Source organism: Equus przewalskii, chromosome 20 (genome assembly GCF_037783145.1).
Source record: "Equus przewalskii isolate Varuska chromosome 20, EquPr2, whole genome shotgun sequence".
In the NCBI taxonomy this organism is placed as follows: domain Eukaryota; kingdom Metazoa; phylum Chordata; class Mammalia; order Perissodactyla; family Equidae; genus Equus; species Equus przewalskii.
This window is the reverse complement of record NC_091850.1, coordinates 49,461,725-49,533,813: the sequence shown is the minus strand read 5'-3', so window position 1 is coordinate 49,533,813 and position 72,089 is coordinate 49,461,725. Positions and strand designations below refer to the sequence as shown.

The 72,089-nt window shown below is 43.5% G+C and overlaps 2 long non-coding RNA genes across 3 annotated transcripts; one reads left to right on the top strand and one right to left on the bottom strand.

Moving 5' to 3' along the window:
* Positions 1 to 52,122: 52,122 nt before the first annotated feature.
* LOC139077871 (uncharacterized) lies at positions 52,123 to 60,170 on the bottom strand. 2 transcript variants are annotated; one of them, XR_011530467.1, is made up of 6 exons: positions 59,929 to 60,170; positions 59,321 to 59,415; positions 55,377 to 55,629; positions 54,079 to 54,293; positions 53,783 to 53,897; positions 52,123 to 52,328 (listed from the first exon to the last, which is right to left on the bottom strand). It is a non-coding gene; the product is annotated as an uncharacterized lncRNA (long non-coding RNA). The 2 variants fall into 2 exon arrangements; XR_011530466.1 differs by having other exon boundaries at positions 55,443 to 55,629; positions 59,929 to 60,153.
* Positions 60,171 to 60,248: 78 nt separating this feature from the next.
* LOC139077870 (uncharacterized) lies at positions 60,249 to 65,428 on the top strand. Its single transcript, XR_011530465.1, has 4 exons — positions 60,249 to 60,342; positions 60,700 to 60,774; positions 62,796 to 62,871; positions 62,955 to 65,428. It is a non-coding gene; the product is annotated as an uncharacterized lncRNA (long non-coding RNA).
* The last annotated feature ends 6,661 nt before the right edge of the window (positions 65,429 to 72,089 follow it).

Below are 72,089 nucleotides of genomic sequence, written 5' to 3'. Positions count from 1 at the left end.
TTAAGTTCACAGGTTCCACTTCTCGGCGGTCTGGGGTTTGCCAGCCCGGATCCCAGGTGTGGACATGGCACCGTTTGGCAACAGCCATGCTGTGGTAGGCGTCCCACATATAAAGTAGAGGAGGATGGGCATGGATGTTAGCTCAGGGCCAGGCTTCCTCAGCAAAAAAGAGGAGGATTGGCAACAGATGTTAGCTCAGGGCTAATCTTCCTATTAAAAAAAAACAACTGAGGACGGTACATATCTTTTTACTAACTAAAAATATATAATATTATTTGCATTTTTTAAATAATCTGTTTTATTGCAGCTTAACACACATATGGAGACGTTACAAGGCCTATGCATACGTTTTAATGAATTATCAAAAATTAAAACATTCACGTAACCATCACATAGGTCAAGAAACAAAACATTGCTGGGGCTGGCCCCGTGGCGTAGTGGTTAAGTTCGCGTGCTCTGTCTTGGCAGCCCGATGTTTGCAGGTTCAGATCCCAGGTGCAGACCTACACACTGTTCACCAAGCCATGCTGTGGTGATGTCCCACGTACAAAACAGAGGAAGATGGGCACAGATGTTAGCTCAGGCACAGTTCTCCTCATACACACACATACACAAAAAGAAATAGAACATTTCTATGCCCCAGAAGCCTCTTCAAGCCTTCCCCAATTACTAGCCCCTAATTTTCCCCAGATGTAACCACTCTCCTGGCCTTTAATACCACAAAAGTCTCCCCTGTTCTTAAGCTTCATAGAAATAGTGAATCTATGTACAATAGATTTAGTACAATATTCTTTTTTGTCTGGCTTCTTTCCTTTGAAATTATGTTTGTGAGATTTATCCATGTTGTTTCACACTGCGGTATTTCACTGACTTTAATGGCCATATAGAAGTTCATTGCACGAATTTACCAAAGTCTATCCACTCTACTATTGATGGACATTTGAGTTGCTTCCAGTTTAGAACTATTGTGACTAACGCCACTGGGAACATTCTAATACACGTCTCTTGGTGCACACATGTGCATTGCTGCTAGGAGTGAAATTGCTGAGGCATAAAATATGTGTGTGTTCACTGGAGTAGATACTGCCAAGCTGTTTTTCAAGGTAATGGAACCGATTTTCACTCTATCCACAGGACTTGAGAGTCTCTATTGTCCAAATCCGACCATCACTTTGATTTTATCTGAATGGTAACTTGATCATACCACATACTAATAATCACATGCATTATTAATTATATATATTCTTTGACAGCATCTATTAGCCAATTAGTAAGAAACTAGCTCACATGGTAACAACCTATACAACCGCCTTAGTGCAATGTGCTGAACATAAGCCTTGCCTTCCATTGCAAGGATTTCAAGTGATTTTCAAATACACCTCACTTTTTAACTCTCAACAAATCTCATCTCATCTTCTCCAATTTCATCAGTACCCTGGTCACAGAGAAATTCAAATATTTTTTCTCCTACTTCCCAGACCACTTTACTTCATACACCTTTGATTATCTACATGTGGCATTTGTCATCACCCAATATTCGCCATAGGAGGCTTCTCCACCACCTGTGTGTAAAAGGTGGTGTCCCAGCCCCACACACCACACCTGATCAGTTGTCACTCATTTGTTCCAACCATAGCCATTTACACATTATGTGCTTGTGACTGAGCTAGCACTAGGGAGAAAGGGGGAGTAAAACATAGACTCTATCCTGAAGGAGTTTACAGTCCAACAGGGAGAAACAGATATGTAAATAAACAAGTGCGATAAGTTATAATAAGCATAACTAGAAAAATAGAAAAATGTATAGATGGAATGCAGGCATACAAAGGAGGGGGTGGGTTTGCCTGAAAAGACAAGACAAGGGATGAAACTGTGAGGAGAATCCTGAAAGCTAAGTCGGAGAGCTCCAGGGAAGGGGATAGGGAGCGGGCAGTGTGGCAGGGACCACGATCAGAGGCTGAAGGGTGGAAACTGCCGGCTGCCCTGCACCAACCAGAAATAGATGAGCATAGCTGGGCTTAGACAGGAGCTGGACAGTCCAGAGAGAATCACAGGCCTGACACATAATCACTGAGTCTCCCACTCTCCACTCCCACCATGACCTCCCCACCCAGGCCACCCTTCCTGCTCCAACGCCCCTTCCTCCGTCCCACCTTTGCTTTTGGAGCAGCCTCTCAGCTGGGTTTCCACAAAGGCTGACTGACTCTGAGACACCCCCACAGTCTTCCTTTTATCCTCTCGCTCTAGCTCTGCTGACAAAGGACCAAGCGTCACAAAGAGCGAGTCTCCAAAAACTTTGTTCAACCTTGCCTATGTTTTCTCTGCTGAGCTGCTTCCCCAAAGCCCGAAAGACTCTAAGTGCTCAGTTCATTCGAAAGCTTCTAAGTAATAGGAAAAGGCTTCTACTATCCTGAACCTTCCACACTTTGCTGAATTATTTTAAAAATTAATCAATCTATAATGTGTGTATTGAGAGCCTTATGCACAAAGCCTGTAGATTGCTGGTGGAGCATTTTGTGGGCTGGACCTGGAGTTGTACACAATGTTGAGAGAATGACATGTCGTCATCCCCAAAACGGTCCCAGATCTCACCAGCCTACAGTCTGATTTGGGAAATGGACATGAATCAGAGTTCCAGAAATGGACATCAAATTACAGCCAGTATAAATGCTACATAGGAAACGTCCATGGTGCCCGCAGTATATAATGGGGAAATGACCTAAAGGCTTTCCTGAGAAGCGGTGCCTGACTCTCCTAAAGGAACAGCTTCCGTCTTTGACTGTGTGGGGTGAGGCACATGAGGAATGGGTGGGAGTGCTCAGGTCAGGGAGGAAAGAAAGCATGGATGATGCCAGGATGGCAGAAGGAGGATGGCACCTTAGAGGAGGTGAAGATAGGCGAGTGTGGCCAAAATGAAGAGCGTTTGGGGGAGCATTTCTGGGTTCAAGATGGAGGAGCACAGAAAAGACAGGCTATGCTGAAGCTTGAAGGCCAGTGTGAGGATTTTAGGTTTGAGTTTGCACTTCTGATAATGCCTCTGGAGCTCCTATGGGACCAATCCTTCCTCAAACTGTAAAAAACTCCCCTAGATTATGCAGAAATTACAAACTTGGGACCAGATATAATAAGCAACAGCCTGAAGGCACTGGAGAATGACAAAAGCGAGCAGATACTGTAGGGGGGTCATGATATTTTTAAAAGGGAAAGAAACTGGATGAGTTTCCTGGTTCTTCTTTTACTCTGAGGGCAGGCCCCAGACTGTACCATGCAGGAGCAGATGAAAATGTACAGTTTTACTGGACCAAAGATGAGAAAACAGAGATGGGGTAACCCCAGTAGCTGGAAAGCAAGGGGAGAATATCCTGTAGGAAGAGGAAAGCCCCAAATTCTGTGCATGAACCCTGCTCACATCTCTGGCTGAGCCAGGACCATACATGCATGGGAGAGACTCCAGGCAGCTCAGCTACAGCTCAAAGAACTGAACCAGTTTGAGTCCTGTGCTCCACCAGGAGAGCAGGGTTTGCATTTTGAGTTAAGCCATTGAGCTTACAGCTTGAATTAAATCATTACAGGGGGCTTTTGGGGTCACTTTTTTTTATTAGGAGAGCAGACTGCCTAACAAGATTTGTATTTTTGCATTTTCCAGTGGTGATTCTGAGGTCATTGTATGGAGCAGATCTTGTTGGGGCAACACTGGATGCAGGAGTCATTAGGAGGAGGCTACCGGAGTCCCATGAGAGATGATGGTGCCTCAGGTGGGCCTGGAGGAGGGGTGGGGTCTGAGAAGTGGATGTGGGGTCATAAGAACTGGGGAAGGGTAAACAGAGCTGAGGAAGCAAGACGACCAGGAAGACCTCCAAGGTCTCTAACCAGAAACTCAAATGGCTGGTGGTGACGTTCATGGCAATAAGCAAGACAGGAAGAGGCCAGGCTTGGTGGAAGAGCATAAGTCTGCTTTCAGACAAGTGGAGCATAAACTATATTTGAGCCATAGCAGTAGAAATGCCAAGTAGGCTGTTTAACATAGGAGTCAGAGTAAATTGAGGGCTAAAGATTTAAATTTGTAAGACAACTGGGTTAAGAGGTAATGAAGCTATGGGTATGGATGAGATCCTCTGGGGACAGAATATAGGGTAGGAAGAAAAAGGGACCCAAGATCCAACCTTTAGAAATCCCACAATTTCATACAAGTTGAAGTAGATGTGCCCACAGAGGAAATAGAGATGGCAAGGTAGAAAGAACCTGGGAGAAGTTTTTCTTACAAAAGGCAACCACATGGAGGTTAAGGGCACAAATTCCTAATGTGCTATTTTTCCCAGTTCAAACACTATATCACCGTATTTACCCGTAACAATGGAGTTTTGATGCCATATCCAAGAAGAAGAATATACACAATTATCTGGAAAAAGAAAACCATTAAACACGCCTCCCTTTTACAGCCACGTCTGGTAAACAACAAATCACAAAGACGGAAACAGAAGCAGGTGGGAGAATGCAGCTCTCTCCACTAAAGAGGTATGAAAAAGATGTCAAACAATGCCAATCTCTCACTCAGTATTTTTTGTTTTGGAAAATACTGCTATTTTTCATAGAAATATGTAATTTACATGGCCATGTAACAGATCTGTCATGGTTGTCTCTAATGAAACATTCAACAAATATTTTTAAAAATTAATTTCTGTTATGGTAAACATTTATAGATATAACCATATGAAGAAACCTCTTTGGGACCAGGGGCATGTGAGCACTCTGGGTCCCACCCACAAGGTACGGGTCTCGGAGGTGGCTGAGGAGGACTCAGCTTTGGCTCTGCCTCCACTAGGCTGTTCTAACCCACCAAGTGTGCTTATCTCCATGTGGCTGCTGTGCGTCCAGAACCCCAGAACCAATCTGGGCAACCTGCCCATGGTGTCCCCCTTGGCTTATTTAGCATGCCAGCATACACCCTCTCCTCTGCAGATAGAAACCCAGAGAACAAATAATACACCAGGGTTCGTATTTCAGCCAGTACTCACCAGTGCAGCTGGACCAGTTGTTAAAGTATCAAAGAATTTCTGTACCCTAAGGCTCCAAAGTGCTGCCATCACTGCCCCAGCCCTTCCCTCAGAACCCCACAGGCCTACTCCCACTATCTGCCGAGGAAGGTCTGACCCCAAAGCCTCCCACCCCGGAGCGTCCCACCTCACCAGCTCTGGCTTCCCCAGGACCCAGAGCGCTGCCTGACCCTCATGGTCCACCCCAGGTTCTGTCCTGGTTGTTATATATTTGGAGCATCACCACCCCATCAGAATCCATGTGGTCCCAGCACACATCCCCTTCTCTACCCTCTCTCTCAATCTGTCTCCCCACAATCCTCTGATCGGAAAGGGGCAGATTTCAGGATTTTTCTTCCTCTACTTCATCTCATCTTCCTACTCTAGCGCAGCTAGCCTCTTGGCATAGATTTCAAAGCAGAAGGGCCATCTTACCAGCAGGCCGTGGAAGGCATTCTGATCTGAGAGCACCAGGCTCCGTCTTTGAAATGCTAAATGAGTTACCAATGTGCCGAAGGCTCTAAGGACTCTGCTCCCCACACCACGGCCCAGTAACGTTACCGCTTGTTTCTCAAGCTTTGAAGAACTCTTCCCTGCAACACTTCCCGGGCATCGCCATGTTTTTCCCCCCATTCTGTCCTTTCCATTTACACCATTAATAGGCCAGCAGTTCTTAGTCTTTGCCACATATTAGAGTCATGCGGGGAACTTCAGAAAATCTTGGTGCCTGGGCCGAGCCCCGTACCACACAGGACGACCTCAGGGAGAGAGCTGCCCAGAACAAGCCCCCTACCTCACATGACAACCTCGGGGAGAGACTCAGGCATCAGTAGTGTTTAAAGCTCCCCAGAGATGCCGATATACAGACGAGACTGAGAACCAGTGGTCCAGGCTAGATATTTAGTCCCTGTCTTCTCCGTGATTCCCACACTTGGCAGCCCACCACCCCATGTGTAGAATTGCCTGGGGAAAAGCACCTTCTCTGCCCTTTCTTTCTATAGGAACCTCCCCCCTCGGCTGGCTGGGCTAGCGGAAGCAGGCGTTGGGCCAGGTATGAGGATCTTCCACTAGAAATGACAGCCTTTCTCCAGAATACTAAGGCCAGTTTCTATTTCCTTATCTCTTTGCTGATAAAGAATGGCTAACCAAGGAACTCACTCAAATAACACTCTTCTAAAGACAAGTTTGGGAGAAGAAAACAGGAGCCTTGCATTCATTAGTCACCTGGTAACTCCCAAGAGTGTGCAGGGCAGAACTGACCATTGATTGTACAACCACGTGCCCCACTTCTGAACCACCTGGGCAGCTTTTAGAAACTGCTGACGCCTGCATTTCTGCCAGAGCAAGTCCTTCAGGCTCTCTGGAATAGGGCCCAGGAGAAGGATTTCTTTTTCTTTTCTTTTTTTTTTTTTTTGAGGAAAATTAGCCCTGAGCTAACATCTGCTGCCAATCCTTCTCTTTTTGCTGAGGAAGATGGGCTCTGAGCTAACATCTGTGCCCTTCTTCCTCTATTTTATATGTGGGATGCCTGCCACGGCATGGCTTGACAAGCAGTGCGTAGGTCAGCACCCTGGATCCAAACTGGCGCACCCTGGGCTATGGAAGTGGAGCGCACAGATTGACTGCTACCCCCCAGGCCGGCCCCTCAGGAGCAGTATTTTTAATGTTCCCCAGATAATTCCATATGCAGCCAGAGGTAAGAACCACCCAGCCTGGTGGCTCAGGACGTCTTGGCAGGTCCCACCTCCTGCCTTCCTCTACAAACATCTGGGTGATGCTTTGTTTGGCCCAGCTTTCCATTTTGTGTTTCCCCCGCCCATCATCTCACAGGTCACCCAAGGTACCTGTGCTTCTGTCTGTGAGTCTGTCCATCTGTTCTGCCTCACTCTGAAGCTCAGCTGAGACCCCATCCAAGCACCTGAGCTCAGCTGGGTATTAATCTTAAACTATAAGTTCTTAGAGCCCAAGTTCATTCAACTGTGGTTTTCCAATGGGACTGGGCAAAAGAGTCACTTGGAAAAATGTCTTTATTTTAAGTTAACAAATACACTTTTATTTAAAAAGTTATACATGAACATAACAAGAAATCCAAACAGCATAAAAGTAACAATGATACAAGTCTCTCCCCACAGTAGTTCCCGAGCCCCGTTCCCAGACGGAAGGACCTCTAATCAAACGCACATTCGTATTTGTACATCTACCCATGAGAGGTTTTCCTGTTAGGTAAACCGATATAGATTCCTAAGACCTGTCTACCGCATAGGACTCTGGGAGGAGGAGGGGGAGGGTCCACGAGTCTGCACCTTTAAAAGTTGCTCAGGGGTCAAAGATCAGATGGGTATGAGAACTGCCGCTGACATATAGCACCTGACACCATCTTGAGGTGCTTAGGGAAGTTTGGAGTATGAGAAAAAGTGACAGATGGTTCCTAACAGTTGGAAAGGAGTGGGGATGGTCATCGTTAATATCTGTAGGAAAGTTAAGTGCTATGGGCTGTATTGTGTCCCCCAAAAATTCATATGTTGAAGTCCCAACCCCCAGCACCTCTGAATGTGACTGTATTTGGAGAGAAGGTCTTTAGTGTGGGCCCTAATACAATCTGATTGGTGTCCTTATGAGAAGAGGAAATATGAACACACAAAAAGAAACAAAAGGGATGCACACACCAAAGGCCATATGAGGACACAGCAAGAAGGCAGCCATCTGCAAGCCAAGGAGAGAGGCCTCAGAAGAAACCAACCCTACTGACACCTTGGTCTTGGACTTCCAACCTCCAGAACTGTGAGAAAATAAATGTCTGTTGTTTAAGTCACCCAGTCTGTGATATTTTGTTATGGTGGCCTGAGCAAACCAGTACAAGTAAGTTAATTCTACTCTGGTCACCTAGAGATGTTAAGGCAGGCTAGAAACAGTTACCAGACCCTGGAGATTCCTAAAATGATGTTGTCGCCTCCAGGCCAGAAGGCTCCCTTGTAGGTAAAACCACAGTAGGTTTCTTGTGGGGTTTCAGTTAGTAAATTTTGGGCCAAGACACAAGGCAAAGTTGCCTTATACCGCCTTCCACCCAACAGAGTGAAAATAAGGTTTTCTGGATTGCTGCATGGGGTTTGACATTTTTCTAAAGTTTAAAGCACAAATGTTAGAAAGTGGTCGACATAAACAGCTAATATACACAGATAAGGCCATATGCTGGTAGTGATATTTCTTGATGAGCAGAAGTAAGGCTAAGACTGACGAAGAATGTTCTAAGCAGCCCAGGGCAACAAGTTCAGCTCACTTTGCACCTTTAGACCAAAGCCCTTTGCTTTCTCATGCCTGAGCATGATGGACTGCACCGGGGAGTGAGGAGGTGGATGTAAATGCCCGGTGCCTCATATAGAAGAGCCAGGACTGCAAAACCAGTGCCTTCTGGTGGAAAACTAACCCACAAGGAAGGGGCGCATGGTTTCCTCCCTGCCTCGAAAGCGGACCTGGCTTTGATCAATAAGCTATTATAAATATGAGGCACAGTTGCAAGAGCAAATAACTTCAGTTTCAGAGGAAATGGCACCAATGAAGGCGCCGCCATCGCCTTTGACGTCAATACCCTCTGCAGTGATGAAGCGGCTGCAGCCCTTGCATGCATGATTGCGGGTGAGTGGGGCAGTAGGCAGTCTGGCTTATTACTGGAATAGCGCTGCCTCAAACAGCCTGCGGAAGGCAAAGCTTTCTTTGGAATCAGTGCAATCATTGGTCGACTTAGTTTTTTCTTTTTTGCCAAAACTCTAGGAGGTGAATAATAGCTATTACAGATCTGTTCTCTTGCAAATTCAATATATACAGTCTGCCCTTCCAGGCATTCTATAACAGGTCAGCCCCAGCCCACCAGCCTCTTATAACACTGTCTGGAATGTTCCTAAACATATTTCATCAGAGATAGTGTGTATTGTGAATATGCCAATTTATTTAAATCTCAACTCTAGAGGCGTCACTTGCCCTAATGAAAAACAGAGTCCAGTGGCGGCCTGATGGAGTTCCAGGAGGAAGCCAGCACTCCAGTAGGACTGCTTCCAAGGTGTCTGTTGCCTGGATCTCAATCACCTACCTGGACTGCATATATTAGCCTACTCAGTGTCGAGGATGGATCTTGATTGGTGAAAATGATGGCCTCTAAAACTTCCATGGTAAACGCCAGAAATATGTTCTCTTTGACAAAATTAAAGGTATTCAAGACGTGCACTAGCAAAAATATTTCAGACAACCCCATTCTTACACAGGATATATGAATCCCGAGAGGCTATAGTCATCGCCCTTAGGAACAGCATGAAGGCTGGACCCTCAGCATCCTGGCTTTAGCCACCAGGATAGGAGGTTTCTGGTTGTTAGGGGCGACCGCAGAGATGGAGCCTTCCTCTGAAAGGTTCTTCTCTCTTTATCTAGTAACACCTAAGGCACAGAGAACCAAGACTTCATCGATCTTACAGAACAGGTTGGATCTCTTGTGTCTTTTTGCAAATAGACATTTGTTTAGTAAATATCCACACAAGATCTTTACACATGCACACAGGAGCATCTGGTTTGAGACTTACATTCATTAGAACTTGGCACTGAGGTTATAAGAGAATAGCTAACTTTCAGCCATCATTAACTTTTTGAAGGTTACCTTACCTAACAAAAAGAACCTAATTGGCTTAGGTCAGTTTACAACTTATTCATCATTATTCTCCAAACTGGTTGGACCTCTCCAGGCCCTGTTGATGTTACCAGCCCTCCCTTCTCTAAATACCAGTTCAAATCTAGACTTCCCTTCAGACACCTCCTTCTACAGAAAGTCTTCCACATCTAAGATCTTACTTTGCACCCAGAAAACAAGGACTAAAGACATCATGCTAGACTCTTGTCATCTTCCCGTGAACATTTTGGTAATGTTTTCTAGGTCTAAGTATTTCATGTCAATATTCTAAGTGCTCTGAAGGCAAGGACCTCATTTTCCACACTTGCCAATTATTTTGTATCTGCTTAAGCAATGATCTCAATCCCACGAACACACAAATGCTTGGAAGATGCATCCACTGCCTCGGCGCCTCCTGTGTGCATAACTCAGAGCTAAGAAGGGAGACCACAGCTTGGCACTGATCCCCAAGAAATGATCCAGAAAAAGAGCATGGACTCCAAGGTTCAAAAAGACAGGTCTGTCAGGGAACCTTCGCATTCGTGCATTTTACAGTGAAAACATTTGCACTATTGAATTTCTGGGATACCAGGAGAGGCGGTTATTTCTCCAAAGGCTGCGGATGATCAGCCTTTCCCTTGGTTAATTCTTTAAAGGGAAGCAGTGTGGTGTTTTCTAAAGAAAACCAGATTTGCAATTGTTGGGTTCAAGTTAACAATCACTACTGTGTATGTAATGTTAGGAAAATTATTTAATTTCTTTGAGCCTCCAGACACTCATACATAAAATGGAAATACTGTTTATCCAACAGGGTCATTGTGAGGATCAAATAAGTAAAATGTCCTGTATATTCTAAAACGCTATACAGGTGTAAGTGTTTGTTATTTTCAAGGATTCACTTCTTTTGACACCAAGATAATCTTGAAAATACTCATTTCAGTCAGAAAAGTCCATTGAACTTACCCAAATAACCTATTAGAACTTTTAAATAAGAAGAAAGATACTATGAAAAATTCCTTCTTGAGTTAAAAATGCTGCATTTCCAAAAGACTTCTGTTTTGTTTATTAAAATAGTGAATACAGAATTTCTCACAGACTTGCTATTTTCTTTCTGGCACCTCTTCATTTCTTTTCAAAGGAGCAATAGAGGGAGTAAATTAGAATGAACCAAGGCAGTAACTTCCGTTGGCAGTCCGGGTAATTCTGGGCGAGCTGCGTGAAGTTCTAAAGCAACAGTGTTGACCTCCGCTGGCTTCAAGCAGACCTACCTGTGCCCGTTTTGTCTTGAGGACGCAAACTGCACTTCCACACCCAGATCTCCAAGAGTTCTTGGTTGTTTTCAACTGCACTGGCTTCCTTGGAATGACAAAGTGGGCATGTCTTGTATCTTTGCCTAAAGACAAGTTTTCTAAGATCATATGTTCCCATTCTTAAGAGAGTTCATTTTTTACTGAATTAACATTAGGAAGAAGTCAGTGGGATTTATTAAGCATGTTTCTCCCACTTTAGTAGACTAAGCAGTTCAAAATGTGCCAGGAAGATGATGAAAGCAATGAAAAAATTTATCTGAAGGGAAAGAAAGATAAAATCGCTAACAGCCCACAGATTAAAGAACTCATTTTCTGTTTTAGATTGATATATAAACACAACACTTGGAGACAAAACACCAGCAAAGGACGTATCTTCAATGTGCTCCCTCGAATTTTAACTTTAATTAATTCTCTGGATTTCATAACAATGTGTTTTCTAATTACACAGGGACTTGCTTCAGAATTCGGAGGAAGACTGTTACCATGCACAAGTCATCCTTGGGTTTCTAATGACTAAGTTTTAAACTATTAATACACATCTCATCTTAGGTTAATTAAATAGGCTAATTTTCCTTGCCTAACAATTGTTCATAATTGATTTTTTTAACTCCAAAATAACCATCTATGAAAAATATACATTCTCAACTTAACGTTATCTGTATTAGCATAGTCCAGAGAAACAGAACTAATAGGGTACATATAGACACATATAAGAGGAGATTTATTATAGCAATTGGCTCATGCAGTTATGGAGGCCGAGTAGTCCCTCAATTGGCCATCTACAACTAGAGGACCAGGAAAGCTGGTGGTATAATTCAGCCCGAGTGCAAAGGCCTGAGAACTCAGGAGCCACTGGTGTAAGTCCTGGAGCCCAAAGGCCTGAGAACTAGGACCCCCAATGTCCAAGGGCGGGTGAAGACGGAGGTCTCAGCTCAAGAAGAGAGAGAATTCGCCTGCCCTCCTCCGCATTTTCATTCTGTTCAGGCTTTCAGCAGATTAAATGATGGCCACCAGCTTTGGAGAGGGTGATTTTCTTTACTCAGTTTACTGCTTCAGATGCTAATCTCTTCTGGAAACAACTTCACAAATATATCCAGAAATAATGTCTTACCAGCTTTCTGGGCATCCTTAGCTCAGTCAAGTTGACACATAAAATTAACCATCACAGTATCTTATTATTGCTGATGGGAAAAATATGAGAGTAAATTACTGAATAAGACATTCAGAATTCTCAGACCCAGAGCGTCCTGGATTTCAAAGTACCTCCCATTTTGTGACACAGTAATCTAATCTTACCCTCAGCCCTTGGCTTTGGGCTAAGAGAGAGCTCTTTAAGTGGGAGGAGCAAGGTAGAAACTGTATGACTGAGTGGTTTTGACAACCCTCCTAAGCTAAGCTTGCTCTTGCCAGTAGATGTTGGTGGCCTCTGGAGATGAGAAAGAGCAAAAGGACCCCTTCCACACAGCCTTGCCACTACCAGGTGGCACGTCTCCATGAAAGCAGACACAATTTTGCCACATACCTTAACATTTCTTGGCAAGCAAGCATGAAAAATTCTGTGCCTGGAAGCTCTGTGGAGTCCCCGCTCTCAACCACTTAGGCCCTCCTCAAATACCTTGCATGATCTGGACACAGAATTCTCAATTAAGAGGCAGGAAGGGAAATGCAGCAGAGCCCTAGGCCAAGGACAATACTCCAAAGGAGCACACACAGCCTGCTGAGCCCTCCAAATTCCTGCACTCCTGTCCATGGAAGGGCAGAGGGGCCTGGGCAGGGTTTAACCTACCCACATATTCCAATTATTACGAGCACCACTCATTTCTGTCAAGAAGAGTTATCTCCAATAACCCTTACAGTAATTAACAATTCTCCCATGCAAACATTTGCAGATGAAGATGGTTGAAGATTTGGGGCAGAGGATGCTGAGCTGTGAACTCTTATGTAGCAACTTTAAAATGTTAACTGTGTCTGCCATTGGAGTGTGCATTCCTCTTTAGGACACTACGAATGTTAACTAACCACCCCTAAGAGAGAGAGTCAAACTAACTAGCCCACATGTAGACATATTTTACACTAAGCTAAAATATTTTAAAGGAAAATTACTGGGTGTTTGACCAATGGCACTCAGGATGTACAATCAACGGAAGTGGTCAGAGGGACAAGCGGGCAAGTGTCCACTCTCTTAACATCTCTATTCCATCCCCTTTCACACAGCCAAACCTTTCTGGACTAGGGCATCAGGAGGGGTATTTTCCCCTTTCAGCTCCAGCACAAGGCAGCAAAATAGCTAGAAGGTGAAAATTTTAAATAAGCAGCCCCCTCACAAAAGTTGAAAACTGGAGTCTAAGTAAATAGTTATGAAAACAATGTGCGTTGTAAGTGCTTTTATCTGATAAATGTTCTAGAAAAGATTCACCTCATTGCCTTACAATCTTATGGGGCTTCTATTTGAGCAACAGTCAAAGTTTAGATGTGCCCAGGGAGCCCAGTGGTCAGGACATCATGGGACAGTGGTCCCCAGCCCAGAGGTCGGTCCCCTGATAGGTCAGGGATTTCACTCTGCTTCAATATCAGATGTAACATCACATCCCAGCTTCTCCCAGGGCAGGGTACAGTTGATGTACACAGATGAAGATATATGTTTCATTCTGTATAAGTTATCACTCTATATTTTAGGATACACTTGCTCAAAGGGATTTAACTTGTGTCGGAAAGAAAATGCTGGCTGCGTTCAGCATCAACAGAACTGTTTATCAGGGACAGACCCTGTTTGAGGAGCATTTCTCTCCTTGAAACTCAGTTTTCCTCCTTGGAGGGCATGATACCTTGACTCAGATTCACTGCTGCTTTGATTTGTACCATTTATTCATTCATAAAATATTTACCCAGAGCCTCCTACATGCAGCACTGGGGCAGACCCTGAGAAGACTACAAAGAAGGATAGGCCATGGTTCCAGCTCTCAAGGATCTTTGATTCTGAACTTGATTTAAAAATCAGAACAAATGGCTGTGAAAGGTGGTGAATGATTCAGTACAAATGAATGCCACAGTCCGGAAACGATATAGGAGCTGAAAAAGGAGACTGTATAAGAAAAACACTCTTGTGTTTCTCCTTCGCTTTCACGCTTTACTTTCCACACTTCGCTTCTGACACCAGATGTGTGGGTTTCCACACATCCAGCAATTCTCTGACACCAGCTGGGTGTCCTACCATTCAATTCAATTCTGACACAAACTGGAGTCAGCGTGGACCACACAGGTTAAGGGCTCAGTCCCGCAAGACTGCCCCCCACTTCAGACACCAATGGCATGTAGTGGGTCCCCAGGTTACCCACAACTTCAGTCCAACTTGGCTACAGATTGGAGGTTCTCACAACCCCCTCCTTGAAATCAGTCATTTACTAGAACAGCTCACAGAACTCAAGGAAACAATTAGGTTTACCAGTTTGTTATATAATAAAAGATGTGGTAAAGGAGATAGATGAACAACCAGATAGAGAGATGCATAGGTCCGGGAGGATCCTGAGTACAGGAGCTTCTGTCCGTGTGGAGCTGGGGTACCTCGCCTACCCAGTAGGCGGATGTGTCCACCAACCTGGAAGTTCCTGAACCCCATACAATTGGGATTTTGTGGAGACTTCATCACATAGGCATGACCAATTATTAACTCTATCTCTAGTCCCTCTACCCTCTTAGAGAATGGAGAGGGAGCCGAAAGTTCCAAGCTGCTAATTGTGACTTGGTCTTTCTGGTGAGCAGCCCCCATCCAGGAGCCCACTAACAGTCACCTCATTAGACTCAAAGACATTCCATCTCCCAGGAAATTCCAAGGGATTTAGGAACTCAGTGTCAGACCCTCCTACCACTCAGGAAATTACAAAGATCTTTGAAGCTCTGTGCCAGGAACCAGCACCAAAGACTAAATATTAGGAAAACAGCATCTCCCAGTATCTCTATTTACGAGGGTTTTAGGAGCACTGTGTCAAGAACAGGGGCAGAGACCAACATGTACGCATATTTCTTATTATTTCACAGAGACACTGGGGATTGAAGTAGTCAAAAAATAAAATAAGCTTCTTACAGAAGGTGATTCTGGCAAGGCATGAAGCCAGCACAGAATTTGATGGGCTGAGAGGAAAGTATCCACCCAAATAAAGAGAGGGCATGGGCAAAGACAGATATAGACATAGAAAAGGGCATTTGCTCTCCTGGAAAAAAATATGGCCAGAAGTGAAGATAGGTGCCGGCAAATAGTTAGGAAAAATTATTGACAAGGTTGCAGTCTAAACACAGAAGATCTAGAATACCGGGTGAAGTTTACACTTTGTCCTGTATGTGATGGGGATCCTTGAAAGCTTTCAAAAAGGAGTGTTTTTTAAAAAGGGAAATAAATGGGTGTTTTAGGAAGTAAATCTTCCTGCAGTAAGAATGAATTAGAAGAGAGAAAGACAGAAAGCATGGCAACCCATGGGAAAACAATTTCGGTGATGCAAGCGTGAAGTGATGAGGGTCGAGAGCAGCATAGGGCAGTGAGACTGGAAATCAAATTGCTCTATTCATTTTCCAGAGGGGAAAAAATGTACAACTACCCTGGAAAAACAGCTTTGGCAGATGCCCCATGTAATAGATTGCCCTTCACTTATTTCACCTGTGTGTTTGGGGTTTTTTTTGCTTTAACTGACCACCGAATAATTGCTCCTGCACCGGCCTATTTATCATCCACTCAAGTCTAGCCCAGCAGACCTGAACTGAATGAAAGGATTTCAGAACTGGTGGGCTCACTGGACTGCAAGATCTCATTCCTGTTAATCTTCCATTACTCTTTGGTGTTACCTCTGTCTCCCAGATACCACCAGCAAAGTATGCCAAGACATTACAGCTGACACCTGGGGTAAGCCAGGTTTTTACCCCCAACATTGTTGTATAGCTCGTAAACTCAGTGTGTCATTGAATACCATGCTCTGCTATTTAGCCTTACCAAGGAACTTTGAGGTTGTGAAATCTTTATTATGTATTTCTTAGTCATAAATATATTATGTAACTGGATGCTACCTAGACGTATATGAACTGAGCATGGCAACTGTTGTCCTGTGGACATGTACTAGACATGTTACTGTGATTTTGAATTCACCCAAAATCCAAAAGCATAGCTTCCAGCTCCCCAGGATCTTAGAAGCCGGAGCCCTAAATAGCACACAACACCCACAAAGTTACCCCAGATATGGCTGCTGCTTCGCTGGCCAGCAACCGGTGAGACTCTCATAAAATTTCAACTTCTAGTTTCCATTCCAGCATGTAAGGAGCTTGGAAGTCACCACTCCATCCCAATAACAAGTGAAAAGTTGAACAAACTGGAAAATCAAGCACATTCAAGGCCATTAAACACACCTTAACAAATTTAAAAGAGTAGAAATTAAACAATGCCCTCTCTCAGATCATCATAGAGTTAAACTAAAAATCACTAATAGAAAAATAGCTGGAAAATCCTAAAACACTTAGAGGTTAAGCAACACACTACTACATAGCATATGAGTGAAAGAAGAAATCTCAACAGAAATTTAAAAATATTTTGAACTAAATGAAAATAAAAATACAGCTTATCAAAATCTGTAGGGTACAGTGAAAACAGTGCTTAGCAGAAAATTTGTAGCATTGAAAATATATGCTAGAAAAGAGGAGAGATCTAAAATCAGCAATCTAAACTTCCACCTTAGGAAACCAGAAAAAGAAAAGCAAAGTAAATCTAATGTAAATAAAAGAAAAGAAATAAGAAAAAATCTAGCAGAAATCAATGAAATTGAAAACAGTAAATCAACAGAGAAAATCAATGAAACCAACTGATTCTTTGAAAAGATTAATAAAATTGATAAGGCTCTAGCCAGGCTGACTAAGAAAAAAATAGAGAAGACACAAATTACTAATAGCAGAAATGAAAGAGAGGATGTAACTACAGATTGCATGGACATTAAAAGGATAGTAAAGGAACACTATGATCAACTCTATGCCCCAAAATTTGAAACTTATGTGAAATGGACCAATTTCTTGAAAGACACAATCTTCCAAAACCCACACAAGAAGAGATAGACAATCTGAATAGGACTTTATCTATTAAAGAAATTGAATCAATAATTAAATAACCTTCCAAATGAAAGCACCAGGCCCAGATTGGTTCACTGGTGAGTTCTACCAAACATTTAAGAAAGAAATTATACCAATTCTCTACAATCTCTTTCAAAAGTTAGAAGCAGAGGAAATACTTCCTAACTCATTCTACAAAGCCAGCATTACCCTAATACTAGAACCAGACAAAGACTTTATAAGAAAACTAAAGGCAATATCTCTCTTGAACACAGATGCAAAAATCCTCCACAAAATATTAGCAAATTAAATCCAATGATTTATAAAAAGAAGTATACGCTATGACAAGGATTTATCCCAGGTTTACCTGGCTGGCTTAACATTCGGAAATCAATTAATGTAATCCATCATATCAAAAGACTAAAGAAAAAAATCACAATTATATCAATACATGCAGAAAAAGCATTGACAAAATCCAACACCCATTCACAATCAAAACTCTCAGCAAACTGGGAATAGAGGCGAGCCAGCCCTGATGGCCTAGTGGTTCAGGTTTGGTGCCCTCACTGCTTCAGTGACCCAGGTTTGTTTCCTGGTCATGGAATCACACCATTTGTCTGTCAGTAGCCGTGCTGTGATGGCAACTCACGTAGAAGAACTAGGAGGACTTACAACTAAGATAAGCAACCATACACTGGGGCTTTGGGAAGGGAAAAAAACTGGGAATGGAGAGGAAATTCCTCTACTGGAAGAAGAACATCTGCAGAAGACCTACAGCTAACATGATGCTGGTGAGAAACTAGCTTTTCCACCAAGATCGTAACCAGGGCGAGGATGTCCCCTCTCACCATTGCTTTTCAACATCAGACTGCAAGTTCTAATTAATGCAATAAGGCAATAAAAGGTATACAGATGGTGAAGGAAGAAATAAAACGGTTTGTTTGCAGATGACATGATTGTCTACGTAGAAAACCAAAAACATCAACAGCAAAACTCCTAGAATTAATAAGTGATTATAGCAAGGTTGTGGGATAAAAGATTAATATAATAAAATCCATCACTTTCCTATATGCCAGCAATGAACAAATGGAATCTGAAATTAAAAACAAAATACCGTTTACATTAGAACCCCCAAAAATGAAATACTTAGGTATAAATCTAACAAAATGTGTAAAAGATCTATATGAGAAAAACTATAAAACTCTCATAAAAGAAATCAAAGAAGAACTAAATAAATGGGGGAATTTTCCAGATTCATGGATAGGAAGACTCAATATTGTTCAGATGTCAATTTTTCCCGACTTGATCTATAGATTCAATATAATCCCCATTAAAACTTATTTCGTGGTTATCAACAAACTTATTCTAAAGTTTCCATGGAGAGTCGAAAAGCCCAGAATAGTCAAAACGACACCCATGGAGAACAAGGTCAGAGGAGTGACAATATCCAACTTCAAGACTTACTATAAAGCTACAGTAATCATGACAGTGTTTTATTGGTGAAAGAATAGACAGATCAATGGAACAGAACAGAGAGACCAGAAATAGACTCACATAAATATAGTCAATTCATCTTTGATAAAGGAGCACAAGCAATATAATAGAGAAAAGATAGTCTTTTTTAATAAAGGGAGCATAGGCAATATTATAGAGAAAAAATAGTCTTTTCAACAAACTGGACATCCACTTGCAAAAAAATGAATCTAGACACAGAACTTACACCCTTCACAAAAATTAACTCAGAGTGGATCATAAATCTAAATAGAAAATGCAAAACCAAAAATTCCTAGAAGATAACAAGACAAAATCTAGGTGACCTTAGGCTTGGTGATGACTTTTTAAATACAACACCAAAGATGTGATCCATGAAAGAAAGAATTGATAAGCCAGACTTAACTAAAATTTAAAACTTCTACTCTATTAAAGCCACAGACAAGAAAATGAGAAGAAAAGCTACAGACCAGGAGAAAATATTTGCAAAAGACATATCTGATAAAGGACTGTTATTCAAAATATGCCAAGAACTTTTAACTCAACAATAAGAAAATGAACAACCAGATTTTAAAATGGGCAAAAAACCTGGACACCTCACCAAAGATAAACAGATTGTTTATTTGGGATTTTTCTTGTTTGTTGAGATAGACCTAAATTTCTATGAACTTCCCTCTTAGAACTGCTTTTGCTGTACCCCATAGATTTTGGCATGTCGTATTTCCATTTTCATTTGTCTCCAGGTGTTTTTTGATTTTTCCTTTGATTACTTCATTGACCCAGATATACAGGTTTCAAATAAGCTTATGAAAAGGTCTTCCATACCATATGTCTTTAAGGAATTTAAAATTGCAACAACAATGAGATGACCACTCACCTAATTAAATGGCCAAAATCCAGAACACTGACAACACCAAATGCTGGTGAGGATGTGGAGCAACAGGAACTCTCATTCATTGCTGGTGGGAATGCAAAATGGCACAGCCACTTGGGAAGGCAGTTTGGCAGTTTCTTGAAAAACTAAACATCCTTTTATCATATAATCCAACAATCACACTCCTTGGTATTTACCCAAATGAGTTGAAAACTTGTGTCCACACTTACATGCATATGGGTGTTTACAGCCTCTTTATTCATAACTGCTAAAACTTTGGAGCAACAGCAATCCAGATGCCTTCAGCAGATGAACTGATAAACGGTGGTCCATCCAGACAATAGAGTATTATTCAGCACTTAAAAGAAAATGAGCCATCAAACCATAAAAAGACATAGAGGAACCTTAAATGAACATTACTAAGTGAAAAAAGCCAATCTGAAAAGGCTACATACTACATGATTCCAGCTCTATGACATTCTGGGAAAAGGTAAAACTATGGAGACAGTAAAAAGGTCAGTGTTTTCTTGGGGTTCGGTGGGGAGAGAAGGATGAATAGGAGAAACACGGAGGCTTCTAGGGCCGTGAAAATACTCTGTATGATACTATAATGGTAAATACAGGTCATTATACACCTGTCAAACCCATAGAATGTACAACACCAAGAGTGAACCTTAATGCAAACTATGGACTTTAGATGATAGTGATATATCAACGTAGGTTCATCAATTGTAACAATTGTATCACTCTGCTGTGGGATATTAATGGTAGGGGAGGCTGTGCATTTGAATGGAAAGGGTATATATGGGAACTCTCTGTACTTTCCGCTCAATTTTGCTGTGAACCTAAAACTGCTCTAAAAAATAAAGTCCATTTAAAATGGAAAAAAAAATTGGAACTGAGACAGAATGTAGTTAGAGCCAGCAGTATGTGCCTGAGCTAACAGGTGAGAGTCATCAGTACTGAGCAGCCATATAGATCCAAGTACAAAACATTAGAAGATGCTGAAAACAGAGATTTCAGCACAACAAATCACCACAAATTTAGTGGCTTAAAACAACGCACATTTGTTATCTCACTCAAGGGGAGGGGATTACACAAGGATGTGAACATGAGGAGGCAGGGGTCATAGGGACCACAGTAGACTCAAGCCACCAGAGAAGCCATGATGGAGAGAATCAGAGAAGAAAGAAAATATACAGCCCTGAGAGATGGGGAGTGAATGTACCTTCATTTCTGATTTTCCAGTTCCTCCGTAGACTCAGCTAGCCCCTGTGATATTTCCTTCTTTGGGTTTCATGAGATTTTCCCTGAGACTCTCAGTAAAGCAGAAGAAAACCCAACACCATTCTTTCAGATGAGCCAGGGTGGCCTTCCCTGTCTTAGAACCCAGAGAGCCATAACTAGAACTGATGGAAACTTCTTCCTGTAGGTACAACTTTCCCAGTCTCTTTTGAAGTTAACTAGAAAGTATTCATTTCTCATATAGGATGTATCACAAGGCAAATGATTTGGAATGCATGCAAACTTAGTTTTAGACCTTGATTCCACAACTTCCAAAGGATGTGAACTTGAGCACTTCATGTAGAATAAGTCTCAAGGGGTTTTTTCTGTAAAATTAGACTTAAGTACCTGCCTTGCAGTAGATACTTTTTCATATGACATGTGCTATAAAAGTAGTTTCTTATTTTATTCTGTTCTTTCATTCATTTTTTTCCTACTTTCTTCCTTTCTTTCTTCCTCCCCATAAAATATTGTATTAGTTTTCTAGGGCTGTCACAACAAAGAACCAGACCGGGTGGCTGAACAATAGAAATGTATTGTCTCACAGTTCTGGAGGCTGGAAAGTCCAATATCAACATGTCGGCGGGGCTGGTTCCTTCTGAGATGTGAGGGAAAATTCATTCCAGGCCTCTCTCCTTGGCTCGTCTTCAGGTTCACATGGCCATTCAGATGGCTGACTTCATGTTCATGTGGCCTTCTCCCTGTATGTGTCCCTGTGTCCAAATTTCCCTTTTTATAAGGACACCAGTCATATTGGATTAGGTTCCCCCCAATGACCTCTTCTTAACTTAACAAATTACCTCTACAATGACCTTATTTCCAAATAAAGTCACATTCTGAGGACTTCAACATATGAATTTTTCAATTCGTTGCCAATCATGATACAATTCAATCCATAGCAAACACATAAAACACATAGAATACGTTAGACCATTCTCCTAATTCATCTATTCTGCACACATAAGTGTCTTACCTGTCTTCTAAGTCTAAACACACAGTTGTATAAAATGGCTTCTCAGGGGTGACAGCAGCTGTTAGCTCATATTCACTGAGACTTACTGTGTCCAGCACTGTTCAATGAATTCACTCATTTAAGCCTCACAGCAACTCTAAAAAGTATTTACTCTTAGCATCTCCATTCTGCAGATGAGAAAACTAAGAATAGAGAGCATGCAAAGATCACCACATGGAAGGAAGCTGATCTGGAAAGCATGTGATATGTATACAGGAGCATCCGGAGTTCTCCTTACCCAGTCACTTTTCCAGAGAATAAGCAGTGAATTCAGGCGTCTCTGACAGCATGTCTTAGGAGTCTTATAGATGCACACAGGAGGATCTATTGTATCAGACATTATTCTTTCAAGCTACTGAGCCCCAGAGGAGAGGACTTGGGGAAGCTAGCTGGGAAGACAAATGGGAAAAAAAGCTTCTATAGTCTCCATATCACAAGGAACTGCTGTAGCATGTTAAGAAGTAGTCTTGTGACTCTAAATCGGCTCAGATTCTGTTGAGTTCAGGAGCTGAGTTGGGTGTTCCCATGGTGTTGTACTTGCCTGTCCATCCCCTGCTCAAAGACCAGGAACACAGCCCAGAATAACAGCCAAGACATAGGGACTTAGAGAATGTGAAAAGGCATGGACGAAGACTCCTGGTGGGGAAGAGTCAGGGTCTTCTGAGACCAAATCACAGGAAACTTAACCCAAATACAAGAGAGGATCATGGCTTCTGTCCATGACTGCTTCAAAACCAAACAGTTTTGAATTTTAGAAATTTATCCTTTAGTTTTGATGACTTGGTCCAGGCTGAGATTGCATTGTGATTTCCGTTCTCTAACATAACTCTGTTTCCTTATCTCAGTTGGAGAAGCAAATAGCATATTAGTATAATACATTACACTAGAATTCACCTAAAGCTGCAATAAAAACTATTTTCCAACCTTTTCAGCCTGAGCTCAAAGTTAATCTAATTTAATATGTCATTAATACAAGTTGGTGTGTGGGCCAAAAGTATTTGGGGATGGGGGTTGGAGAAAAAGTTTGAAGGATAATTTAAAGGTCAGTTTGATTTAAGATGAGTTCAAGTTTAGCAATGCAATTTCACTGCATTTACTATACATCTCTGTCATGAACGCAAGGCAAGAAAACCGATCTTTATATTTTCTATCTATAATTAATGAGTGGCTTCTAGCAGGGTTGGGGAGAGGAGAGAATTGTGATTACAGGAGACCAGCTCACTTGAGCAGTGTCATATCTTCTGGAGGCCAATTTAAACCAGCCCAGCTGTCAGCATTCTCACTTTTGCATTATGGGGTTTTACAGTCTTTTTTCTTCTTTTTCTTTTTTTTTTTTTTTTTTTCGAGTCACGATAGGATGAAACCCGATTAGAAAGGAGACAGAAGAGACTAATGATAAGATGATGGTTTAAATTACTAAAGCCAATTATGGGACATGGATGCCACCAGTCACAGCAGTGTGGGGTTTCTGAGGAATGTTGGGGGTTAGGGGGTGCTCAGATTCTCCCAAAGCCCTTCTCTCCAGAGCAGGATCCCCCCCAGTGGTCTCTGACACAGACCAAGTCCACCCCAATGGGACAGCCAAAGTGGAAAATTCCAAGAAGAAGCTTTAGCCTCCCTGGGCATCCAGAATTCACTCTTGCCTCCATCAGATGAAACCTAAGATCTGAGGGCTGCTGATTCCCAGTTTCCTCTCTCCCTTCTTCTTGATCACTTGAGAGTGGCCTCTAGGAGAACTGAAGGGATCTGCAATTCCATCCATGCCTAGTGAAGAAAGTGCCACATTGCACATGAAGTGGGAGGTCATTTGTACTGCATGTCCCCTATCCCTACCATGAAGCCCCCTTTCCTGAATCCAGCTCACCAAGAGACGATGCCCAGCCTCCATGCAAAAGGAGTCCTGCTCCTCCACTTCCATCCACTGACAACGACCTTGTTTGGAAAGCACAGACTGCCTGAGACTGCAATCCTCCCTGATTTTGAGCATCACCTACCACATTGACTTTGCTAATTGCCCTGTACTGCCTGCCAGAATGGACGCCATCACTCCCTGACCCACATCCCAGGGCAAAGACGCATCTTCTAGATTCCCAATCTCTCTTTCTCACTGGACATCACACAATTTACTTAACTTAACCGGTTAATTAAAGAATCCAAACAAAACAGTTTATTTCATTAAGGATATGTTGTTTTCAGTACCTTGGTCAGTGGTTGTCAACTCTGGCTATGCACCTGAAATTGATTTTTTAATGCTGATGCCTAGGCCTCACATCCTGGAGATTATGATTTAATTGGTCTTGGTGCGACCCAAGCATTGGCATCTTTGCTGTGAATTTCAGCCAGGCATAAGAACAAAGGAACAGTGAGTTGATGAGGTCAATTCTCCAAACCTGCCGGGCACGACATAGCTCCCATGTTAGAAGGGCCCCTTTCAGCAACCCTCCAGCCTGTGTCCACTGGGCCTCTTGTTCCTAAATGATGAGCTGAGGTGCGATGGGTGCATCTTGAATGTTCCCCATCCTCCTCCCCAAAGTGAGGCAACATGATTTTGTGGAGGGAAAAATACAAAGAATGTAGTATTGACAGTGCTCCTTATTATAACGTCTGACCAGATCACTGGAGCAATCAGAATGACCAAACTAACATTTCAGGTAGTGCCTTATGCCAGGAAAAACTGCAGTAAGAAATTCATGAAGCTTGAAAAGGGTCTTGTGAGGCCCTTTTGCCCATGGCCATTCTGCACAGATGAAGAGAAGCCTAACTTTGCTGACTTCCAAAGGAAAACTCCACAGAAATTCCGTCTAGCTGGCTCCGGAGTGTAGCATTATCACCATCTAGACATGCCTTTATTTGAGTCCCTCTCTGGTGGCTGCAGTGCTGGTTTCCTGCTGAGAGAGAAAGAGGGGAGCCCAAAAGTCCAGTCACTTCATAGCAAACAATGACACACCTTCAGGACACAAAATTGCATTTTACTTTGGTTTCTTTATATTAACAAAATATGGCCATATTAAAAGGCTTGTCCCACTACAATGCAGAATTTCAAGGCTTTTTGTTAAAAATGACATGAGCCAATACCATATCTGACATTATAAGTAACACCTAAAAACAACCAAAAAACAGCAAAAACAAAGAAATGATAGTTCAATCCAAAGACTCCAGACCCCTAATATACTGATATTTTATTTTCCTCTGGTGACATTCATTTCAAATCACAGATTTGCTCACAGGACGAGAGAATAAAGTGATGAAGACACAGAGAGATGTCACCTATACCCAGCATGTTACAAATTTTGTGAAAATTAATCATATAACTCTCTAATGACCAATAAATTTTGCACCTCTTTCCTGTTTGAATAGTAAATATATATATATATATATATATATATACATACATACACATACCATGTATATCTATACATACATACCGTGTATATATACACACCATGGACCATGTATATCTATACATACAGACCGTGTATATATACATACCATGGACCATGTATATCTATACATACAGACCGTGTATATATACATACCATGGACCATGTATATCTATACATACAGACCGTGTGTATATATATATATATATATATATACACATATATATATATATACCATGGCGGAAATGAAAGTTATAAACTTAAAAAAAATGATTCTGCATTGATTAAAATGAAAAGAAATTCCAATGTTGATTTTCTGGTTTAGATATTGTGCTGCACTTGTGTGAGATGTTACCATTAGGGGAAACTGGGTGCACGGGACCTCCCTCTACCACTTCTTGCAAATTCCTGTGAATTAATAATTATTCCAAAATAATGAGTTTAAAAAACAAAAAGGAAAGAAAAGGTACTCTACCTACAAGGAAATGAAGTGAAGTCTTGGAAAGAAAGAAGCCTATGAACTAAAGAAGAACCATGTGGATCATCAGTAGCAATAGTAACAGTAGTAGTGGTAGTAATTGTAGTTGTAGTAGTAGTCATAGTAGTGATATTAGTAGTCGCCATAGGAGTAGTAGTGGTTGTAGCAATAAGTGCAGAAGTAATAGTAGTAATTGTTGTGGTGGTGGTAGTAATTATAGAAGTAGTAGTCATTGTAGTGGTAGTAGTAGGCAGTTGTAGTAGTAGGCAGTTGTAGTAGTAGTCAGTATTAGTAGTAGTAGGTAGAAAACGTTTACATTCTACCACCATTGGATAGTAGTAGTAGTCACGGTACTGGTACTAGTGGTCATCATAGTAATAGTAGTAATAGTAGTAGTAGTAGCAGTAGTAATTGTAGCAGTAATGGTAGTAATTGTAGTAGTAATTGTAGAGGTAGTAGTAGTAACTGTAGAGGTAATGGTGGTAGTCACTGTAGTAATAGTAGTCATCGTAGAGGTAGTAGAAGGCAGTGGTAGTAGTAGACACTGTAGTGATAGTAGTAGGCAGTAGTCTTAGTAGTAGTAGACAGGAATTATTTGCATTCCACCACCACTGGGGCATGGTGAAGAAGGAGCCATGTTAGGGTGTAGGGAAGTATCTCTCTAAATTTAAATCTATGTTGGGTCTGTCTCTTGTTATATTTACTGAGAGGAACCAAAAACTTTCCCCAAATAACTAAATCCCAAACTACGTATTTCTTACTTAGTTTCCCAGGAATGCAATCTTCAATTTGAAAGCATGTGAAGAGCTCAAAGCATGCAAAATGGTACATTTTTCATTAACCCTATTGAATACGTTTATTATAGAATATGGAATTTTTAAATTTAATTTACAAATCAATTCCTCAGCCTTGTATTAATTGCCCCAGACTATATAAGTCATATGGGTTCTTCTAGTATTTGGAAAGCACTAGACCCTCTGGGACTTAGCTTTCTGCTCACAGGCCAGCTTGAAAATAAATAATTACTCTGGCAGATTCAACACCAAACACATGTCAAAGTCTGTTTCTCTGTGAAGAATTTCCCACTGTCAGTCCAATTGAGAGATGGGGTGTTGGCCTGGAGACGGAATGTTGCAAAGATTCTGGAGATGCTCAGGATGGAAGGCACCCACTATGTGCCAGATGCCACTCTAGACACGGAGAACTCAACAGTGAACAAGACAGCCACAGTCCTTCCCATTCTCAAGAAAGAATGACAATAAGCACAAAACTCAGCAAACAAGACAATTTCAGATAGGGTTAACAAACCATGAAAAAAATGAAAACCAGGGCATGTGAGAGAGAACGATGTTTGCAGGGACCTTGGGTCAGGGGAGGTCCCCCTACAGGGTGACATTTGAGCTGAGAACCACACAATAAGCAAGGGCAAGCCAAGATGAAGAATCCCCCAAAAGTAAAAAAGTAGAGGCCCTGGTGAAAATCCATTCTGTCTTTGTGACAAACAGAAGGGATGAAAGGACAATAGCAGATGAAATCGGAGAGGAAGGTGAAGACCAGCTTATTAAATCTGGATTCTTGAATCTGTCTGGGGACGTGGGGAGGGGGCTGCGGTGGGAATTGTTCTAGATTTCTGTTTTGTGGCAGCAGGTGGAGGGGGTACCACCCACTGGGGAAGGAGGCCCTGGGTCCAGCGCAGTTGTGGTGGTGGTGCTACTAATTGTAGAAGTAGTAGTCGTTGTAGTGGTAGTAGTAGGCAGTTGTAGTAGTAGTCAGTATTAGTAGTAGTAGGTAGAAAACATTTACATTCTACCACCATTGGGTAGTAGTAGTAGTCATGGTATTGGTACTAGTGGTTATCATAGTAATAGTAGTAGTAGTAGCAGTAGTAATTGTAGCAGTAATAGTAGTATGAGGTGTTTCTGAGACACCCTCCTGGTCTTGGGTCTCCGACTTGTGGGCCAGCACAGCCCAGGGTTCCAATTGCCCAGACCCCATCCAGCAGCCGCTCCCCTCTAGGGCCGGGCCCCCCCACCAGGGGCACTGGTGGGAGGCAGGCACAGGCTCCTCACCCCTCACGACCCACAGACCTCGCTGCAGCCTCCACTATCCTTCTCCCCTGAGCCCGGGCAGGTCACTATGCCCTGTGTGTGTCTTCAATCCTTCTGTTGGTGTCTGTACTCATTCCTACGGCTGCCGTAACAAATTGTCACAAACCTGGTGGCTTAAAACAACACGCATTTATTGTCTTGTAGTTTTGGCGGTCGAAAGTTCAAAATGTGCCACATCAGGTTAAAATCAAGGCAACCACAGGACTGGTCACTCCTTCTGGAGGCTCCACGGGAGAATCTGTTCCCTTGCATTTTCCATCTCCTAGAGGCTACCTGCATTCCTCTTGAAAGAGGAATGTTGTTGGCTCCCACTCAGTGAAAGACAGGAGCTGGGCACTAAAGCAGCAACACTGTCTACCCTGCCTCCCTGGGGATTGGGCAGAGTCCTCACAGAGAAACCACATCTGGGGAAAGGATGAGAGTCATCACTGAAGAAAAAGAGTAGCCCAAGCGCCTACCTGGACTGCCTTGGCCTGGCAGATCCCAGATGCGGTGGTGGGCACACTCTCCTGGGAATTCTCAGACAAATGGTCACTGCTGCCTCTATCTGGGGAGTCATATGTCTCTTCAACGTCAGCTGTGGTGCCGCTTCTTCCACTTTTCAAGCTCTGTACACCCACCATCTTCCACAGGTGATCTCCACTGGAGAAAAGGTGGATGGCATCAGGTTAAGTTCAGGACTACTGGCCCACACGTGCCTCCAACACCACATGGCAGGCTGACTAGCCCTGCTGTGCCCCTCACTCCCCATGACCACCACTGCTGGTCTTCTATTTTCTTCTCAGTCATTCTGCCCACAACACCCCCACTTTCCACCTCCCTCCAGCAAAAGTCTAAAGAAGGAATTCGCCTCCTACTCAGGTTATGATGAGTAGCATTTTCAATCCTAATGCATTTCAATCCTAAGGAAAAATAGCTTTAGAGAATCCCCAGGGAGAGTGAGTGGGTGAGAGGAAAGCATATTCTTGCAACTTAGGTTATCTATTTTTTTGAAAAGAAGGTTGTCAGTGAGAAAATGGGTCTCCTTTCGAGCCAGTAAGATGTTAACATCTGTGCATACAGTTGAAGGGAGACAGATTCCTAATCCTGCTCTCCTCACATCTGTAAAATGCTTTTGAGTTTAGAGAACATATTCTAAGACTGAGCACCACCACCACCCATAGGGATGGCACCAAGCCTTAACCCAAAGAGATCCCATTTGCAACAGCTGAGTTGGAGAACTCTGGGTACCTGAAGCCTGGTAGGATGGCAGTGCTCTGACACAGGAAAACTGTCACATATGTGTCACTGAGCCTTCCATGCAAGGTGTGCAGGAATCACTTAGAAGGATAGAAAGCTGGGATTGTATGAGGTTTGCGCGATGCACTGTATGAACTATTCTTGACTGCTCTCTGTAGATGGCAAATTGAGTTTCAGACTTGCTTTCACTATAAACTAGTAGAGAGGTTTAGGGGCACAGCTAACTTTCAATCATCCCTAATTGATGACGAGATACCATTACCTAGTAGAGAACATTTCAGAGCTTTGAATGATGAAGCAAGCTCAGGGCAATTCTCCACAGGGAAATTTAGTGAGAGACCACTGTGTGTCAAGCCAGGGGTACTGAGATGAATGGCAGGACCATCCTTGTCTTCCAAAGTAGGTCCCCTCTCCTGTAGTTCAATGGTTACATGGCATTGTTGAGCTGGACAGGACCAGCAGTATGACCTAGACAAGCTACAACGCCACCATTTCCAAGAGGAACCAGTAGAAGGACTCCTCTGACTGTCACACCCCATTGAGGGTCCCAGTAAGGGCCAGGAATGCACTGCCCATGATGACCCTGTAGTCAATCCCTGCTCTCCAGGCCCTGGGCTATCCCACCTGGACGAAAGGCCTGAGGACAGACCATTGTTACAGGCAGTGCACATCCTCCAGCTCCCTGCAGGCCCGGGGTCACCTGCATCACTGTTACAGACCTCCAAGGTTTGCAAGGTGGGAATACGCAGAGGCCTACAGGAAAAAATGCCACAAGCTCTCAAGAAGGGGCTACACGGGGGCTTAAATGGAGAGGGGACACACGAGCATACATGGAAATAATGAATAGTGCACAGGAGATTACAAGAGGAGAATGTACAGAAGCTTACATGGAGAGAGTGAACAGAGGCTAGCAAGAAGACAGTATGTGTAGGCACATGGGGAAAATTGCATTTCTTTCACTTAGAGTGCACACAGACTTATGTGGAGAGATATACATAGAGTATATATATTATATATATATTCATAGAGAGAGATGCACAGGGCTCTTGTGGAGAGATGCACACAGACTCACCGAGAGAGATGCACACAGACTCACATGGAGAGATGCACACAGACTCCCATGGAGAGATGCGCACAGACTCACCAAGAGAGATGCACACAACTCTTAGGAACCTAAAGCCTCTGTCCCCCATTTTCCCATTTACGGAGAAGAAGAATGACTTGAGAAGGCTCAAGACTTGTCCCAGCCCAGCCTCCCAGCTCAGGTCACATCTGGGACTAGGGACTTGGATCCATATGACAGGATGTGATTTTTTTTTTTTTTTGCCTTCTTTAATTTTAAAAGAAACTAAGACAAGGTGTCTCTCGAGACATTTCCTACTTTGTGTACAAGCAGTATGAGGTGCACTAAAGTCAAATTTGAAAATCTGGGGGCATTTCTCTTAAGGTTGCCTGTGAGCTGATGAAGAAGTGGCAGTTCTATTTACTACAGGTTGTGATTTTAGAAGAATAATGAGCTCGGAAGCCAAGCGTGTGCCTACACCAGGACGGGGACCATCCTGCCTCAGTACCACACGCTTGCCCCGTGGGGCTCTGGTCCTGCTCACAGCTCTCCCTGTTAGGGACCTGACCTGGTCCCCATGCACGGAAGGCTCCCCTCACTCTCAGCCCTACTCCTCCTTTAGTTTTCTTCTTCATGTTTTGCTAAAGATTATTTTATTGTTCATGCTTTATTTTTTTACTGTCTCTCTCCTCTCTAGAATGTTAGCTGAGTGAGGGTAGAACCTGACTCTGGCCTGTTTGCAGCTCTGTTCTGACTGCCTGGAACAGTCTTGTGCATAGTAGATGGTCAATCAACGTAGCTCAAATAAAATAACAGTAAACAAACTATAGGCCTAAATGCACACGTTGTTCTGTTTGGTTTCCAAAAGTGCGTGTGATGTTACATTAAAAAATAAATTCTCTGGTGGGTTCCCAGAAAACAGTGATTTTTCTCCCTAGAGTTATAACTCACTATTAAATCGAAACGGTAATCACAGAATGAATGAATGGACGGATGACTACAGAGTGCCCAAGGAAGAGGAGTCATGCACTAATGTCTCTTCATGGTCCCACCACAGGTGAGGCACTGCTCTGAGAGTTGGACTTTCCGAAGTCCATCAGCCCTATCGTGAGGATAGGGGAGCCACACTGCATAAATGCCTCATCCCTGAGGACAAGAGCTCCAGAGGACAATCGCCTGGTGGAAGGTGGGATTGTAATTTTTCATACGGTTCCCAAGACTCCTTCCTAGAGCATATTTGTAAATGCTTCAAAGGTCATGGAAAATGATACTACACTGTAGTCTTTCATTTTCCTGACAACCTGTCATAAAAACAAATGCAATCCGTTACGATGGTCTTTGCGATCACTCCATGCTTGGCTGGTTGTGTCAACACCAGAGCAATCTGGGATATATCAGTAACGCAGGTAATTCCAAGGAGCCTGCTTTTCTTTTAAGCTACAGTAACGTTCCATAGCTGGTCTTCAGTAAAGGTTCACTGGGCTGCAAGCTTCCTCCCAGTGGTGCCCACGCAGGCGATAAACCCCTGAGTGAGAAGTCACCGCCAGCTCACCCTCAGAGGACACCCCTGACAGTTGCTTCATTCAGGTCAGCCTGAGTGAAAGGTATGAAATTGGTTATCCAGGCAGGCCGCGTTACCCACAATGTAAAATATGTGTTTACACAGGCCATTTTGTCAAATTGGCCACTATGGCCACCTGGAGACCACTGCCTTTGAACAGCCAGTAAGCAGTATGCTCATTTCTAGGAGTTTTAAATCATGTTGAAGGATAATAAGCAAATACCCAACATTTATAAAAGCAGAATCCCAATTATTTCTTTGTTAGACCGAGATGCTGAGATAGGAAGTTCCAAATCTAAGTGACTTCATACAGTGGTCAGCCTTTGATCCCAAGCTTGCTGTGTCCTTTGGCACCTCCCCCCTCCCCCCAACACACACACACACACACACACACACACACACACACACACACACAGTCTACTCCCTAAAAAGCTTCTACCAACAGCCTCTTTAACAGTGCAGCATGAAGGAGAGGGCTAGAAAATGTTATCTTGTTATTCTGCCCTAGCCTAAGTGACAGGAAAAAATATTTCCCTGCTCTCACATCCTTGAGATGCTAAAACTGAATTTGCAATTAGTTTGGTGCTGAATACAAGTGCCTGATGCAATGGCATCATAGCAAGGCTGATGATGCAATGGTGCAAAATCATAAATAGTGCACTCATTTAAGACGATTTGAATGCAGAACAAAAGGTACCTTGGAAATAACCGTCCAGCTAACCAAACTACATTCCTGAGTGGCTAAGCCTGAATTTAATGAAATGATGTGAAACGTGTGCTTGAAGTATCTAAAGGGTTTGGAATGTACTCTCTTGTTCTCTTTGGAATAGTTTGGGTTTGCATCACTAATTAACACAAGTTCCCGGTGAAGTTGTGTGTGCACGTGTGTGTGTGTACAACAGTAGCAAATACATACACCAAAACACACAATGCCAGAAACTGCATTTCTCTAGAAAGGAATACTATTAAATTTTAGCACCCAGCATGCAGGATTTGCATGTAAGCGCCTGAATTAGGAAGGCGGCTGCCTTAGGGATTAAGATAGTCATGATTCTGTAATGATCACTTCCTCTTCACCACTGCCAACCTCTGCGTGCAGAGTTATCTAATGGAAGTCCACAGAGAATAATCTGGAAGCTGAGAGGCCACAGGGACATTCAGCACTGAAAGCATTGCTCAACAGAAGCATTGAGACATAAAAACAAGCTCAGTAAATGCAAAAAGAAAAATCAAATTACCTTTAAAAGGGTTATGAAGCCAGCGAGGAATGCTAAGAAATTCCTACAAGCCCATTTCTGGCTGTCTTTGCTCGTAGAATCTTAATCCCAAATGGTGTTGATGGGCTTTCTCTCTAAATCCTTCAAGACACACGGACTCCTGACACATAGACGTGAGGGTTCAATGAAGAATCAATATACAGTTCTCACGTGAGCTGGAAGAAAACCTCAGGGAAGACAGTAGTTAAGAAACTAAGAGAAATGACAGCTTAAATCTGAATTTGGAGAGCACCTTGTAAATTGTTTGCACAGATGTGACATTATTTACATGATAATTTCATGCTTCTCAGCACACAGAGGAAAATAAAACTTGTTAGATGACATAATGGGACCATTAATTCTATTAATGGATCAAGGGATGTTTCTAGAACTTTTTTATGTTGCTTCATCATCTTGATATAATTGAAAATATTGTTACATCTGCATTTCATCACTTAACTGGGAAAGGCAAGTCAGAAAGAAAATGAGTTTGCAAGCTTGCCTAGAAAAATAACGTTTACTGCTGTCAAAAATGTTTGAGGCACTTAGGTTCATTTATTTGGACTGTCCCCTTAGCCAAAGTATTCGAAAATGTTTTAGGACTAAAAGGTTTTCCACTCACTGAAAGAACAGAATGAAGAGTTTGTCTATAATGCTTATTTCAGAAAGCAACAAAGAAAAAACTATGTATCAGCCGCAAAACCACTAAGCTTCTTTAACTTGAGGTTGCTACTGTTTCCTCAAACTCAGCTGAATCAGCTCCATTTCAGTGGCAATGTTCTGGAAGCAAAAAATGATAGATTACCCTTGCGGCGAGCTCCATCTGAAAGCGCAGGAGGAATTCTCTTCCCTGTGCACTCACATTTCATCACTTACTTGCAATTTCTGTGGAGTGCTCTCCAAACTGGGAAAGATGAGGAGGCCATGGGATAGATTCAGATTCAAGAGACTGGAGACTCACCTTTCACCCTGAAAAATATTCCATGTTGTCAATCTGTAAATAGAATTATAGCTCCAACAACAACAAGCTGTGGTGCCAAAGTGCCTGGGTGAACTAAAATTAAGTGCCTATAAAAAATGGCTCCCGCACATCAACATCTATCTCTTCCGGCCTTCTTTGGCTTTCCCATTTGTCTTTATTTTCATTTAGAGCCATGCAGTATGTTGTCTTTCACTCCAGGCACACTCCCTCACAGTCGTGCGTGAGTGTGTGTTGTCCTTGTCATCCATGGAGCTACACGGGGGAAAGAAATTACTTATTGATTTTCCTGTCTGTGGAATGGTGTCTCTGGAATGGTTTCTTGAATCAGGTCCATAATGTATACAGCTCCAGCAGTGGGAACTCAGACCGTGTGCCTTGCTGGGGCTGTCCTGCTCACCTTCTTGGCAGCTGCCCCTCCCAGGATCACCAGCTCCCAGCTCTTTTGATAAGAAAAGTAAAAAGTATGCACTTCAGAAGTTGAAAGAATGAAGAAAAAATGGTATTTTCCCATCTGAGCAGTTGAAACAGAATGTTGTGAGATTTGTCTTACACCTTTATTCTAAAAGAGATTTGGAATGGCTCATCTTGAAAGGAGGATGCAGTTTGAACATATAGAGAAAGCAGAAATGGACAAAGGGATAAAGATGGATCGGGATCAGGCACATGGAGTGGGCATGCCCTGCATGCCGTAGTAGGATACAAACTTGGAGGTGGAATGGAACTGAACAATGAAGAGCCCTTCATGGCAGTCTGAGGCGTTCGTGCTTCATCCAGGAGTTGGCAAACTGTGCCCCATGTGTCAAATCTGGCCTACCACCTATTTTTATAAATAAACTTTTATTGTATCACAATGTTCCACCTGAAACCAAAGTAGCCTAGGTAGTGGCCTAGGTAGACCCGTGTCTGTGGTGATGAAAGCTGTCTATCTAGGGGAAACTGAGTCAGACAACAGCTCACACCCAACCAGCCCCGGGGGCCCCCCTGGGAATTCTGTGTCTTTGCTCGCCTCGGCCTCCATCCCAGTGCTCCTGCCGTGATCCCACTGGCCCTGGCAGCAAAGCCTCATCTTTCTTGTCCTGACAAACCCTCTTCTTGCAGCTGAGACTTTCCTGGAATCCCATCTTCCTGCCCTCAGCTCAGGGCACACTGGAAGTTCAGGGTGGGAGGGTGTGGGGGGAAGGCGGTGATACTGACTTTTTTAAATGATTGTAATAAAAGCCAGTTTAAACCACCTTCTCAAAATCATACTTTAATTTTTGTTCAAAATGATCTGCCCTATGGAAGAGATATAATAATCTTTGAAGAAAACAGTTTTTAAAAATAACCTTTCTGACTACCCTACGCCTCTGTATTAGGTTCTCCTGCAGCTTATTGAAGAAGTAAACAAGCATTCAATGCAAATCAGGTTATGCTTAGCTCTAGTTAAAGAAGAGAAATAGCTGAGGGGACACTAGAAGCTGGAATGAGTCATGAGCTCTTCTGAAAACAAAATACAATAAAGAGGTAAACTCAAAACTTCTCCTTAGGAAATTCTCTAAGAACTTTACACGCGTACAGGCAAAGGGCATTACAGGTTTCTTTTACTTTTTCTCCTGGGCTTTGTTACTCGGAAAACCCAAACTTTTTGATGAGGATGAGCAGATGTGTCCTCAGCAACAACTTGTACACCAGCGTCACCAGCCTCGGGACATCAACGGTCTGAAATGTGGGTCTGCTAAGAGCTCTCATTGGGCATTTACTGAGATATTCATGGCAAATTACAGAAGAGCATTTTAATCACAATCTCTGTACAACACATTGGTAAGAAAGACAAGGCTCTAAATTGTATCTTCAACTTCCATTTATTTTACAAAGCCACTATAAAGTCACTATATACTATGCGCTGTTAAATTTCAATTTAGAAAATAAGATCAGCCTTTATAGTATGATGACCTGCTGATCTCTTGTCCTGCTCATCACGGGATGATTCATATGGTGTGAGGGTCAGCAGATGAATCCAGTGCCTCCTGGTGGTGATGTGTCTTAACTACAGGACCAGTTTTTTGTAAAATGGTTATACTTTGAAAGATGAAACACGAGGTGATGACAAAGACCATGACATTCAGCAATACCAACCTGACATCTGTGGTGGGAGAGCTGTGATCAAACACCCACAGCTGCCCTTCGAGAGAGCCTACCTCTGTGAGCTCTGTGCTGAACCAAGTAACAAAATGACCACCTGGGAAATTTGGCTTTGTTAACACACAAGTTCGGATGACTCAGACTAAGTTACAAAATGCCACTGGAAAAAGAAGTATGTGGTAGAATCAGGTTCTGCAGATTCAACATCCATGTCTTTTCCTCTTTCTAGAACGACAATAACAGACTCCTCAGACAGCTCAGCATCCAGAGTGGACCAGAAACCACACCCACCTGAGTTCTCTGCAGGTGGTTTAAGGAATCGACTGGTCCACCCTTCCCCAATCACACCTGGATTTTTCCTTCCTGACTATTTTGGTCATGCAAAACCTCCAGAATGCTTCATGCCAAAGTTCTCACCTGACTCTGTTTTGTGTACTTCATGATCCACTTCAAACCCCGTCTTCTTCATAATATCTTCCTTTCCATCTCAAAACTAAAGGGATTTCTCCTTCTATCTATTAAGTTGGCAAAAATGAAAAAGACAGTCCTGTCTACATTAGTCACCTTCACTCCCTTGTGCTTTTATAATATTACACCATCTACTTCCTTCACCCCACCCATCACAAGTTGTGGTTACCTTGTTGAGCAATGTGTTTATTACCACGTATCTCTCTCAGTAGAATGGATGCCTCCTGAGGGCCTGCTCTGCTCTCTACTGCGTACCTAGCTCCTAACAGTGTCTGACACATGGTAGATGCTGAACAAATATTTGCTCAATGAATGAACATCCAGCATTGGTGAAGGTATTACAGTCAGACTCTCCTACACTTGCTGGTGAGATTGTACAAATTACCTAGAGGACAATTTAGTAATACAAATCAAACTTCATCACACAAATATAATAGTGAGATATAAAAAATAATCCAAGTGTTTGTCAAGACAATGGAGATAATTTATGTGTATTATACAATAATATGCTATGCAACCACCAAAAATGACGATGTTGGTCTAACGATGTTGGTTACTGATACAAAAAAATGTCCGTGACATGCATTATGTGCATTATACCACAAGACGCTATGCAGCCATCAGAAAATACAATGTTCCTCTACATTCACTGACACAAAAAAAAATGTCTATGACATGTTTAAACTAAAAAAACAGGATTCACAGTAGCATAAGTGGTGGTTAACTTTATGTGTCAACTTGACTGGGCCATGGGGTGCCCAGATACTTGGTCAGATATTGTTCTGGGTGATTCCATGAGGGTGTTCTTTTTTTATGAGATTAACATTTAAATCAATAGACTGAGAGAAACAGATTACGCTTCTAATGTGAGTCGGCCTCCACCCATCAGTCGAAGACCTGAATAGACTGGCCGTCCGCTAGGAAGAGAATTCTTTCTGCCTGACTGCCTTCAAACTGAGACATCGACTTTTCTCCAGCCTTCAGACTCAAACTGAAACATCGGCTCTTCTTGAGTCTTGAGCCTGCCAGCCCTCAGACCGGAGCTACACGACTGGCCCTCCTGATTCCCACGCCTTCGGACTGACACTGGAACTAAACCATCAGCTCTCCTGGGGCTCCAGCTTGCCAGCTCACCCTGCAGATCTTAGGACTTGCCAAACTCCATAGTCATATAAGCCGATTCCTTATATTAAATCTATATGTGTACATATACAGATATATATACATCCTATTGGTTCTGTTTCTCTAGAGAACCCTGACTAATACAGCATGTCTAGAAGGATCTCATCTGTTAAAATATTACAACTATGTAGATTTCATTGTGGTGGATTGATTGCAGTATGTCCTCAGTTTGCTCATGCCTCCCTGTATCCACACACTCCTATGGTCCCTTTCACACTCACTCTGGGCTTAGCCATTGAACTTGATTTTTACCAGTGAGACAATAGCAAATGTGATATAAGCAAAGACTTGAAAAGTGTTTGTGTATTGGAAGTTGCCTTTCTGCTGCTCTTGAAACCTGAGGCCACCGTGTGAACCAAACCAAGACAGGCTGCTGGAGCAAGGAGAAGCCACTGAAGAAAGGCCCTAGGTGTCCCCCCTGTGCTCATCAAAGACAATCCACTAGCTGACTGCAGGCAAACAACAAGCCCCGGGGAGGTCACCTGAGACTTGCCTGTGCCAGCACTGCCCAGGTGAACCCAGCCCACGTTGCCAACCTGAAGAATAATGAGCTAAATAAATGGTTGGTATTTCAAGCTATTAAGTTTGGGATGGTTTCTTATGAATAAATGATAACCAATACATTATAATAGAACAAAAAAGCCTAGCAGTCTATATCTTAAATTGTCAATAGCAGTAATCTCTACATAGAAATTAAGACTTTCGGTTCATTCTTCTTAGTACCTTTACACACGGTTTATAATAAACATGTATTATGTCTGTGAGTCTAAAAAATAAAAACATTTTTACTTTGAATAACTAATTTTTTTAAAGTAATCTCTCCTTTCTTAGATCTCTTGCAGTCATTACTATTTGTGCAACTAATTCTCTGACTAACCATGAAGTGCTTTCATACCTTGAACTGATATTTAAGGTTCTCGTTGCTGCTTGACTTTGAGAGTAGAACACGCAGTGCTCCATATTTGCCTGTGTGTGTATCTCCCATAGTTATTAAACCTCTAACTGGCGTATAGCGTGGAGTCATGAATGATTTGCTCTACTATGATTTGAAATCACTATTTTATGTCAACGAGTAAGGCAGAGTAAGGAGTAGAACATCTGCAAGAAAAGGAGAGTCCCTGGCTATGACAATGTCCAAAATTAGTGAATTGCCTGAAAACCCAATACCAATGCGTTTGGTACCATTTGCATCTGCCCATGCCCTGTGTTAACAGCAGAGTTCCTTTGGTTACACCGCGAGTCCCTGCTTCAATTTCCAATTTCAGCTTGACTTGGATTGATTTAAGCAATACATATACATATATACCAGCAAATTCAACAAATCATGGAAATTTAGAATATAAATTTACAATTCTGTTAGAGAGCTAACCTAGGAAGAGAGTAGTTATTAAAGACTAGCAAAACAACATGGAAAAAATTACATAAGACAAAAGAGCTCAAATGTGAAAGAGATCATCCTCAATTAATACTCCGGGATTTGATTTTTAGACAATATGGCCAAGAAGCCAGAAACTAGCCACCTTCAACCAAGTTAAGAAAGAAACAGAAAGAAAGAGGGAGTTGTGCACCTTCCTTCAATTTTCCAAAAAGACTTCATGTAAAGTTTTAAGAGAGATGATACAGAACAAAATAGCAGACGATAAAAATGAGGCAAATACTAGAATGGAAACTGAAGCGAGAGTGCCACTGCCTTAACTTCAAGAGGGTCACCGGGCAGCTTTGAGGCGTGCTGTTCCGCTCCACAAAGCTAAGCAGCTCTGACAAGGATTTGAACACTGGGGTTCTAAAATCTCCCGACAGCACTAAAATGGGAGCAGGAGAGAAGAATGAGGAGCTATGTGACCAGAAGAATCTGAATCATTTAGGTAATTGGGCCAGCAGATGGCAAATACAGTTCATTCTGGAAGACTGTGAAATAATTAGTCTAGGAGAGAGAAGCTAATCTAGTAATAATGACCTTCCATTTACGTAGCATTATTTTTTACAAAGCACCTTTCGCCAAGAGGCTCCCATAATGCCTCTGTGAGGATCGTGTGCCGTGTGCTAAGATGTTAGCAGCAATGGAAGAAGCTCTCTTAGGGGAGAAGTGTCCTCTGAAGAACTGTGGCCCAGAAGAGAAGAAAGAATGCCCGAGGGAGAAGAAGGGCAGCCCCAAGGGGGCTCACCTAATAAAAATATCTTTTGGACACGCATTTGAGAGAATTCAACCAACAGAATGTCTGCTGGATTCTGAATCATGACTCATGAGGGATTAGAGTGTTATTTCCTTGGGGGAAGATTAAAATATATATATATGTACACTATATATATGCATATCCCCTTTGAAGATTTTTCTCTAAATAAAAGTTTCAAGAGTTTAGCTTTATCTTGCTAAAATGATAAAAATACACACAAAAATACCTTTCAATTGGCCAAATGAAACATTTCAAAGTTTTGTAAATAACTCCCAGGACTGAACAGGAGATTCGGTGAGCAGTGGTCCCAGGGAGAGTGGAGAGGATGCAGTTCTTTAACTGGCTGCACCCCCTTCCCTCTTTCAGAAGTGAACTTTTCTCCTCTCTTCACCTCCTCTCCTCTCCCCTCCTCCTAAGCTCTTAGTCAAGCAGGGGGTGAGGGATGCAATTGTGATGGGACAGGATTAGACTTTCGTGCAGTGAAGAGCCAGCTATCCAGTCCTACTCCTAACCCCTCCACCCAGCCTCCTCCAGCAAACAAACCTGAGCCTCTGGGACATTTCGAGAGCTTGACTTTTCCATCCACCTAAAACACATTGATATCACCCACAGATCAAGTATGGCTTAGCATGAGTCAGGAGTGGATAGCCTGCCTGTGTGGGATGGTTGAGCAATCAGAAGCCCAGAGAGCAGAGAAGATGGAACAGGCTCTGAACAGCTTTGAAGGCACTTGAATTCCAAGTTCCAAAAGCTCAGCTGTTAAAAATGTAGTACATCTTGGGGCCAGCCCAGTGGCATGGTGGTTGAGTTCACACGCTCCACTGTGGTGGCCCAGGGTTGGCAGGTTTGAATCCCAGGCGCAGACCTACACACACAACTCATCAAGCCATGATGTGGCAGTGTCCCACGTACAAAAGATAGAGGAAGACTGTCACAGATGTTAGCTCAGAGCCAATCTTCCTCACAAAAAAAAAAAACAAACAAAAAACAAAGTACAGCATCTCTTGTTTATATAATCAGGGCAATTATTTACACTAACCATCTCTCCCAAGGGGAGTAGGTGGGAGAGAGTCGAGCTGAGTCTACGCGTCAGATTGCTGTAAGAATGAGGGAACATCTAGGTCTCCCAAGACCTGGAGGGAGACAGAAGTAACAGAGGCTTGGAGGAACTGGGACTCTTGCTTCCATCAGCTTGACGGCCTTCCTGTTCTTAGAGGGTCAGATTCAAGTCAGACCTTGGCCCACCTCACAGTGAAGTTCCTGTGAAGAGATCATGAATCAGCGTTAGACTGATGACAATCTCAGTCTGCGTCATGTAGATTCCAGGGCCTTGTACTACTCACTCCTGTAAGTCTTTTCTCAGTTACAGTCAGGCGTTACAGCATTCAACTCCAGGCATCATATTTCAAGGGAGACATTGAGAAATAGATGTTTGATCAATGGAGTGACATGCCTGGTGAGCCCTCTGGAACCGGGTCATTTAAAGAGTAATTCACAGAATTGGAGATATTTGTTTTTTAAATTGGGGAACTTAAAATGTTTTAAAGAGCGGTCATGCATAAGAGAGATTCAACTTCATCTGTTTATGTATCTCTGGATTAGTGCGGTCTAGTAGAAATATAATGTGAAGCATGTATAACTTTAAGTTTTGTAGTACCCACATTTTTAAAAGTAAAAAGAAACTGGGGCCGGCAGCGTCCCACATCCCACAACTAGAAGGACCTGCAACTAAAATATACAACTGTGTACAGGGGGGTTTGGGGAGATAAAGCAGAAAAAAGAAAAAAGCAAAGATTGGCAACAGTTGTTAGCTCAGGTGCCAATCCTTAAAAAAAAAAAAAAAAAAAGGTAAAAAGAAACTAGTGAAATTAATTTTTATTGAGATATAATTGACATATAACCTTATATTAGTTTTGGGGCATAATATAATGATTCAAATTTGTATTTATTGTGAAATGATCACCACAGTAAGCTTAGTTAATATCCATCACCACAGATGGTTACAGGATTTTTTTCTTGTGATGAGAAGTTTTAAGATCTACTCTCTTAGCAACTTGCAGATATGCAACACTGTGTTATTAACTATAGTCGTCATGCTATATATTATACCCCATGACTTATTTATTTTATAACTAGAAATTTGTAGTGAAATGAATTTTAATAATGTACTTTATTAACTCAATACATCCAAAATATTATCATTAAAACATTTAATCAATATTTTTTAAAATTATTGAGATATTTGTTTTTTTCTTATTAAGTCTTTGAAATCCACTGTGTATTTGACACAATTTACACCAGCCACATTTCAAGAGCTCACTGGCCACATGGTGGCTTCCATATTGATCAGAGCAGCTTCAAACCTAAATTATGCCATGATGCCCTAGGAAGAAATAACAGGGGGCCTGTCTTCAACGTCCTGCGTGACCTAAGGCCCTTCCTTCTTTAAGTCATTATATTTCCTCCTGAAGGTAATTTCTCAATTGGAAAAAATATTCCTTCACAGCTCTTATCTCTTTTCAACTAACGCTAACAAAGAACCACCTTTTCCCAGGTCCCTTTCTTCCTGGCATAGAGCACACCTTCCCTCTTGTGGTGAACGGCCTCCATCTCCTTCTCTGCCCTGCCAGCTTCCACATCCCTCTCAGATTCTGAACAAACACGCCACCTCCGGGGCACATCTCACACCTAGCTCTCACTACAGAGCGCCCAGTACTGAATCGTGGTGGCACAATACCACAAACCACAGGCAGTGCCACAACACCCCTCAAGAGCTGCAAGCAAGCCAATCCAAGCAGGGGCGTTCCCACAGTGACGGTGCTGCCATAATACATTAGTGCCCTTTGAGTTTCTCACTTGTCTTGCATTTGTTTTTGCTGTTGATTTAACAAACACAGCTACAAAAACTATTATGAAAAGTATACCCCCCAAGACCTGTCTATCTTTATCTATTTCCAGGGGCCTAAAAAGTTTTTGTAGTGTAAATTTCTTCCAGAGAAGCCTCAGAATGTGTTCCCCAAGGAGTGCTCCAGCAGGAGAAATCCTAAGCTGCTGGTATCTGGAAAAAATCAACATCCATGGTTGTTACACGTATTTGGAGTATCCTGGGAATTGCAGGCATGTGGCTCGTGGCCCCTCCGTACCTCCCCTTACAGATGGCAGTTATACAATACTTGATGCTGTAGCAAGAAGCTCATAAATGGGGGCTCTCACCCCTCTCCTTCTCATCTGCCCCAAAAGAAAATAGCCTCTGCCTCTCGCCAGGAGCATCCTCTCATGTTCTTAGTACCAGATGATGCCAGCAAGTAAAAGTTGCTAAATCTTGCTTTTAGAAAGAAAATAAGATGCACACGTTAGGTCTCAGCGTGACTTCAGCAAAGTGCCAAGTTCAGTATTTTTTAAATATTCTCACCATAGGATCGGGAGAGAAAAAAAAAGCGTCAGAATAATCTGTGAATCCAAATACTTTTTAATTGTGATGTTGACTGTAGTTTTCATCTGCTGGCTTTGCTAAACCTCCACACACTAAGAAGGAATATGCATGCTAACAGGCATGACCCCTGAGAGCTGTCTCCATGGGCACTGGGAGTGGGGGACTTAGGAGTGCAGACACTTTTAAGACATTATTTAAGGTTCTCCTCAACTGTCCACACCACACATTGATTTCCTGTCACAGCTCCGCGTCTGGAGGGCTGGTACTCTCCATTGATCCACAGAGAGCATTCTCAGTGCATCAAAGAGGTACAGAAGGTGAGACTCCAAGGGAAAGATGGAACCACGCTTTTAGGGCTGGACCCGGTTCAACAGTGTAAAAGTCACATCAAATATTAAGCTGAACTCGAGATTTTTTTTTTAGTGTCCTGAAATCTGACATATGAGATTCAATGGATAACAAAAAAAGGAAAGAATTATTCCCTCTTCTAATGGAAAATTTTCCCCCGAAGGAATGGAAGAAGCTGTAGGACCTGATAAACTGAATTCTGCATTTATCTTTACATGGAGGACTTTAGCCTGTAAACCACAAGTGTCTAGGCTGCAAAGTTCAATCAGTCAAGATAAGATGTTAATAGGTCAAGGTCATGAGTCAATCCAAGGATAAGCTGGTTAGCTTTGTTCCATCGTCAAAAGCTGTCCTAGGAACCCTGCTAATGGAATCCATGCTGTTCTCAGAAGCAGGGAGTAGCTGACTTCATGGAGTCTATTACAGCAAAGGACACAACTGCTCCGGAGACAGAGCTCTCAATGACCCCTCCCAGGTCAGAATGCCAGCTGTCCACAGAAACCCTATGCGCGCCAGAAGGTCAAACTCAGGCTCACTGTAGTACTCAGTTTGAGCCACCATGACAACATACCACAGACCGGGTGGCTGAAACGGAAGAAATTTATTTCTCACAGTTCTGGAGGCTGAAAGTCTGAGATCAGGATGCCAGCATGCTCAGGTTCTGGTGACGGCTCTCTTCCTGGCTTGGATATGGCTGCCTTCTCACGTGTATTGACTTGGCCTTTCCTTGGTATGTGCACGTGGAGAGAGAGAGAGAGATCTCTGGTGTCTCTTCCTCTTCTTATAAAACTATCAATGTTATCAGATTAGGAGCCCCCCTTTCACCTGATTTAACTTTACCTCCTAAAAGTCCTATCTCCATACATGGACACAAGGGGGTTAGGGCTTCAATACATGAAATGGAGGTGGGGGCTACAATTCAGTTCATAGCACTTACCTTCCCTGCACAGCCTTCTTTCATCTCCCTAAGCATAGTCTTCACTAAAAAAAAAGGATGAAAGAGGATATCTTTCCTCTTTCGAATGAGACAGTTTAGATACCCCTGACCCAAACATTTTTATGGATATTAATAGTGTTGAACATGTAAATGAGTAATGAAAAGATAATCCACTCACACTCAAATGGATAACTAAGTCAACTTATGAAGGCTATGAAGACAGAAAGCAAGGTCAAAGAAAGACAATTAGAATCTGCAAATTTGAGTTTCCAATGTCACAACTTGCATAGTTCCTGGTACTAAATAGACCCTCAATGTTGAATGAAAAAATAGTTTCCAATAATGGAAGGAGATTAATATGAATTAAAATCAAAGCCAGAAATAGCTTCATTCATTAATGTTTATTGAAAGTTAAAGTTGACCCAAAATGACTTCCCTTTCAAAATCAGGTTTTCAAAATATAAAACTGTAGCATTTCAAACACAGATAATTACATTTCTTATCAAATGCACTGATTCTTATAAAATAATTCAGTTTAATATATATCCAGTTTAATTAAAATTTATAAGTGGTTGTGGACCAAACCAAGTGTATCTTAATTAGATCTGAACATGGCTCACAGATGTTCAGGTCGACCCCAATTTTAATAAAGGAGAAGCAAATATAATCATTAAAGACTTGGCTGAGTAATTTTGGTCAGGTAGAAAGCAAGACGAATGGGAGGCCAAGACGGTCCCTTCTACTCAAGGCTGGAAAGTAAATGATTCACTAGCTGGAACATACAGAAAGACGGGGTGACCTGTCCAGCAAGCCACTGAAATGGAACTAGGGATCTAATGGATGAAAACTCAAGTCAACCATCAAGTAACAAACTTACGCCCAATAAGGAGGGAGAGGGCAGCTACTCTGACAGCTCGCACATCTTGGAAGGTCCCAGTCACTTCTGCCACTGATCAAACTAATTGTAAATGGAGACGGAACTGTCTCGGCAAGGCCGATACTGGAGACTGAGGGCCCACCTGAATAAGGTTACCAGATAAAATACAGAGCGCCCAGTTAAATTAGAACTTCAGATAAACAATGAATAATTCTTGGCTGTAAGTATGTCTGATGCCATACAAGTCCTGTATTTTTTTTCCTTAAATTTGGAGCCCTCTGCATGAACTGTCCAGGCCTGTAACAAAAGGTTTGTCAAGGAGTTTCCTGTAATTCGAATATAAACCACAACATTTGTGACGCAATCATCATTAAGGACCGCCAAAAGCCTGAAATGGTAACTGCGCCCCTGAATTACAGTGTTGCCAGCCCTTGGAGCAGGAGGGGAGACAACCTGCATTTTAACATTCGGGTCATTCCTATCCACCCGGCTGGGAGTCCTTCTTTTTAATGTGTCTCCCTCGGCACAGACCAGACTCGGAGAAATGCGTCAGTCAGAGGGAACTATGCCAGTCAGAAAATCGATCTAGAAACATTTATTTCAGGTCTCTTCTGTAAACAGAGCTGTGCTGTCGATCGCATAGGAAATGAAGCCCCACTGCACCTCCACACTCTGGGAGACACCCCTGGAGGGAGATGCGGCTTTTCCAAGATTTATCTGGGTCTTACTGGCAGAGTTAAGATTAGTGCTCTACTGTTATAAATTATCCTTCCACGACTTTTTCAGTACATCATAAAGTTTGTAAGTGCTACTGATGCTCAGAAAAAATATTAATCTCTTCCAATTTGGATGTTCAGCAAAGATTTAGATAGGTTAAGACATCGTTCATTCATTGCTTCATTCAACAATATTTATTCATTATCAACTCTGTGCCCAGCACTGTTGTAGATTCTGGGCCCGCAGACCAATGCCTGCTGGTAAGGAGACTGACAGATTCTCACCACATCTTTTCCTGCCTCTGCCGAGCATAGCCAGACTGCATTTCCCAGCCTGCCTTGCAGCTATGTGGCCACGTGACTGAGCACTAGCCAGTGGAATGTGGGCAGGAGTGATGTCGGGTGTTCCCAGGCCAGGTCCTTGATAACCTTCAGTGTGAAAGTCTCCACTATCCCTCGCCCCTGTGTGCCAGCTGGAGGCAAAGGATCCAGCAGAGAAGTCCCAGCAGAGGAAGGAGGAGCCACAAAATGTACCTGGAAGGCTTGTGCACTAAAGGCTCACATGGAAACTGCCATTTGAAGAAAGAAAATAATCCTCTACTGTGTGAAGTCATTGACGTGTAGAAGTTGTTGCAGTAGTTAGAACACCATGATGTATGCCGTGGTGAGATTTATAAGGGAAGTCAGGTAATGGGCAAATACACAAACAAAGATGGCTATAATTACAAATTAATTACAACCTGAGAGTGGTCTTCAGCAACAGCCAGAGTGCAACAATCAAGAATAACTGAGATGCAGGGGGCTGCTTTGATATGTTTGGACTTGGCTAATAACAAGCCAATTATAACAAGGATGACATGGGGAATAGCGAATGTGTACAGAGCATTCCCTCTGTGGCAGCCCTGGGATAAGCACTTTATGCACCTAATCTCATTTCCTCTCACAACAACCCTATGAGTTGGGGATTATTATTATCTTCACTTTACAGGCGAAGATAAGGATGCTTGGGGCCAGCACAGATTCTGATTAGCCAAAGCCTATGCTATACCAGTTGTTAAGTCTTTTTCATGTTGCCCTGGGTTGGGGATGAGTGATGGGGAGTATTTCAGGTAAAGCAGCTGCTCTCATTCAGGGCTGATTTGCCACCCAGAGACGTTTAACATGTCTGGAGATATTTTTAGTTGTCACAGCTTGGCGTGAGTGGATGTTACTAACATCTACTTGGCAGAAGCCAAGGACACTGACAAATGTTCTATAATGCACATGACAGACCCCCACAGCAAAGAATTATCCAACCCCAAATGTCAATAGTGCTAAGGTTGAGAAGTTCTGGAGGAGAGAAAAAAGTGTGTGCAATGCCCCTAAGGCGGGAGAACCCCAGTGCAGCTGGCGTTGAATGTACATTAGATGGAGTAGAGCAAGTTAGCAAGGTAGGTGGGGTGCCCAAGAGCCCCCTTGTAAGCTATGGTGAGATCTGGGATTTCTCTTCAAATGTAAAGGGGAGCAAAATGGGCTACTGATGACTGCTATAGAAAATAGAACGGAAGAGAGATCAGGAGTTAGAAAGTTGCTACTGTGGGCCAGGTGAGTCATTAAGGAGCTTGGAACGGGAGTGATGGCAGAGGTAGAGAAAAGCAAATGGATTGGAACTATACCTCAGAGATGGACATGGCAGGATTTCTCGATGGTTTGCAGGGGTTAGACGGATGAGGAAGAGGGGGGAGGCAAGGACGATGCTCAAGACTCTGGCCTTGATGGGTGTCATTTACTGGTTGTGGAAAAGGGAGAGGAAAGTGGGAGGAGGACATGGTGATTCTGAGATGCCTGTGAACCAACAAACCGGATATATGAAGCCGATAGTGGGATGTGCAAGTCTCAGGTGCGTGTGAAATATTTGGCCTGGAGATTTACACGTGGGAGTCATAAAGACAAATCAAACCTTTCAAGGGTAGAGAGAGAAGGAAGACGAACATTGAGCCCTCAGGCCCTCAAATAGTTAGCAGACAGGGAGAAGCATGGGATAAGCAATGGAAAAGAGAGAGGAGAGGCCAGATGAGGAGAAAACCTGGAGTGTGATGTTCTGGACAGGAGAATGTCTTCCAAGGGACGAGTCATCACCTGTCCCGTTAGAGGGAGAAGCTGGATGAAATGGAGTGTGGAGGCCATTGGTGACCTTGAAGAGAGGCAGTTCAAAATAAAGGCAAGTGAAAGCCAGATTTGAAGGGGCTGAGAAAGGAAACAAATGGAGAAGTATGCGTAGACAATTCTTATGAGAATCAGGAATTTTTACCGTGAAATGGAGCAGAATAAGAGGGCAGTAAGTGGAGCAGGAAGGGTCAAGGAAGATTTAAGAGGGTCAGAAAAACCACTGCTTGTTTGTATGTGATGAAAAATGATCCAGCAGAGAGAAATTGGCCATGCCGGAGGAAGGGGAAGGAACGCGAAGGAGTTAAATCCTTGAGAAGACAGGAGAGGTGGTGGCCTCCAGAGAGCGTGGGACCAGCCTGAGGAGCGAGACTGGAGAAGGGCTTCTTGGGTAGGTAGGTCTCTAGACTTGATGGTGCTAGTTTAGATGTTTCCATCTAATTTCTCCTGTTTTCACTGCTAACTAACACCTAGCTGATGACCTGGGGGTAGAACAGTTAGGAAGGAACTGGGGCTTGGAGATTCAAGAAGAAAAATTGAGACGTGAAATAGGTCTCCCAGAGAATGGAGAGGAAATATGCTAGGGGAAAAAATGCATTTGGCGGGCAGTGTTGAGAACTCACTGGAAGTCTGAGACCAGGAATTTGAAGTGAATTGAATCAGCCAAGTTGCCTGAAATTCTACAGCTACAACAACAGCTCAGATACAGGCCTACACAAAGCAAGGGGTGCGTGTTTCCCAGCCCGGAGTGTGATGGAGTTTTTCCTGGAGTGGAGGATTCTCCAGTGCACACCCAGATCCTCCTTCAGGAAGAGGGAGTCAGTGCCCCAGCTGGCCGGAGCACTGCTCGCTGATGGCTCACGGCCCAGTACCCCCGTGGGACCTGCCCACGGCTGAAGGGAGCTGCTCCACACCCAGTCACCAACGGTCAGCACAGGGGGCAAAGGCCTCTTTACCTGGATGAAGAGACGCATATGGAAAAGACATAGGTCATTCTTTACCATCAATGGGAAGAATCATGACTTTTCAGAGAAGAGAAGGAGGCAAGTTAGCCATTTTTTTTAATAGTCTTTATTTTTTAGAGGAGTTTGAGGCTTACAGTAAAATTGAACAGAAAGTACAGAGAGTTCTCATTTACCCCCGTGCCCTCCTCGACACACAGCCTCTTCCGTTATCAACATTCCCCGCTAGAGGGGTACATTTGCTACAATCGGTGAATCTACGTTGATGCATCATTATCACCCAAAGTCTAAGGTTTGCTTAGGGTTCACTCTTGATGTTGCACATTCTTTGGCTTTTGACAAACGTATAATGATTTGTATCCACCATTACAATATCATGCAGAATAATTTCACTGCCCTAAAAATCCTCTGTGAAGTCACCATTTTGAAAGGGTTCTTAAATTCATTTTCTAGGCTGCCATAACAAATTACCACAAACTTCATGGCTTAAAACAATAGAAATCTATTCCCTCACAGTTCTGGAGCCCCAAAGTCCAAAATCAAGGTGTTGGGAGGGCCGTGCTCCCTGGGGAAGAATCTATTTCTGCTTCTTCAAGTGTCTGGTGGCTGCTGGCATTCCTCAGTGTTCCTCGGCCTGTGCGCAAACACATTCTCCTCCGTGTCTCTTATAAGCATATTTGTCATTGGATATAGGACCGATCCAGATAACCGGATAAATCATCTCAAGAGTCTTAACTTAGTTACATCTGCAAAGACCCCTTTTCCAAATAAGGGCACATTCAGCGGATTCCAGAGATTCGGGCATGGACATAACACTTGCGAGGCCACCTTTCAACCCACTGCAGTTTCTTAGCGGTTACTCCCTCTGAATAGGGTGTCGTGGGGACAGAAATATCTCTGACCTTCTCTGCCAAGTAGAGAAGAGGTGAGGATCCTGGACTCTGGGCATGAGAGAGATCGGAGGCCATGCTGGGCTCCACTAAGGATGGAGCTGGGAGGGGAGGGCAGAGGTGGCTCAGAGGTGTCTGACTCTGACACCTTCAATACTTGAGAATTAGATAACTCCCTCATAGTCATCCTTGTATGCCATTCTCAATGACTTGTGCTAAACCTAATTGTCCAAAAATAAGTGATCGACAAGCAAACCCAGAGCAGATGCAGCTGTTTTAGTAATTATGTGCCCAGCAATGTACCTGCACCAGAGCTGAGACAATGAAAGGAAAGGAAGGAATTTCTGGCTTTCATTGGGGCATGTCGACTGTCAGCGGGACAGACCCCTGCTATGCAGCAAAATGTCAGAATATTTTAAAACAGTATATGTCGATATCTACTCCCACTCCGGGGATACTCAGGTATATTTTCCTTGAGTTAATAAAATGGTGGATTAATTTTCTCTTGAAAATTCTTCTTGAAAGGTTATTGCTTGTAAAAGCATGGAATTACAATCGGCTCCCAACCAGTTTTCAATCAGATTCTTTCCCAAAGCACCACTGGGCACCAATTGTCTGGATCTGGGGTGCATTACGCCAGAGCAGCACCACAACAGGGCAGAATCTCCAGGTCAGCCCTCTTGGAGTCTAATTGGAAACGTTTTGAGATACGGCAACTTTGCAATGAAAAAAACAGTAAAGAATATAGTTCCAGTAGTAATACTAAAACATCAAAACAGTAACATACAAAAAGGCTGTGTTATTAGGTCTCCTGAATTTTCATTGAAGAGAGCCTGCTTTGAGGAGGGGGAGGGGAGAGAAGGAGGTAGAGAGTCTGCAGGAGTTGCTCGGGCACCCCCAAGACCCCAGCAGTGGGTGCTACCTGTTCATTTCACCTCCAGTTCCACCTCGGGAAAAGCTCAGGTCACCCCAACACAGGGTGACAACTAGCCTGCTGGACACCCTTCTTAGCAAAGGGTGACAATGGGTTTGCTTGTCTTGTCCATGTTGGTTTTTTGATTTTGCTTTCGATTTTGGCTCACCAATAGAGTTAAGAAAGAGAGAGAACAGGAAATGTTCTTGATGTTTCTGAGCAAAATTATAGAAAAAAGAGTGGGAGGAGGGTAAGGTAGGCAGGCCTGAGGATCTGAAGATGTTGTGAAAGGCAGAGACCGATGAGTGGGGCAACGCGAAATGGTTGGGAGGTGTGAGGGGAAGCCCGGAAGGCACTCTGCAGATTATAGAGCCCTTCACCTGCGTTCCAGGTCCCCACGCCCCAACTCCCACCTCCCCGCCTTGGAAAGGTGTTCACTCTGATAGCCACTGGGGAAGAGGAGGGACTGGGCAAAGTGGCTCTGGTATATACAGGGAGTGAGTACCTCTGGAATTGCTGGGAAGGACCACATGACGGGGAGGTGGCTGGTGAGAGGCTGGCTCCATGTGAGGATGAGGCAAGGGGCTCTGCCGTCCCTAGAGCCACCATCCGCTGGCCTCCACCTTGCATTTGGGGGATGGAGGTGCTTGTGAGCATCCTGGGCCATCAAAAAGGGAGGCTGAACATGCAAGGCAATGCAGATGGGCTAAGCAAATCACAGGGTTCAGACTGACCTCTTCCTACACCTTCAGGTGACTTCAAAGGATGACCAATAGAAGGGCAAGGATCATGACTCCCAGCAGTGCCTATATGTGGGGTCACTCAAACGTTGACAGGAGAGTCTGCGTGGACTGGTTCATCCAACACCTGGCTCCCAGGGACCTGGACAGAACTCGCTGGACTGGACTGACTGATCTGTTCTCCCCATGTTCCCCTGACCCAGCCCATTGTTCCCTGAACCACAGACCTCTCTTTCTGCTCCTTTCCTCTCCAGTCCCCGAGCCTGCACCTCCACACAGCACTGACTTTGTGACAGCAGGGTGACAAGATGGTCTGGCCCTTTCTCCATTTCCCCCAAATCTGTTTTTTTATAGCATAAACAGTATAAATCTATACATTGGAACTTATTTAGCTTTTGATAGTCAACGACAAGTCATTGAATTTTGAACACCTTTTTCTCTTTCAGAAGGGCTAATTCTTGCAAATCAATGGCCTTGAATCTCAAGAGTATTGTCTTTTCATAAATTCTGGAAGCCACCTAAGAAACTGAAGTAGAAAGATGCGATGTCTCCATCATCTGCACTGTTCACTGTGCATGACCTTGACAGGAGAAGAACGTGGAAGGCCCCTCTCCATGGAAGCCTGAGAGCAAGGAAAAGTAGGTGTGAAAAGCACCGAAATGTGTATGTTTGGTGGTATATTATACTGGCTAATAAATCAAAATATTTTCCCACAATAGCAGTTGGATAACTACTGCAAAAAGTATCTTATTTGCTTCTCAAACAGTGGGTGCCAGTGCATGTACACGTACATGTGTATTTGCCTAAAATACAGGGGGACACTGCTTTTGAATAGGAGATGGCTGGGCAGCGGGATTCTGATTAATTTATGGATTTCTGAATTATTCAAATGTTCTGCCCTGAACGTATACTGTGATTACTGTTAGAAATAAATAATAAATGTACTTTTTTAAAAGAATGAACAATAAAAGTAAAATAAAATCGTTAAAATAAAGCCTTTGATTGTGTTGAGCGTTTTTAAATGACACTGTGTCACAACTGAGGAAATTGGTGCAAAGGGACATGCCTGTAAGTGTAGAGGGTCGGAGACAAGCCAAGTCTTCACCCCTCTTATCCTGTTGTCTCCAGGGATCAGGGCACATGGCAAAGAGCACCTGGCTCTTCTAGATCTCTCTGGCTCTTTCCAGTCAAAGAGTTGATTCTTGCGGACATTCGCCAGGCCAGGGCCTTTGCATCCTCCCCTTCTCTAAGCTCCAGTTCCAGAGGATGGGAGGTTTCCAGAATCAAGACACTTTGAGAATCTTACTCTATTGTCAGAGGCCCAGAGTGTCCTCCTATATGTAAGTGTGAACATACGATTCCAGAAAATGTGCTCACCTCAACTCACCCTACAGAGGAGATGGGGCCACTTCGCCTTGGCGGAGTCTCAGAGCTGGATTCATTCTGAACCCCACCCCAGTCTGAGAACTGCCTGGTGTGGTAGCTGAAGAGGGGCCCCCCGAGATGTCCATGTACCAGTCCCCAGGCCATGTGAATGTGTCCCTCGATATGTCAAAAGAACACTGCTGATGTGATCAAGGATCACATCAAGGGGATCAAGGGGAGATTACCCTGGACCATCCAGATGGGCGCAAATTTGCAAGCAGATCAGAATGTTGCAGTCAAGCAATGAGCAGCCTTAGAAGCTGGAAGAGCCAAGGAATAGATTCTCCCCTGGAGCCCCCAGGCGTAACCAGTCCTGTCAACACCTTGATTTCAGCCCGGGGAGACCCATTTCGGATTTCTGTAACCCCCAGAACTGTAACAGAATAAGTGTGTGTTGCTTTAAACCACTAAGTTTGTGGTCACTTGCTACAGAAGCCAAAGGGAAAAAATTAAAGCCAGAGGGAGGTCCCTCCTTTCCATGGCCCCTGTCCTAATGGGATGATGGCAAGTCTTCAAGGAGTCTTGCCTGTTACAAGGCTGCCGGGTTGCCTGGGGTTCACTCATGCTGCACAGTCAGCACAGGAGCCTGCAGGGACAGGATCAACACAGCAGGCTGACAAAGAGCCCCAACCCCGTCTGCCTTTGACTCACTTGCTTCCGGGGCCGGGATCTTAACGCTTCATCATTATAAAGAAGTCAGTGTAAGTTCTGTTGGTGACAAGAATCAGCAATTCATGCTGCTATCTTCTTGATCAGAGGCAGCAGACTGAAATTCAAAAGGCAGCTGAGTAAGAAGGCAGCACAGAAGCCTGGCAGGTCCAGCGTAGATGTCACAGGCGCCAGTTCCAGCCCCGGCTGTCTTAACGACCCGTCCAGTGTCCTGAAGAGCATCCTTTAAATCGTTTGCATTTCCAGCTCTTTATCTATAAGATCGGGATTAATCATACCTTCTCTCCAAGGATGCTGTGAAATCCGTTAAATTAAGTCGGTGTTAATTTTCACACTGCTATTAGCCAATGACTTGAGCACAGCCTCATAGACGAGGATTTTAAACACCTTTGAGCCAGGTGAGAGAGCTGTACCGTTGTTGCATATTTCCTGAAACAGGCGTATTTGACGCATAGCCTGGCAATGGAACAGAAGATGGGAAAGCAAGACTGTTCTGGAAAAGAGAGAATCTATCATCACTGGTTAGTCACGTATCTCCCAGGAATACTCTGCTACAATGTTTCCAAGATGTTCAGCTCCAAGAACATTTCTTCAAAGTGAAATGCAGGTAGAGGCCCAATGTGTAAAACTGGCCAATGTGGCGTTATTCGGATCCACATGGGGAACAGATCTCAAGGCCAGGCCAGCTCCCCTGTGGCTGCCCCAGACTCTCCGGAAAACCTTCACACAGAAAACCTCAGGGGAGCTCAATTCCAAAACCAATGCCCCATTCTGTCCTCATGTGAGCCAGTGGTCCCATCCGCTCTAGAATATTTTCAATGAAAACCAGGACCTTTGACACGAAGAAAAGAGGCCCAAAATTATTGTCTCTTCGGGCAAATATCAGATTAGTACCAGAGCGTGAATTATGGGGCAGACGGGAACTACAAGGATCCTATAAATCAGCCCCTTGTTTCACATGGCCCCCGTCACCTGACTTGCAGCCCGTGCTATTTATATGAAACCACATGGCCTCTCACACCTTCTCATACTGTGTCAGGTTTCCTCTCTCCACATCTCTGATTTGCCGCTCTAGGAGTTAACCCCTTCTGGCCTCCTCTCCATTCTTCTTTCATAACCAGCTTCATATAGCTATATATGCCTAAGAAATCTCTCTCCTAGATGGGCCTTCCTTTCAGCTTCCAATAATTACAGGCTAGTAGAAAATAAATGTTCATATATGCCAAATGCAATCCCATTAGTTAATAAAGGAAAGGCCAGAGAAAGAGAAAAGGAAATCTGAAAAATAGCACAACTCACAACACAATAAATGCCGGGGGTGCATACACAAATAGCTTTCAATCAGTGCAGATGTTAAGAGTGGGGTTTTGAGTGCTTTCTGGGGTCCTGACATCTCATCATAGGTCCTGTTGTTTTCATGCCCTGGACGCCCTGATGCCAGGTAACCCTTTGCCCATTACAACTCCCAGGCCTGCCCCTCACTGCCACCCAGTTCTACCACCGTGACATGGCTCCTGCTTGGCAGCAGACAGACACTAAGGTGTGGAAAGGGATGTTAAAGGCAGAAAGCCCCTACCTGGGAAGGTAAAGGCACAGGCTATTTACTCAGAGCTGGCTATAGTGAGGAGTCGGCCACTGTCACCTGTGTTTTGGCAGAGACTCAAAGGCAGGTGGAGGAGTAGGGGAGCTTCATCATGGAAAAAGGGGAGGTTCAGACATGCCCTGATGGAGGGTGTGGTCCTGGAGAGGCTGGAGGCGGGCTGGCTAGAAGCAGGATGTCCTGTGTGATTCGTCAGCGTGCACATTTGGCTTCCTCTAGTTGGTCTTACCTTGGAAGTGGGGACAAAAATTAGGGAAGCTGTCAGTTATTAACGTGGGGCCAATCATTACATGGGTTGTTGCTTAGCTTCCAGGATTGTTACTAGAGACAGTGGTCTGACTTCCTACAAGTCTGACCTACAGCAGGCAGGCTGGCTTCCTGAGCTGGCTACGGCAATAATGGGTTGGTGTCCTGGGCTGGTTGCTACAGGCCATGGGTCAGAGTTGTATTTTTATATATGGTCTGGCCATTTCCACTTGTATATTCAGTCTCCCAGGCAAGTAAACCAAGCAGCCGTCGTTCACTCTATCCTCATCAACCTCCAGTGGACAGGGGAGTGCAGTGGGCTGAATGGTGGTCCCCAAACAGGTATGCCCACGACCTCAACCCCATTACCTGTGATGTGACCTCTTTTAGAAAAAGAATCTTTGCAGGTATGATTAAGCTAAGGATCTGGAGATAAGATCGTCCTGGATTACCCCTTGAGCCTTTAACTTAACGACAGTGTCCTTAAAGGAGACAGAAGCGGAGTTGACCAGGAGAGGAGGAAAAGGCCCTGTGAAGATGGAGGCAGAGATGGAGGTGATGCAGCCACAAGCCAGGGAATACCTGGAGCCCCCAGAAGCTGGAAGAGGCAGGACGGATCCTCCCTTCAGAGGGCATGGCCTTGCTGACTCCTTGACTTTGGACGTCTGGCCTCCAGAACTGCGAAAGAATAAATTCGTTGTTTCAGGCGGCCAGGTTTGTGGTAGTTTGTTAAGGCAGCCTAACACAGGGGCTCTTGTATGCATGGGCATCAACCCTCTTCCTCCAGCCCTGCTTTTCTGAGGGGGAGAGACATAGGAAAAAGGACATTTCCTATACCCAGTTCAAATAAATAAAATATTCAAAAGAAAATCGAAAATTTCAAAATTTTGGTATTTCAGAGTAACTTTGTATTTCATAACATGGATATAAATATTCAGACTTATTTTTGTTTCCTTCCAGATGTTTGGCCTTTTATAGATACAGATGTCCTTTGGTATGTGATCACCATTCCCTTGAGAGTGTATCTGTGGCTATTTACTTAAATGGACACAGCAGCTAATATCAGTTATATGTAGGTGATTAAGAATAAACATAGCAGAAGAGCTTGTTTATAGCACTGGGATAACATGCATGACGGGGCCACACACAAGCTTGTAACCTGAGAAACTGTAACTGATTTTGGCATGTTTAGGATTTGGCAAATTACCATCTCCACGCTTCTCTGTCCCCTCTTTCTCATCTCTTGGCCTCTTTTACCTGTGTGTTCTGGTCACTTCTGAGTTAACTTTAGTATTTTAGAAGCAAAGAAATGTGTCTATAGCAAAATGAATATTACGTTTCTTTCCAAATTAAAACCCCAAATTGTTCAAATTCTGGATTTATTACCACTTTTCCCAACGCAACATCCTTGTCATATTGTCCCTGATTAACTCTAGTAGTGTCTTCATTTCCAAATCATAGTCTAGAGATGTGATTAACGTGCAGAACAAACGCTCTTGGGAATTCGCAGCAGAGCCTTCCCAACCTCGGCATTCGGCAGTCATCACGGCGTGCCCACGGGGGATCACGCAGCGTCCCAAAACGTATCCCCAACCCCAGGTGGGCAAATTCAGGTCCACATAGAGGCAAACATTTGGAGGATAAATTCGTATGTTTAAGTGCGGGTGACTCGTGGGTTCAACTTCTTTCACCCCAACTTTGTTGCTAGATACCAGCTTCTGAAGCCTAGGAAGCATTCCCCAGTCATGACCCTGCCCACCAGCTGTCAGGAAGTCAGGCCCCTCCCTGCCCTGTCTCAGTATCTCCCTTTTCTCCTCTTTGTTGATGGAGAGGAGAAGGAAGAAGAAAGGATTGGGTCCAAACACGAAGGGATGTTCTCTTTCAGCAGACCTGGTTTCACAAATGAAAGAGGACTGATGAAGTCACCTGGTCACCAATAAATTTACATGGCAAGTCCCCATATCTCAAAACCAGATGTCAACATGTGTCACAAACCTTTAAAATGTGCATTTCCTTGAACGGCACGTCTAGAAATCGATCCTAAGGAAATACCAGAAAAGTGAAGAAGGACATATGTCAAGGATATTAATTGCAGCAGTGTTTACTATAGCAAAAAGAAAAAAAATCTGAAAGCAAGCTAAACGTCCAGCCATAGGAAATCAGTAAATAAATTATATACAGCTTTATAATGGGAAACCATTGCAGTCATTAAAAATGAGGCTAAAGGAAGGTACTATGGACATAGAAAATGTTTATTACACAACTTAAGTAAAAGTTTATTTTAGTTTCCTATTCCTACTGTGACAAATTACTGCAAACCTAGTGGTTTAAAACAACACGAATGTATTATCTTGCAGTTCTGGAGGCCGGAAGTTAAAATGGGTCTCACTGAGTAAAATCAAGGTGCTAGCAGGGCTGCGTTCCTACCAGAGGCTCTCGGAGAGAGTCTTTTTTTTTTTTTTTTTTGCCTTATCCAGCTTCTAGAGGCCGCCTGCTTTCCTTGGCTTATGGTCCCATCCTCCATCTTCAAAGCCAGGTGCGTAGCATCTTCAAATCTCTCGCTTTGACCCCTGCTTCTGTCATCCCATCCTCTCTGCCTCTGACCCTCCTGCCTTCCTCTTATAAGAACGCTTGCGATTATGTTGGGCCCACCTGGATAATCCAGGATAATCTCCCACCTCAGCCTCCTTAACTAAATCACATCTGCAAAGTTCCTTTCGTTGTATAAGGTGACATATTCACAAATTCCGGGGACTGGGATGTGGACATCTTTGGGGGACCATTATTCCACCTGGACCACCTTCCACAAAGGATCAAACTGCAAAGTAATAATATACATAGGTAACTGTGATTCCATTTTTCTGGTTTTTGATGAAAATTATATTAAACATTAGCCAGTGAGGGATTTTCACAAGAGAATGACAGGAGATTTAGGGTTTACATAGGTACACACATGCACACAATCAAATACAGGAGCATACCTCTTGGTTGTTAAAATGGACATTCTGTGGAGCTCACAGAGTTCCAATGCCCCAAAGCTCCTTCTGGTCTGATTGCCACCTCACTTGCACGCCGGTCCTTTTTCTGCTACTTCTGTGCCCCTTCAGCAGCTCCAGGCGCAGACAGCTGCCGCTGCCTACACTAAACCCTGAGCAATTCCACCGGGGTCCACGGGACAGCTGTTCCTCTCTAGAGTCTTGCTATCAAAGGGCACAGGACCACTCTTCTCTCATATCACACAAAGCCATCTGAAGTTTTGGCCTTCAGTGGCACCTGCCTGGGGAAAGCAGGGCCCTGGGGCTCCCTTTTCAGGGGTCCACTGTGCCCCACTGCTTCCCCAAGGCAGTTGTTCTGGTCTGAGAGAAAGGGAACTCTACTGGGACTGATGGTCTGAGTCTTCTCCCTGGTTGTCCTGACACCAATTCTCTGACACCAACTGGGTGCCCTGTGATTCAATTAAATTCTGACACTGACTCCCCAGGGTTGGGGCAGGCCACACGGATCAAGGGCAAAGTACTCCACAAGACCACTCCCACTTCAGACACCAGCCACAGGTTTCGGGGGCTGCCTGTGCTTCTGACCGATCTGCTATGAGTTCAGGGCTTCCCGTGAGCCCCTCAGGTTTGATAATTCACTAAAACAAGTCAAGGAACTCACTAAGACACTGCACTTACCGTGGCAGTTTTATTATTAAGGACGTCACTGAGGCTCAGCAAGATGGCAGAGATGCATAGGAGGGTCCTGGACGTGGGGCTCTCACACCTTCTCCCTGTGGAGTCAGAGCACGTCACCTCCCAGCACATCAATGAGTTCACCAAACAGAAGGCTCTTCCAACTTTGGATGTCCCGATTTTACTGGGGTCTTTTTATGTCATTGGCCTCGTGACTTAGCTATCTCTAGCCTCTCTCCCCTCCCGGACACCTGGTCTTTCTGGCATGGCCAGCCCCTCTCTTATGTTCAAGGACCACCTGGAGTCACCTCATTAGCATAAACTCAGGTGTGGTTGAAAAGAGCTCATTAGGAATAACAAAAGACACTCCTATCGCTCAGGAAACTCCGAGAGTTTGAAGTCCTGTGCTAACAACTGGGGACAAAGACCAGCTATATTCTTTATTATGCCACACTCAGTTTTCACAACTCACAGGCCAGAAACAGAGCTGCCTGCTTTTCTCTACTTTCTGCTCTCAATACCCATTTCTTAGAGAATGATTGCAGAATGCCATAGATGTACCAAAAGGGAGAATGGAAGAGAAGAAACACATTTAGCTAACATTTACTCACCTTATGCTGCCACCCAAGCATAAACAACATACATATTCTCGGTTCCTGACCTTTCAAGTTCATATGAGAGCTCCCCCCGCACAGTGATCACTCATCTCAGATTTTCATTTATTTCTCTATTCAACAAATATATCGTGAGTTTCTGCAATATGGTGGGCACCAAGCCAGGCTCTGATATAGAGAAAACATAGCAGACACAGTGCCTGGTGTGGCGAGCTTATAGCTGAGGTGAGAGAGACGCCAAACTACTAGCTAAACAGTTCGTTATTTCATCACAATGGTGCAAGAAGGGAAAAGTACTGGGTGCTGTGTGAGCAGGTGGCAGGGAGACTCAACTCAGACTGCAGGGTCTGGAAAGTCTGGCCTGGGCAGCCAGTCATTATGGGAGCTGAAGCACGAGTAGGGGTCACCAAGGTAAAAGTTTAAGAGGTGGAAGAGGGAAGAGGACTATCCTAGCAGAGGCAAGGTGCATGCAAGCTCTGAGTTGGGAAGCCTCAGTTCAAGACACTGAAGGAGGGGTAGTATGGAGCACAGAGAATGGGAGAGAAGGAGGATGCAGCTACAGGAGTAACCTGGGACAGTAATGGGGACCCTGTGTGTCAGGATTTTGGATTTTATCTTAAGAGCAATGGGGAGCAATTGAGGGGGTTAAGCAGGGGACAACGTGATCAAATTTATGTTTTAAAAACATAACTCTGCTGCAGGGTTGAGAATGGACTGAAGGGAGCTAAGAGGAATTTGAGGAGGTAAATTTGATTGCTCTTTCTATAGTCGACGTAAGATGTGATTGTGGCTTCACCCAAGATGGCAGTGTGGAAGCAGACAGAAGTGGATGGCCATTAGGAGGTATAATCAATAAGAGTTAGTGGTTGATTGGACAGAGGAACTCTGCAAGAGGGAGGTGTCAGGGATGGGGCCTAATTTTCTGGCATGAGCTACCTGGTGGTGCTTTGAACCAGTAAATAAAGGTGAAGGATCCAATCAGGGGACAAGGTGGTGGGAAGGATCCGAGTTTCACTAATATAGTCCCAATTTCAAATACTCTGTCTTCATAAACTTTCAACATCTCTCAGAATATCTGTACTTTTGGTAACCAAACCGTATTTCCAGATTTCCTTTGATACAGAGGATCCCCAAGTTTTTTTTTTCAATCAGTCCGAGAGCCTTTGGATGCAAAAAATTTGGTTACCAAGTCTGTAAGGTATCCCCTCATGCTTGAGAAGTGGTGTTAATTAACCACTCTCCTAAAGCTTATATCCATTGTAAATTTTAGCACAATGACTGTAATAAACACAAGTAAGCTGTTTTCTTTTAGGCCAAAAAAAAAAAAAAAGGAAATCTCAACCTGAAGACTTAATTCTATCCTGGCAAAGACTAGATCCGTCCAAGATGATTGTTACCACCACCACCTCACTCTGTAGTCTGTATTCAACCTTGATTAAATAATGGGAAACACTTGGCCATAATGAGTTGCCGGCAATTGTCAACAGCCAAAGAACTTTACCCCAAGGTCCCTCCTGCACCATGGCAAGCTGCCTACTATGCAGTGATTAACTCAGGGATGTGGAGCTAATCTGTAACCAAGTTCCAACAGAAACATTTTAGTACTGCTTGTCATAAGCAGAAAGGGATGGAGCATACTGAAATGGTTACTAACCAATTTTCATAATCAAAAAGCATTGTACCGCATTGGCCAAAATGTTAGTCATGAGATTAGAATCCACCCTCCCTTCAATAGTCTAATCCTCTTAAAAATAGCTCAGAGTAATCAGGTTAGCTTCACTGTAAATTTTAGTAAACCCATCACTCTTACAAAGGAGTTTCAGAAAAGGAGAGATCAAACAGTGTTTAAAATGCTTGATGCTGATGAAACACTGGGCAAAACAAATGTCTTACAAAGCCCTTATATAATTGATTTAAGTTAAAATATCCTAATAGAGATACATTTGCCATCACAAATGGGTTTGTACTCTGAAGACTCCCACTGTGGAAACAAATTCTGAGTGCTGGTTTTCTAAATAATGTGACAGTAACAAGAAAGAGCGTAGGGAACCAAGCACCCCACCTTCTAGCAGTTTTTAAATGGAAGCCCCTTGTAGCAATGCTATTTACGTCTGTGATGACCAAACAGAGTTGGGGATTGCTCTGTGACTTTCTGGAGAGCATCGTACCCTCTCCCAGCAGGCAATGCTGACTTGACAAGCAAACTCAGCTCAAGCTTTTCAATGCATCCATTTCCAAGCAGTTTGCTTTGGCAAATCTATCAAATCCACTCTCACCTCAAGACTCTCAAGCCTTTTTTCCACATACCATATTACAAGCCACAACACGCCCCCTTCCTACAGTTTGCAGAAGCACTTGAGAAGCTAAGAATAGGATCACAAATGGCTCCTATAAGTTCCCACTTAGATTCAGTTCTTTATTTAAATCTCTCCGCATCATCCTGGACCCTTAATTTATGATCTCATTGTCCACTGTCCAATCCAGATTCACAACACCAAAAAATTGTAATAATCACACCTGTCTATCTTTATTCAAGTTACTGATAAAAATGTTGATGGTTACAGAATCTAGAACAGTGTCCTTTTTCAAGTTCAAATTGCAATACGATGGCATCACCCAACTGGTCATTCTTCCCATAACTGTCCTTGTATCCAACCGAAAGTTTTCTAAAGGCTCACCTGAAGCTGAACTCACACACAAACACAGCAATATAGGACTCATGGAACTTACACTGAATGCACGTGTTCAGATAGGTTCTAAGATGCAGACTCCTCCATTGACTAACTACAAGGGAACAATTCCCCCCAGTTCCACTCCAGCTAACATAGGCTTCTGTGACTGCCCCTTCTTTGCCATTTATCCAGGAGAAGTCAACCATTCTGTCAAAAGTGAAACATCTACGACCAACACAATTGCAATCAAAATGCTTTTATAGTTTTGGTGAGTATTAGTATGATGGTTAATTTTATGTGTCAACTTGTGTGAGCCATGGTGCCCAGTTAAGTGATCATATATCATTCCAGATGTTTCTGTGAAGATGTTTTTTGGACAAGATTTACATTTAAATTGGTAGACTTTGAATAAAGCAGAGTGTTCTCCATAACGTGGTGGGTCTCATCCAATCAGTTGAAGACATTAACAGAACAAAAGATTGACCTTCTCAGAGCAAGAGAGAATTCTGCCAGCAGAGAGCTTTCAGACTTGAACTGCCACATTGACTCTTTCCTGGGTCTCCAGTCTGATGGTCTTCAGATTTGAACTGCAGATTTTGGACTTGTCAGTATACAAATGCACGCACACGCGCGCACACACACACACATCCTGGAGAACTCTAATACAATTGGAAAGTATTTTAATATGAAAAATGCAAAACTTTACTAATACATTACACAAAAACAATCTTATACCCGTAGTGCTTCAAATTAATCATTAATGATATCCTAATGGCCTCTTTAGTCTCTTTAAGTGGCTCACATCCATTGTTCTTCGGGCTTCTCCTTTTAGGATGTATTCACCTTCTTATTCGTCCTTGAAATCTTGGGTGAAGCAAAGTCTATAAATATTTCACCTCTGCAATTCCACTTTTCCACTCTTCTGAAGATATCTACTGAATCATAGGTCAAAGACACAGCCACTCTCGGGTGCAGAAGTCATAAGAACATTAATAACTCCTAGTGGATTTATGAGTCAGGCCTATTGAACAAAAAAATTATATTCAGGGCGCAAGAGCCCCTCAAGGCAAATGAGAAAGGGAAGCTTGATTGAGAGTGCTAGAAAGTGGAGCCGCTCAGGCCAAGAGTCCTGCACTGGACGCTTCCGGGGAGGAGCAGAATGGCCTTGCTGGATGGAGCATTCCCGGCGACAGTCCCTCCTCACACACACACTGTGGCTATAAAGATGATTATTTTTAAACGACAAGCGCTTTCTTAGGAGAGGTCTTGGTCTAATGAGATGCCATCATAAAGTAAGAAAACCACAAAAGACCATAGAAATACAGAATGATAGATAACACTAGGTAACACTGCCAAGTTATCTTCGCACTTCAATTACTTGTGGCAATAGGAGACAGACAGAATACAGGTAATAAAAGCCAACAATAATCGAAAAATCTAATTTTAGCAAATAGTTCAAAGTCTTCCCACAAGATCCTTTACCAAAAGCGTTGATAAGTGTTGCATTTGCAGTGAGGAGAGCCGCAGAAGCTGCTGGAGAAGACCGATTCGAACCCAGTCTCACACGGAATAGCACGGGGAAGTGACTTGGTCCTCACCTCTGCCAGGTATCCAGAGATCTCCCGGGGACTGGCTCCTGCTGTCCTCCAGAGGCATAAAATTGTGACATAAAAATGAGAAGGATGGTTTCTTAACTCACAACGAAAGAGTTCTTTACTCACCATGAGACTTACCTCTTCTGATCAGCACATTCTCTCCTCTTTGAAATCTCCAACCTGGAGAGTCAAATTATAAACAAAAGGTTGTTTGCTGAGTACGTGCTGAGGACAAGGGAAGGTTGTGGAATGATATTGTGGATAGTGACCTCACGTTGTAGGGATACAGACAAGCCTTCCAAAGAGACCAAAACATGTGTCAACTACTCAGGGCGTCTTGTCCCATGGACGGTGACGTTCCTGCCCCAGAAATGTCCTGCTCTCCAACTCTCACTCTTCGGGCTCCTTATTAATTATCGGCCCTCTGTTAACAGGCCTTTCTTCAGACAAGATGGTGTAGGATTGACTAGGTAACACTTTGGACATGCTTATGCAGCCGTAATTTCCCGAGAGTAGACATTGACATTGCAATGAGATTCAAAGTGCTTCTAAAACTCATTTGCAGATTATTGCATAGGGTTGGGGTTATGTACTGAATTATCTCCCCCCAAAATTCATATGTTGAAGTCCTAACCCTCAGTACCTGAGAATGTGCCTCTACTTGGAGATGGGGCCTTTAAAGAGGCGTTTAATTTAGAGTGAGGCCATTTTAAGTGAGGTCTTAATCCAATATGACTGGCATCCCTGTAAAAAAGGGGAAATTTGGACACAGACATGAACAAATAGAGGAAGACCATGCAAAGACACAAGGAGAAGACAACCATCCCCCAGGAGCAGATTCTCTGTCACAGCCCTCAGAAGGAACCAACCCTGCCGACACCTTCCTGACAGGCAGCCCTGCCAACAAGAATTTTAGATCATCTCTTCAATTTAGCTTTGTGAATCTTCACTTATCTGACAAGATTTCTGTGAAGATCCACAGTCTGTGAAACACAGCTCTTTATATGTGGAAGAAGATGCCCTATTTGAAATTGGACATTAAGATTTCTGGAGCTGCTGAACTGTCTCAAGATGTGGAAGCTTGGAGATGTCTCGTTTGTTTGGGGGAAAGTCTCCGAATGCGTCCTTTTGGTTTCTCAGATGTAAGTGAGTGCCTGACCGTTGTTATAAAGGGAAACTACGAGGTGACTTGGGGCAAAACCAGATTATACATAATTGAGTTTGAACTGTGTCCTTTTTGACTTTTCCTTGAAGCATGGGGAGAGGGAGAGAGCAAAGAAATGATTCTTGGCTTGGTATGAATTTTATAAAGAGCTATTGCTTATTGAGGATATATGTCAATCTTTTGCAATAACTCACTAGACCCCCAACTTGAGACCTGAACTTCAGGAAAGATATGAAGACATGAATCTTTCCCTAATGCTAGAGTCTGTGCTATGAAAAGAAAGAAATTTGGCATGGCAAGATGGAAGCTGCACTGGACTGTTAACATGTACACTGGTAATATTTGCATGGACTACCCTGGATATGGGAGGATATCCAGTTGTTGAACTGTCCTCTTCTGAAATGATCGTTCTGAGAGGCTGAGGGGTGAGAGATGAGCAGTTTCCCCTGGAATGAGTGTATATTCCCAGACTCCATCCCCCTAGGAAGAGGTGGGAATGGGAACATGGAGTGCAGACTTTGGCGATGGACCTTAGACTGGGGTTAGGGGGAATACATCTTCTCTTTGACCTTGTCGTGGTTGGACTTTGGATGTGTGCATATAATGTGTGGGAGAGTGACTCTTTCTGAAAATTTCATCTGATAACAGTTGTAAACTATTCTTGGCATTGTGGTTCCCATCCATTACCCATGGACCTGCCACAGAACTTTGCCAATGTGGCCTGATTTCAGCTGTGCTATGGACTCTAAATAGAAAGACTTGATTTACGTTGGAGACAGAGACGCAAAGGGGGTCAGTGATGCCTCTTCCTATGGCCAAAGTAGTCGCCCTTTAGGCTTCACCAAAATGGTGGGGGGGGGGGGTGTCGGTCCATCAGAGGGGACTCCCCATGAGGGCCATTGGCAGTAGGGGCTATTTGGGTAGTGACAAGAAGACCAGGCTGGAGATGGAGGTCATGAGGGAGCTGAGCACATAGAGCTCAAATCCACAGAAATCTCCAAAATACCCAAGGAATAATTTAAGGAGGGACAGGCTCTTGCAGGGGGAAGTTTGAAGGGATGTCACTTTAAGAGTTAAAGAAAATGTGACTTCAATTTGTACCTGAGAGCTGATAAGGGCTGGACACCCAGTTGCCATTTTGGTGCAGTTCTTTTCTATGAAGATGCTTCCTTGTACTTTTCCTCTCATGAAGGTGAGCTCCAACTACCAGCTTGTAGAAAAGCATACTCATCACTTCCTAGTTCCAAGTTCTCCTGGGTGTGAAATAAATTCTTCTCAGGAGGGGAATCTGGGGATGTGGTACAGACAAGGGCCAACTGTAGAGAATAGAACTCTCCTGTTTCTTTCCCTAATCTCGCCCATTTATGAATTAAAAGTAAGAAGTATGTGTGTGTTTACAGTTTATCTGGAAAGGTATGGTAGGATAAAATGCACTATGTAAGAGAACTGTAGGAGAAAGCAGAGTATGTAAGAAGAAAGTACGTAAGACAAACTATTTGGGCAGTTTTTTATAACCAAAGAAAAGTTACTTCTTTAAAATTTTTAAAGCCTTAAATTTAATTGACAAAAATTAAACAAACTAGTGTAAAAGCAACATAAACATTTGAAATTCTTACCCAGAACTTCTCATACTTATCAGTTTGTGCAGAAAGACCAGCTCGCTCAGAACAACTCATTAAAGTTGAGAAGAGGACTTTTGACCCATAATTATTTCTGGAAGACAAATCCTAGATGTCACTGACTAATTGGGCTAATTGGACGAGAAAAATTGCACAAAATGTTCCCTCAACATGTACATTAATTTGCTTTTATTTTCAGCTAAGCTTTTTGTATCTAACTGTATTGATTTGTAGTTCCAAACAAATGAAAAATCCTAAAGGAAAAACATTGATAAAAGGCAATTCTTAAAGAAAATAAGGATAAGAAGAAGGAGGTCAAAAGTGCTATAAAAACTAAAATATTACTCTTTTGACAATCTGTTTTAAGATACCACAATCACTTAAAACTCACTAAAAATATCATCTCAAACACTCTCAGGAACTGAGAACCGCGTGTCCCAAATAATTGTCAACATGACATAGAGCTTTTGCTTTGCTGTGAGGTAGTTCCCAACTGACAAATGGGTAGTGCTCAAAAAGTCCTTTTGAAGTTAATTGTTCAGAACTCAGGCCAGCTCACAGAAGAAAATTAACCCTAAATGCTCCTTGTTCTAGTTTCCTCAGGCGACCAGATGAAGTGCCACAGGCTGGGTGTCTTAAAGACAGAAATTGATCGTCTCACAGTTCTGGAGGCCAGAAGTCAAGATGAAGGTGCTGGCAGGACTTGCTCCCATTGAGGGCTGTGAGGGAGCCTCTCTTCCATGCCTCTCTCCTCGGTTCTGGGAGTTCGCCGGCCATCTTTGGCATTCCTGCTCTGCCTTCATCTTCACATGGTGTTCTCCCTGGGCATATGTCTGTCTCTGTATCCAAATTTCCTTTTTTATAGGACAATAGTCATACTACGTGAGTGGCCACTCTGCTCCAGTGGGACCTGCTTTTAACCAATTACGAACAACTTTATCTCCAAATAAGGTCACATGCTGAGGTAATGTTTCAACAGATAAATTTGGAGGGGGCACAGGTCAGCCCATAACACTCCCAAAGTGCCCTGTGAGCAGCGTCACTGAGAGCATCGCTTGTCTCAGAGGAGCCATTCCGAGCGGATGCTTCTCAGGGCTCAGAGCTCTTCTGCTCCTGGAACTGGGGAGGGGGAGGCAGGGCTGAACTCTGGGGCACCAGCAACTGTGAGCTCTCCAAGTCTGCCTAGGGAGGCAGGGTACCGGAACACAGTCCTGGAGAAGAGTGCCAATGCCCTCCGAAGGCAACTGTCTCCTGCAGCAGAGGTTCTCCAAATTGAGAAGCCCAAGGATCCCCTGTCCGGCCTGTTGAAACAGAGCCTGCAGGGCCACAGCGCCACTTTCTGATTCCGTAGGTCTGGCGTGGGGCCCAGGAAATTGCCCTTCCAAAAAGTTCCCAGGTGAGGCCGATGTTGCCAGTCCCGGACCACACTTTGAGAACCACTGCCCTGAAGAACACGTTACTGAAAAGATTTGCTTTTCAAGTAAAAGAAAATACTTATAAAGGAGATAAAACTTGTCTCCTTGGGAAATACCTTTGTAGGAAGAGGGGCTGCAGTGGGTTAATGGCAGTCTCCCCAAAAGACAAGGCGCCAGCAATCTGGGAATGTGACCTTACTTGGAAAGAGGAATTTTGCAGATGTGGATATCTGAGATGAGATCATCCTGAATTCGCCAGGTGGGCCCTAAATCCAATGACACGTGTTCTTACAAAGACAGAATAGGCGATGTTAAGATGGATGCAGAGATTGGAATGATGCTGCCACCAGCCTACGAGTGACAGGAGCCACCAGAAGCTGAAGGAGGTGAGCAAGGACCCTCTCCTGGAGCCTTAGGAGGAGCGTAGCCCCGCAGACACCTAGATTTCCGACTTCCGGCCTCCAGAATTGTGAGACAATAAATTTCTGCTGTTTGAAGTCACCAAGTTTGTGGTAATTTGTTATGGCAGCCCCAGGACACTACCACAGAGAGATTCCGTGACTGAAGTTGAAATACGCTGAAATTAATCTAAAGACAAGGCCGTCCTCCTAATTTCTCCCAGAGATGGATAAATCCCAAATTAATATTAGCCATCCTTGTGTATTCTCACTCCCAAATTCACATGCTTCCAATGAAATAATATTACATTATGTAGAAAATTTGTGGAACATTTTTTAAATCATTAATAAAAATGTACTCGACAGAGGAATGACTTTACCCGTTGAATAAGCTGTGTTCTTGACATTTTATATACAAGCAAGACACTGTAAAACAAGACAAGACGTAGATGGAGACGCTGTAGCTGGCAGACCCACAGTGGAGGCCCCACTGCCCCCAAAGCTCAAGGAGACCCTGCATACAACCTGCCTCTCTTTGAGAGTGAAACAGGGGTTCAGTGAAGCCAAAAGCCAGAGAAATTCCAGCCACCAATGGAACTGAACCGGAGAGAGAATGTTGTAGCAGCCGAGGTGAATAGGAGGTGGGCCCAGGGAGTCCTTAGAGATGGCCATGCTGGTCCCCAGCCCCTGGCACTCTGCTCTGCATGGTGGGGACCCCAGGAGCCAACAGGCCAGAAGGCAGGAACAGAGGGAAACCTCCCTCCTGCACCAAAGCTGCCTCACCATTGTACAGCGGTCTGGAGACAGTCCTTACCCAAACCCTTCAGCACTGCCCACGTTTACAAGTCAGGGTGCGTGGATCTCAACATCCACCAAAGAAAGAGGCACACAGCACAGGGCTGGTCCTATGTTAAACAAGAGACTCGTTCTGGAAAATGTGAACTTCTCTGCAGGGAACATTCTAGGGTAGCTCCAAATTCAACACAGTAAAACGATGCAGACCTGAGTTTAGATAGCTGTGTGCGAAGGGAAGAACCAGCATCTCCGAGTTGGGGTCCCAGCATCCTTTGGGCTGGTACCATCCCTTCTAGACACTTTGCACGCACAGGGAAAGGAAGTAGAGTTTCTAGAAAAATCCATCACTAAAGACTATTCCTGAATGCGAGTCATTTAAGCAGAGACTGTAATATTTCTCAGTTAGTCATTAGGACCTTAAAAACAGAGGGACTGAATTACAGCCCAGAAGGCATGGAGCTCAGAGGAGGGTCAGCAGAACTGGGGAAAGCCGCCCGGTCCAGACTGACCCAGAAGAGGACCTCCTCTCAAAACACAGGAGCAGGAGTTCACTGCCTGAGAGGGACGAGACTGGACAGCACAACCTACTACATCGTGTGTGAGTCTCTATAAATAAATACAGGTGCAATCCCACATATCATATATAATATAGTATAGAGGATATACATGTGTTATTAATGTTACAGTGTATTACATATTGTGCATATTAACGATGTATAATGTATTACATATTACATATATACACGTATTGCATATACGTTAAAATGCTACATATATTGCATGTTATATTATATTATATTATATTATGCTACCTCATAAATTATTTATAAATTTATATCTATATATCTCACTGCAGAACGCAGACCTAGTTGTTCTCAACACATCCCTTCGTCCACTGCTGTAAAGTTCTGTATATGAGATCCCGAGCGTGCCCAGCAGACAGCACACTGCGAGGCTGACTTCAGCCTGGCTATGTGATGTGACTCACTGCTCTGTACTTGAAAACAGGGGAGAGGTCCTTTTGGCTTCAGTGTCTGTTTCTGAGTTCGAAGCCCCTATGTCCCCTTCAGTGGGTCTCCAGAGCAATCAGTTGGTGGTCAGGAGAGTCCTGCCCGCTCTGCCCACTTTCCAGATGGGTTTCTCCAGCCCTTCATCACACCTGACTTTTCTATCTTGCTCCAGTTCAGACAAACCCTGAGCAGTAAGATGAAAGTGATGCCCTCTCACTGCCCGGGTAGGACTTCATCTTCCAGACCCGTTCCCTCCAGGCAGCATAGTATGGCCATGGAACACAAAATAAAGGGATGCCACAGTGGGGCTAGTCAGAGCGAAAATACTGCTGCTTGCGCTCACCCCAGGAACATCCGCCCCCTTCTGCTGCCCTCCAGCCGCAGAACCAGACTTGGTAAGCCCCCGCTGCAGCTACGTCCATCTCCAGTGAAAGGGGGAGAAGAGGATCAAAGACCCCTGTGCCAGTCCAAACTACTTCACGGGTAGGTCCACACTCCAAGTGAAAAATTACAAATGTACAAATTCCAAGAGTGATTGTTTTTCTCTCTATCTCTACAACTGAGTTCTAATAATTGCTTTTCTTGCACGTAATTTTTCCAAGTAATTAAAAATGATAGCACAGTCTGTAAATGGCCTGAAATCTCAGTGATAGAGAGGGTGTTTGTGTCTTTTGTTTAGTAAATGTTACCAGAGTTTCCTGGCACGGAAGAAACTCAATTTACTAAAGCCAGCAGAAAGCGCTCACATGATAAACCCACTGTCCTGTTTTCCCCTGGAAACATTTGTAATCTACCACATCAGGGATGGAGAGTTTCTATTAAAAATATATCAACACCCTCATAAAGACCATTTTCCCCTTGCAATTTATTCTGAGTAATAACATCCAAGCCACAAATTTGTTGACAATCAATTTTTGCTTCTCCCTGCAATTCGGTTGAAGAGTTTCTGTTTTGTAATAACGGCTCAAACACAAAACACCATTCAATTACCAGGTGATGACACTGCGAACCCCGCAAGGCTTCCACTTTTGTGGTGACGTATTTGCATATCAGCCATGTGCCCTATGGGCTTGCTCTTGTACTTGCATTTTTCCCGAATGGGTTTAATTGACTCCAAACATCATGAGTAACGTAAATATTGAACCTCAGCTACATCATGAAAAACGTCTCCTGGGTAGAGATGGGTAAAAGAATCACTCAGATGCTGATGAGGGGCACCCTCTTAATCACATTTTTCATCAGAGAAATATTGAAAGGCTTGAAACAAGTAAGGCATTCGGTTTGAGTAAACACATTCAAGGATTTGGTTACCTAAGGCTGTCTCCTGCTTCGTTCTCTAAGGTGGCTGGGGTGGATTGTTTTAATTATGGTTTTCATCCTCCCACTTTCCCTTCCCCTGAGTTTCTCCCAGTAACAGAACCCCCTGGAGGGAACTCCTTCCAATAGATCTACTTGAGGCTGATGTCTTCCCCTGCCCTGGGGGAGGGAA